The 72,089-nt window shown below is 40.5% G+C and overlaps 2 protein-coding genes and 1 non-coding gene across 3 annotated transcripts in view; 2 read left to right on the forward strand and 1 right to left on the reverse strand.

Annotated features, from left to right (window-relative positions):
* Positions 1-17,033: 17,033 nt before the first annotated feature.
* Positions 17,034-52,441, forward strand: rxfp1 (relaxin family peptide receptor 1). The gene is made up of 18 exons (XM_042339691.1): positions 17,034-17,055; positions 17,840-18,010; positions 18,689-18,838; positions 19,806-19,892; positions 23,685-23,793; positions 25,611-25,682; positions 33,477-33,548; positions 36,060-36,131; positions 36,228-36,302; positions 39,361-39,432; positions 40,775-40,846; positions 41,564-41,635; positions 44,209-44,280; positions 45,296-45,367; positions 46,099-46,328; positions 49,298-49,708; positions 50,331-50,549; positions 51,714-52,441. The coding sequence occupies exons 1-18, from the start codon at positions 17,034-17,036 to the stop codon at positions 51,986-51,988; spliced, it is 2,325 nt and encodes a 774-aa protein (XP_042195625.1). The 3' UTR covers positions 51,989-52,441.
* An 8,391-nt stretch (positions 52,442-60,832) lies between these two features.
* The window catches only part of etfdh (electron transfer flavoprotein dehydrogenase), a 19,973-nt gene continuing 8,716 nt past the window's right edge, over positions 60,833-72,089 (forward strand). The window contains exons 1-7 of the mRNA XM_007899201.2: positions 60,833-60,948; positions 62,333-62,485; positions 64,030-64,259; positions 66,441-66,522; positions 68,565-68,683; positions 69,637-69,714; positions 71,383-71,529. Coding sequence (XP_007897392.1) covers positions 60,915-60,948; positions 62,333-62,485; positions 64,030-64,259; positions 66,441-66,522; positions 68,565-68,683; positions 69,637-69,714; positions 71,383-71,529 — 843 coding nt within the window. The 5' untranslated portion in view covers positions 60,833-60,914. The remainder of the gene's footprint in view (positions 60,949-62,332; positions 62,486-64,029; positions 64,260-66,440; positions 66,523-68,564; positions 68,684-69,636; positions 69,715-71,382; positions 71,530-72,089) is intronic.
* Positions 63,002-63,075, reverse strand: trnav-cac. The gene has a single exon. It is a non-coding gene; the product is annotated as a tRNA-Val (tRNA).

Raw genomic sequence — 72,089 nt, forward strand, 5'->3', positions numbered from 1 at the left:
GTAATTGGTATTCCACAAGAACAACTCCTAGTTTTTATATAGCACCTTTCATGTAGCATAACACCTCAAAGTGCTTTACAGTGATGGAAAGGGCACCTCAGGAAGGTGGGAGATAGTGGGAATGATTAAAAATAATAATAATCCTTGCATTTGATATAGCGCTTTTCACGTCTTCTAGACGTGCCAAAGCGCTTCACAGAATATACTGTAAAGTGAATTGACTGTATATTTGTGGGCGAACGCGGGAGCCAATTGCGCACAGCAATGTCCCACAAACAGTCGTAGATTGAAAATGACCAATTTATTATTGTTTATTTTTGGAGGGATTATCATTAGGTGTGTGGAGTAAGGAAACTTGCCCAAGGTTTCGCCCTCTGCCTGGAATTGAACTCAGGTCTCTCACTTGCAAAGCGAGTGCTCTAACTACTGAGCTACAGGACTCCACGAGGGAGGGAGATGCTTGAAAGCAACGGTTGAGGTGGTAGATTTTGAAAGCAGAGAAGGAGGATGCAAATCAGGAGAGAGCATGAGATACAGTAAGCAGAGTCAACCAAGTGGGTTGATATATTTTGGACACCAGAAAGTTGATGATCTCCTCAAATCTGACGCTGGGGATAAGGATGAAAGGGGCATCAGAGATGGTTGGAGGAGATAATTTATAGTGGAGAACTTTCAACCTGGAGTGGTCCTTGCCCCCAGCATTAAGAAAGTTTTGAGCTAGTGCTGCATCACCATCGTGGGCTGAGATTGTTTCATTTCCTTCATTAACAATCCCCACTATCCCCACTAACCGCTTTGCTTAGAACACTAAAAATATATGCTCTGGTCAGAAGTATATATTTTGGAGTTTTGCCGAATCCATATTTCATCTGTTCCAAACCTTCAACTCTACATTAATCACCAAGTCCGAAAGGTGAATATTTTTTTCCTTAATGCTCGTGCGCAGGTGCACAGACATTGCTCACCTTCTTGACAGGACAGTCACTATCCATGTTGGCCTGGCTCAGTTGGTAATATCGCGCCTTTGAGTCAGAAGATTGTGCTTTCAAGCCCCACATCAGCATTTGGAACTCATATAGTCTAGATTGACATTGAGCAAGTCCATTTTTAAGGGCATAAATTGAATTTAATGACAAAAACTATAATCTGTTGTCTCTATTTGTTTTCAAATTTCCACAAGGAAAGGCATGTGGGTTGTCATCTCACCTCACACATGATTAAATCCCTCCTGGCTTCAGGCCCAAACTATTGTGCCCAAATCAGGATCAATTTACACCTGTGAACAGACTTTAGTTATTGAGTGTTTCAGCCCTTAAATTTGATGATGTGGTAATTATCCCAGTAATAATTATTACATCACACGTTATTATTCATTCCCTCATGTTTCTATTGGTTGTCACTCATTCTGCTATAGTATGTGGATTTATCTGTTGTATATTCATGTGTCCTAACAGCAAATTAATTTGTAATGGTGGAATGGTTACGTCATTTAGTTTCTGTGTAGAGTCTCATTATTATTGAGACTCAGTACATCATTATTTTGTATTGTGATGACATTGGAGTTTTGTATCATTTTTAAGTATTCATCAAATTGTCTTCATTCCCATTTGTACCATTGGTTTTGCTTTGATACATGTCAACAAAGAAAAATATTGGCTCAGTAGATAATGGCACTGTTCAGGAACTGAGGACTACCAACCAGAAAGGTCCTGGTTTAATTCAGGGTTTGTGCTGGTGTTGATGCCAGCAGCGGAGGGTAGGGGAAAAAAATCTGCAAGTTGCTTATCTTGATTGCTTTCCAATGAAGCTGCTGGAATGTGCACACATGAGGATGTTGGACGTGGATAGGAATAGGCTCTGCTATGAGTCCTTCATGGCTACGTATGAAAAATGAACTTTCACTTTTAGCGTCTCAACACGTCGAACTTTCTTAAAAATGTTTTAATTTACAGTAATTAATGGAATATTTTCCAACTGATTTTTAGGCAAATTTAGCAGACATTTTTCACACTGCGTGGTCCCACAAACAGCCACGAGTTGAATGACCAATTTTATCTGCAGGATTGATGTTGAGAAACTGCCTTCTCTTTTCAATAGTGCAAAGGGATTATTAACATTCAAGGCAGACAAAACCTTCCATAATCGTAAATGCACAAAAGCAACAGATGCAATGGTTAAAAGCTATCAGTGCAACTATCGCAAAAGTTCTGAGCACTACAATACTATGTACTACCAATATGTAGCTCAGTGGTTAGAGCACTCGCCTCGCAAGCAAGAGACATGGGTTCGATTCCCGGCAGGGCGAAACCTTGGGCAAGTTTCTTTACTCCACACAACTGATAATAATCCCTCAAAGAAAATAAATAAATAAATTGGTCACTTCAATCCACGACTGTTTGTGGGACACTGCTGTGCACAATTGGCTGCCACGTTTCGCCCACAAAATATACAGTCAATTTACTTTACAGTATACTCTGTGAAGCGGTTCAAGACATCTAGAAGACATGAAAAGCGCTATATCAAATGCAACCATTATTATTATTAATATCTGACCCAGTTCGGAAAACATAATTTGCTATGGAAGCAAAGCAAAGGAGGAAGCAAAGTTTCATAAGTTGTATTCAGATCTGGAGCTCTTTTCTGCTTCCTCTCTCCCCAAAAGGTTGGGTCAGACTCCTTTTCATCCAAACAGGGCTCCTATAGGGCATATTGCTAAAACAAAGCACAGTGATTTGTTTGTGCTATCCAAACTGATATGGAAGCACACAATGCTAACACTCATCTGGAGTCTACACAGTGAATGTAAAAAGAGGACAAACATTCCATTACTCTATATTTGCACTCACTATTCTCAGGAGCCCAAATACAGTACAAATTAAAAATTAAAATAAAAACACCCGCCAAAAGTATAAAGTTAAGGGACACGCACTATTTTCTATTAACCTAATCTACTAAGCAATATAATCTTTTAATGTATCATTTACGTTTAAAATTTTCATGAAGTAATGTTATTTAAGCTGCAATTGTAAAGTAGAGAATAGAGTCGAAGGACCTAGCTTCATTGTGCTTTAACTAAAAACATTCTAATTTCACATTACGTCTCAGAAATAAATAGATTTTTGAAATGAAGCAGAAAGAAACATGTGAAACACAATTTTTGTCTGAAAGTACTGAATTATGATTTCTAAATCTAAGCATTGTAATGTTAGCTGTCAAAGCCTTTTCTTTTATAGGGTTACAATTCAGGTGGTAGCAACCGTAAGTAGGATCTTATGAAAAGCATGTTGTCAATGAGTACTGCAGGAACTGTTTGCATGTGATGAAAGGAATGAATCCCGAATTATGATGTATGTTTTTCAGATTATGGGGTAAAAATGCAGTGTGTAATGTAATAAATAACATATTGTTGCTGTATTATGTTCCATCAAAATTCAAGATGATTGAAACAAACCTGTTCAAATATTTGGTTTTAACTGTTCATCTTAGACTATGTGAGGATTTGTTCGACTAACAGAGGACAGACCTTAACGATCTTTATATTCATAAGTGACAGGTTATTGATTCCGTATATAATAATGGTGGCACTAGTCACTATAATCTCAATGGTGAATTTTAGCATTATTATAATAATGAAGTCTGACTTCTCTTTTCTCTTCAAAAATTTTCACCTCCAACACTGCCCTCGCCTAATCGTGCCTAACTCCATTTTGCTTCACTGTGTTTAGTTCCGTCGCCATTTTAAAGCACCTGTGAATGCAAACAGGAAATCATGGCAGCTTCACTGAGCACTCTTGCCTCTAGCACTGCCTCTAGGTCAAAAGGTTGTTGATTCAAGACCCACAGTTCATCAATAGCAATAGGATAGCATTGCATTGTCAAAGGTGTCATCGTTCAGAAGACACATTAAACTGAGGTTCTGTCTTACTGGTCTTCAGGTAAACAATAAAGATCCCGTTGTTGGTGTAGGGGTGGACTGGGACAATGTTTGGATGCAGAGGAGTCCTCTGTTGGTGCAAACGTCAAAGCAGGTGGAAGGCTACGTGTAGTATTAATAAGAAAAAGAATCCTTGAATTTGCTAACAGCACCAATAAGATCAACAACATTTCAAAGTGCTTTGCAACGTTTCTGTAAAATGCAGTGACTGTAGCTGTCTGTCAAGCAAGCACCTTGGGACGTACTCCCAACGTGAAAGGCGATTTACAAATGTAATTTTGTTGTTGTTGTTGACTGTACATTTTGTAAGTGAACACAGCAGCCAATGTACACGCAGCAATGTCTCCTAAACAGTTATAAAATGATTGATCAATTTTATCTCAAGGCTTAGTGGTCGGTCAGGGCACTAGGAGAATCTCTTCTCTTTTTGAAAAGTGCCATGGGATCTTTAATATCCCTTCTGAAAGATGGCACTTTTGATACTGCAATCCTACCCTCCTGCTGTCTGCACTGTGAGCTCAAATCATGCGGTGGGTCTTGAATGGGAAGTCGGCACCAACTGATACTGGCAACATCGAGCAACATTCTTACATGCCAATTCCCTGTATCAATTAGACCTTCTCATCCTGCCCTCAGATTTCCATTATTGGCCTCAGGAGAAGTGACCCAGAGAGGGCCAACAATTGCCCTTGAAGGTTATTATAAAAAGACTGACTCTTTTTTCAGGGACACCACTTTGCAAGGATTATTATCTCCCAATGTGTCCCCTGTGTAGCACAAGTCACTGATCCCTCCTACTTTTGCAGGCTTTCTTTCAGTGTCCTTTGTGCAAATACTCAGGATATTTGAGTTTAAAGTGATTTATTCCTGCAGAGGTCACAAGTGTCAGAACTACATTGATCGATAAATATCAAGCAGACATGAATTATAACATTTGCAATTGATATAGAGCCTTATCATGTTGATATGTTTCACAGTGGTTCAAACAATAACTTACTTTGAAGTGTAGTGGCTTATTAATCTTGAAAAATGCAGCAACTAATCTACACTAGCAAGAACCCACAGATAGCACTGAGATGAATAAATCAAATGTAATCTTTTTCGGGGAGTAAATTTGGATGGGAAAGGAATATCAGCTTCCGCACCTGATATTATGTGCAGCAGTGCCAAGGAATCTTTAACATTTATCTGATCAACAGATAGGACAGGAAATAAGAAATTAATTTAAACAGTATTTCAATTCATCACATAATGGAATCATGAAAATGAGACATTTCAGCCCATACCTGTCAGAGCTTGTCCAGTTGGGGTCTTACTGTGCAAATATTCTAAGCTCAATTCTCTGCTGTTTCACTGTACCCCTTTATATTGTTTCCTCTTCAACTATTTATCTCTTTTCTTTAAGAGTTACAGTCTAAGCTTCAATAGCCACCATAGCAAAGCATTCCTGCTCTAATGAGCTTCTGTGTTAAAAAAACTTCTCATCTTCCCTTTTATTCTTCCAGTGACTGAACGTATGCTCTCCCATAACACAGCCCAGCCCCTCCTCCCAGCTTAGCCAATATTCATGGCATTTCAGTGAATATCCCTGACCTAATTTCAGACACCACTCTGGTCCTGAAATTACCCAGTGGCTACACTTCACAAAGACTCTGGAGTCTCACTCTGACCAAAAGGGTGACGATGCTTCCGTGCAACCCATTGAACTACCCTTGGTAATGATGATCATTGCTTTAAACTCCAAGATGCTGCATGTAACAACTGCAGATCGCCATAGAGCGTGAGAAAGCCTGTGCTCAGATTCAAGGAAGGTTCCCCTACTTCAACAATACAGGGTTCATCCTCTTCCCTTTGACTCATGTGCAAAGATATCTGAACAGACACCCTAAAACAACTTATAAATATAGTCAACATATTTATGAGACCCACAGTGTCGATTGTACCTCAATACAATCAGCGAAAGAGCAAATAGAGAAGTTAGGAGATTTTGTTTATACAAAAATGTTTGTTAGACTGGGGAATTACCTACAGTCGTTCTGATGAAGGGTCGTGGACCCGAAACATTGACTCACTTTCCTTTCTCCATAGATGTTGCCTGACCTGCTGAGTGTTGCCAGCTCTCTCTGTTTTTGTTTCAGATTTCCAGCATCTGTATTTTGTGTTTTGTTGTGGAATTACCTACATTGGAACGAACAACAACAACAAAATTACATTTGTATAGCATCGTTCACGTTGGGAGGATATCCCAAGGTGCTGGACAGTCAGTGTTTCGGACCCGAGCTGGGAGGTCAGGATTGGGGCGGGTAGAGGGTGGGAAGGAAGATGATCAAAAGCATGGTTAACTAAGTTAGGAAATGTAGAGGGAATTGGATATATGTCTGTTAACGAGAAATATAAGAGGGTATAAGAGGAGAAAATAAGCCAAAATGGGCTCTCTTTTATGCCTATTTCTATAGATCTAGGGAAATTCTCTGGATTGTATCAAATGCTAGTTCAGTCCTTTTCATCAGGTGTTATTTGATGTGGTGACAGGATTATCCATGATTACCCCATCATTAGTAGAAACAGATGGGTTTGTGGAGGACTTATGTGATTACATTGGGCAGCCTTTTCCCTCCCTCACTCTCTTTCTTTCTCCAGAAGCTGACACAGTTCTAGACTGGCTAGATCCAGTCAAACCTTTCTAGCTACCAATCACTCCCACATGCTTAAAACTTTCTCCAAACTGCTTCACTGCAGCAATAGGTTGCAATGAACCCTTGCAACAATGTCAATCAGCCAAAGAATCCTATGTTAGCAGTTACCTTGTCTGCAGCCATTAGAATTTATAAGGAGTTCCAGCTCAAACTTATACAGATGCTTTCGATGGAAAAGGTTAGTTCATAAGTAAATGAAAGCACTACCCTGAAAACAACAACAATAATTTATATAGACTAATACACATAATGGAATGTTTCAAATTACTTGATGAATATAATTGTGGAACCCGAGTGGGGAAGATTAAGATTTAGTGATGTTGACTAAAGGAGGATGAGGTATGTATTTAGGAGGACATTTAAGTCAGGGGAAGAAATAGTATTGCAAGATGGTTTTGGAAGAGAGTTCCAGAAGACAAGGTTAAAAGTGTCAGCCTGGCTCCATTGGTAGCACTGTTGTCTTTGAGTCAGAAGGTTGCGAGTCCAAGCCTCACATAAGGACTTTGAACTCACACAGCTAGGCTGACTTGCCAATGCAATACTGGGGATGTGCTGCATCATTGGAGGTGTCGTCCTTCGGATGAGTTGTTAAATCTAGAGCCCATCTACCTGTTCAGGTGGTCAGTAAAGATCCCATGACACTATTTGAAAAGAGAAGGGAGTTTCTCCTCTGGGCCTGACCAACAAACCCCAAAATAAAATTGGCCATTTTTTTCATCATTGTTTGCGGTGCAAAATTGGTTGCTGAATTCACCTATTAAAAAATTCACCTATAAAATACAGTCGTTACACTTTACAGCAAATCCTGGGAAGTGTTTTGAGATGTCCTCCTGATATGAAAAGCTTCAACTGCAAAAAGAAATCTTAGGTGAGCATATCAGTTTCAACCATGGTTCATTTCCAAAGCAGCCAACATTACTGATTGATTCTTTGATCTTAGTTTCAGCGCCTTGGGACGTCCTCCCGACGTGAAAGGCGCTCAATAAATGGAATCTTGTTGTTGTTGTTAATTGTTGCTGTTTCTGAAAAATAATAAACAAAGAACTTCATTATCCATAGAAACACTGTGTGAGCGGATGACTAACATTGCCTTTTCAGCATCATTTTACCTCTTCACTAAAACTAAGCCTACAGTAATTGGACGAACAATATCTTAACACTAACCACTGTATATACAAGGATCTTAGTAAAAGCCTGATTTTCCACTTAGCAAGACATGGAGTGATGCTGATCCAAAGAATGAAAGAAAAAAACATTGCAACCGTACAAGTATTTTGGAATGAGTTCTATGAAACTCTATGAACTGTATGAAACCCACCACCTGCTCCCTCAACCCCATCCCTACCCCTCCGTACCTCCCAGCTCCACCTCCTTGCCCCTCTACTCACTGACATTGTTAACCTCTCCCTGTCCTCTGGTACTGTTCCCACCCCTTTCAAAAACGTGTCACTCCTATCCTTAAAAAACCCTCCCTGGACCTTTCTCTGCTCCCTAACTACCACCCAATCTCCAACCTCCTCTTCCTCTCCAAGGTCCTGGAACGAGTTGTTGCTTCTCAGCAGAAACTGCCCTGGTCAAAGTGACAAATAACATTCTATCCATCTGCGACCAGGACTCTGCCTCCTCGTCCTCCTTGACCTCTCTGCTGCTTTCGATACTGTGGACCTCTCAATCCTCTTCCACCGCCTCTCCTCTCACCTCAACCTCCACAGCGCTGTCCTTGATTGGTTCAGATCGTACCTCTCACATCGACTGCACGTCATCTCCTCAAAACAGCTTCTCTACTAGCCCCCGGACTGTCTCGTGTGCATTCCTCAGGGCTCTGTCCTTGGTCCCCTTCTCTTCAACATCCACATGCTCCCTTTTGGTGACATCATCTTCAGATATGGCGTCAATTTTCACATGTATGCGGATCACACCCAACTGTTCCTCTCTGCCTCCATCCTTGACTCCAGGACCACTGCTGTGCTGACAGAATGTCTGTCAGACATCAAATCCTGGATGAGAGCTAACTTTCTTCAGTTGAACATCAACAAGACCGAGGCTCTCCTGATTGGCTCCCGTCAGCGCCTCCTCACCTCAGGCGCTGACAGCAAAACCATCCATGGTTACACATTTCACCTCAGTAAGCCAGTCCGGAACCTTGGAGTCTTGTTTGACCTTCAACTATCCTTTCTGTCCCACATCAGTGCCATGACCCGCTCTGCCTTCCCCACCTCCGCAACGTCGCCCAGCTCCGACACTGTCTCACTCCGCAGGCCGCCGAAACCCTCATACACGCATTCATTATTTCGAGGCTCGACCATGCAAACTCATTGCTTGTCGGCCTCCACAACTCTCGCTCCATAGGCTGCAGATCATCCAGAACTCTGCAGCCCGTGTCTCTCCCGCACTAGGCTCCGCGACCCTATCACCCGCATCCTTGCCCAACTCCACTGGCTTCCCATCACACAGAGGATACAGTTCAAGATCCTGGTCCTCACCTTCAAAACCCTCCAGGTCTTGCTTCCCCCTGCCTCTCTGACCTCCTAACCCTCTACCATCCTGTTCGCTCCATCCGCTCAGTGAGCTCTGGCTTGCTTTACGTCCCCCGCCCAGCTCGTCCCACTATCGGCGGGCGGACTCTGCACCCACCCTCTGGAACTCCACCCCACAGACCCTCCATCTCGTCCCCTCCCTCACCACCTTCATGACCCACATTAAGACCGTCCTCTTCGACCGTGCTTTCGATCACCTTGCCTCCCCCCCGCCCTCCCTGTTCCCCCACCCTACCCCTCAGTTCGGGTCCATATCCGTTCGGATACAACATGATTAGTTTCGACCTTAAAGTAATAATTGACTCACACTCTGTACACTCACACATAGATGCAAGTTGTTGTTGTTGATGTGTAAAAATGCTTCTGTTCAGTATTCTTGTTAAGGAACATTTTATTCGGACATTTTATTAGAGTGTCTTTTAATTCCATTTTTCCACCTTTTTGTCATATTCCTTAATACTCTTGTTTCTTGAGTTTCTATCTGATTCCCTTTTAACTTCCCAATTGTTTCTGCATCTAAGGTCTTTTGGGGTGGTGCATTCTACATTCTCATAACTTTGTGTGAAAAAGATATCATCTGATCTAAATTCTAATTGGTTTAGTTGTAACTTTAAAGGCGTTTATGCCCTCGTGTTTGGTTTCCTATGCCAAAGAGAAGAGTCGGCTCCTATCTTGCTTGTCAGTTCCCCCATTATATTAAACGTTTCAGTCAGACAGTCAACTCTAAAGACTTTACAGTGCTAATTCAAGGAGCAGAGGGATGGCACAGCCATTCCGGATTTCGATGTGCTCTGTACAGTGGAGTAGGAATGTCAGGCTCAGACCCATGAGTGAATGTGTGAGTGGAGTTATACTACTAATAATAATAATAATCCTTACATTAGATATAGGACCTTTTACATCAGGAGGACATCTCAAAGCACTTCACAGGATTTACTGTAAAGTGTAGCGTCTATATTTTGTAGGGAGGGGAAGGTCGAATTCAGCCTTTCTATTAGGTGGAGCTGCTAATTGGACACCACAAAGAGGGAGGCAAAATATGAAGGAGGATGTCATATTGAACCACTCATGGCACACATTAGTGATTAGCTCAAGGGCAGAATTGGTAGAAGACCGGGGATTGATCACCAATGCAACCTCTCAATTAAGGGAATCTCGAAGGCTCAAGTCCACTAATAGATTCCTTGGATTCCCAAGGTTCTTAAGACATCGGATAGGAAATTCATTATGGAAGGGAAGAGTATCTTCTTGCCCCTCCTCATTTGCTTACTGGATTATCTTGTTTATTATCAGCTTCATTAAATGAAATTACTTAGAGTAAAAAGGGGGTTAAATTTGCAACATTTCGTGACATGTTCTTTGTCTTAGTTAACCCATGAATGCCAGTTTGTAACACTGACAATTATGAAACACCACAAACCCCAATGTCAGGAAATCTCGTGCAATTGTTTTCTCCTTCTGTTCGGTTGTAAACTTTAAAACGCTTGACAACTCTCTTGCAGTGGGTAAAAAGTTCTGGGTTTATTGTGAGTTTTATTTTTCAAAATTTACAAAATCTCAAGGGTGCAGAAAACCCACTAGAACAAAAAATCCAAATGTTTGCAAGCACCGCAGTATCCGCTACATGCCATAAGGGAATGATCAGCAAATGATCTGGAACAACCGTACAGGAAAATGTCTTGAGGCGTTTTGCCCAGGGCAGCATTGAGCACGATTGTCGAAGAGTTACAATCTGGCGTACTGATGGTGGTGATTCACAAACAGATGTGTTATGAGATGCTTATATTCCATAGGGGAACAAAGAAGCGTTGAAATCCTGACATTTCTGCGCTGTACAATGAGGTTACTTTGGTCGAGGTTACTTTCTCTTAAAAAGGGAATTTCTCACAAGAAGCATGCTGGGTCAGTATGGCCCAATTGAATCTAAATTTGAACATTGAGCACATCTTCACAACTGGCAGATCTCATATCCCAAATATTAATCTCTAATTAGTCACCACAAAGCATCAAGGAAATTAACTTTTGTACAGATGCTAGGTTAACTTAGTGGCAAGGAAATCACTGCTAAAGGTACCATGCAAAAGGTCAAAGGCTCAATTTTCTGGTGACGCTCTGGATAAAAGTGTAATTCCACTTGCTCTTACTGTTCTGGTTTTGGTTTTGTTATTTTCTCCATGAATGAGGCCAGATGGTGAACTGAATTTTCATCTGGAGTACTTTCCTTACAGATTTTTGCTTCAGCCTTTTTTTTCAGATGGACTACATGTGAGACCAGAAATAGATTCCATTTACTTCCATTAGATAATTATTTGGGAAGGATAGGTTTGCAGGGCTATGGGGAGAGAGCGGGGGTGTGGGATTGATTCGGATAGCTCTTTTCAAAGAGCAGAGACAGACACGATGGGCCGAATGGCCCCCTTCTGTGGTGTATAATTGTATGATTCTATGATACGTTTACAATTGCACACTGAAATAGCATTAAAGGGAATTAAATAAACATTGCCATCATCAGTCTATAAAATCTTTCAGACAAAATACAATATTTTAGAATATAAATGTTCTCCCGAGCAGAGAGTAAGTCATTACTTAATACCTAGCTATATGGGACATCTTAATATGGAATACCAATGACAAACACAGAAGTGAATGAACTAGTGTGGCAGCACTCTCGCCTCTGAGTCAAAAGGCGAGACTTGAACTCACACAAGCTAATGCTCCAGTGCAGTGTTGGTGGGGTGGTTGCCATCCTTTTGATGAGACATTAAACTGAGGTACTGTCTGCCTGTTCAAATGGACATTAAAGATCCCGTGGCACTATTCGAAAAGAGAAAGGAGTTTCTCCTGGTGAACCGACCAACAATTCTCCAAATAAGATTGATCACTCACTTCATGGATGTTTGTGGCACATTGTGTACAATTGGGCTGCCAGTTCATCTACAAAATACACAGTCATTCCACTTCACAATCCAGTCCAGCGAGCCGGAATTTGCAGTTAAGTGTAATTACAATGCTAGTACTGACATTTACCAGCTTTTTCGGCGACGTTTTTTTTCAATGCTGGTACATTTCAGTACTGGCTTTGCAATTGTTTGAATCCAATGAGCAGAATTTAGTGATTAACCTACCTCCTTCTACTTGTGGGATTTAAACTGAGCCTAAAGTCGATATCCCTGACCACTGCAGGCCAGCAAGGACAGTGAGACGCAGGTGTGTGCGCACCAGGATAGTGAGCCAGTGGGAGTCACAGTGCGCACAGGTCACAGAATTTTAAAAAAATTCAATTTGGGGTCCAGTCCAGCTAGATACAAATCGCAAATACTGGTAAGATGGGGCTTTACTGTATGGCAGATAAGAAATATGAATTCATATACGTGTGATATACTGCAATGTCGTATTACAAGTTGTGAAGCCAACAATGGGGTAATAACAAAGCATAAATATTTATTCACATGTGAGTATCAGCACACATTATAAACTAAGTCATGCAACAAAGAATTCAAACAAAACAGTATTCCATGAGTGCATGCTAATGTATACAAGTAATACAGAGGTTAAGACATAATCATCATCAATGGGACTCAGGTAAGATCAAACTTACTTGGTGACTCAGAATGTTTCTTCCCAGGAAGTGAAATTTTTCCCATTGTAGAAATGGCCTACCAACCTGACCGCTCCCTCCACTCAGCGGGCTCCAGCCTGCTTCATGTTCCTTACCTTGCCTGCCCTACCATTGGTGAGTGGGTCTTCAGCCACTCTGCTTCCACCCTCTGGAACTGTATTCCGCAGTCCTTGCCCCTCGTCCCTCCCTTGCCTCCTTGAAGACCCTCCTCTTCGACCGTGCCTTCGGTCGCCCTCCTTCCCACATGTGCTCTCTGCTATACAAATGTAATTTTGATGTTATTGTTGTTGTTGTAACTATTCATAAAGTGGAGACTTGATTTTGATTCAGAGGGGATTAGAGATGAATGTAACAAAAATGTTGTTATACTTGGTGAAAGGGAACTCAAGCTGCTTTGTGGAAGAACTATAGACTCAGAATTGAAGAGAGCACTTTGTGCAAAGTATAATAGTAACTCTAGGAATTTCGTAACTCAGTGATCTAGCCTGAGACTCCAGTGTAATACTGAGTGAATGCTCCGTAGTCGGAGGTGATAGATGTTTGATGAATCAAATTTTAAAAATCAAAGTCCTACCTGTTCTAGTGGTTTAAGTAGAAATAAAAAAAATCGCAAGGGATTATTTTGTAGAAAATCAGGAATGTTCCTGGTGTCCTGGGCATTATTTGTCTCTCAATCAAATTTACCAAAAAATAAATTACGGGTGCAGTAATTAGTCATTTATCTTGTTTGTAGATGTTTGTGGGGCAGATAATAATAACAATCCTTGCATTTGATGTTGTACCTTAACATATGGTTGAAATATCTGAAAATGTTTTACGGGACTTACTATAAAGTGTATATATATATAGATTTCTAGCTAACCCAGCAACCAATTTGTACATAGCATTGTCCCACCTACAGTCATGGAAGTGAATAACCAATGTTATCCAATGGATTGTTGACTAGGCTACTTGGAGAAACTCTTCTCTTTTTGAATAGAAGCATTTTCAGACACTTCAACCATGTGTTATGGCGCATTAACAAATGCAAGAATTATTTACACCCCTCTTCTTTCTAGTCCTTATTACAAATGCCTTCTTATTTCATCACTACGCTTGACAGTAATTACTTGGCAAGTGCTTTAATGCATTTTGACATGATAAAAGCCCTATAAAAGTACAAGTTCTTCATTTCTTTTATTTAACTTTGCATTGTATCCACGTTCACCTTTAGCAGTCTCTAGGTTTCAAGATTCATAAGATCCATTTATTCAGCACCTCTAATGAAGTACAAATATTCACATTCACAGCTTTAAATCCTCTCCTATCCCAGTAAAGCTTGCATCCTGCTTTACAATTTCATTACTATGATTGCTATCCACAAAAAATCCCCAACATACATCCAATGACTCATTGGATCCTGATAGTTGTGTTACAACTGACTTATAGGACCTTCAGCATATTCTTGCCTTCAATCATCCATTTTTACCCTTCATGAACAGCAGTACCCCCAACTGCTCTACGCTTACATACTATCCAGAAACCTTCAATATAGCACAGCATCCTGTTTGATTTGATTATTGTAACCTCACACTATTTTGACATAGTGAACAATGAGTCAGCTAACACCTATAGATGCATTTCAGCTTCCCTCTTGGCAAGTTGTATCCCTTCAATGCAGTACCTATTTCCTATTCTTACTTCCTATACATAATACCTTGCATTCACCTGCATTAAAATTAATTTGCAGTTAGTAGCTTATGTGTGTACTCTACCAAACTTTCTTTGTAGTACCTTTGCGTCCTCCTCTGATTCCAGTTTCCCCCAATTTGATGGCACCTGCAAACTTAATTATCCTACACTTCGTCTGTGAATCCAGGTCATTAATATATACAAAGAACAGGAGGAGTGTCAATACAGATTACTGAGGCACCCGCTTAATATCTCGCTCCATTTAGACGTAGCTCCCATAACAATGACCTTCTGCTCTCAATCAACAGAAACTTTAGGCCAAGGCTGATACTCCAGCGTAGGAGAAAGGATTGCCAGTAGTTCGCCCAGTGTCTGAAGCGTTTCTTTCAAGAAATGTTTTGGCGAGTGTGAAGTAGCTGCCCCTGGTTACCAACTGCCTGGTGGACATCAAGTCCTGGAAGAGAACTAACTTCCCGAGTTGAACGTCAATAAGATCGACGGCTTCCTACTTGCCTCCTATCGGTGCCCCCATACCTCGGGTACTGACAGCATCACCCTCCATGGATGCACTCTACATCTCACGGAGCCAATACGGAACCTCGGAGTCCTGTTCGACCCTCCACTGTCCTTTATACCCCACATCCATGCCATGACCCGCTCCACCTTTCTCCACCTCCGCAACATCATCCGGTTCCGCCACTGTCTCAAACCGCAGGTTCTCGAAACCCTTATACACACAATCATAACATCCAGGCTCAAATACACAAACTCCTTGCTTATCGGGCTCCCCAGCTCCTCCCTCCATATGCTGCAGATCATCCAGAACTCTATAGCCCGTGTCCTCTCCTGCACCAAGCTCCGCAAACCTATCACGTCCATCCTCACCCAATTCCACTGGCTTCCCAGCACACAGAGGATAAATTCAAGATTCTAGTCCCCACTTTCAAATCCCTTCATGGCCTTGCTCCCCCTTACCTCTGCGACCTCCTAACCTGCTACCAACCTGCCCATTCCCTTCACGTTCCTCACCTGGCCCACCCCACCATTGGCAATCAGGCCTATAGCCATTCTGCTCCCACCTTCTGGAACTCCATCCCGCAGTCCCTCCGCCTCGTCCCCTCCCTTGTCTCAAGACCCTCCTCTTCGACCGTGCCTTCGGTCACCCTCCTTCCCTCCTTGCCCTCCACCCTCCCTGATCCCAGCCCCCAGCTTGGGTCCAAAACACTGATTATCCAGCGCCTCGGAACGTCCTCCCGACGTGAAAGACGCTATACAAATGTAATTTTTTTGTGTTGGTTTTATCAGTTATTTATCCATCACAGTGACATTTATTGAGGGGGTTCATGTTCATTATTATTATGCAGTCGCTCCCCACTCACGGGGACAAATTAATTCCCCATTGTTTTAAAGGAAGCGCAAGCATCAGTAAAAATTTACAGCTTTAACACGCTCCACAGAATGGATTGCATTTGCCTTCAGCAGCACCAATGCTATTCTTCTGTGCACTTAAGAAGCATTTAAAGAGCATTGCAGCATTCTCTCTTCACTTCCCCTCCCCCCCTTTGACAGTTCAATTTAGACTGGTACAATATACTGCTCTTTCCTTGCGTCTGCGGATATTTTCTATGCATTACTGCACATGTCAAAAAATGTTGACGTGTCTATAATTATAATCACTATATCATCACACTGGGAATTTCACTCCTCTGATATTCTCCACAAGACTACCAACCAACACGTACTTGTTGGGTTTTGAAAAGAGCTTTTATTCCAGATATTTGCCAAACATTTTGTCGCCAAACATGTCATTCAATGTCACGATTTGCATCAAAACACATCACTGCATCCTAAAGTGTCATCTCATCCCCTTTCTTGATTGATAATGGAATGAGATAAGATGACCATTGGGATAATATGGTAATGGTGTGTTATTGTGCCACAGCTTCTCTGAATAATAGGGGTCTTGGATATCATGTTCGCTAACTATAGTGAGCATTTCCCTTCACAAATTGATCCAGAGCAACTGCTTTATAAAGTTCCTTGCTCCTCTCCAGTTGAATATAGGTTCACTAGGTCTGCTGTGGACCTTTGCTAACTAGAAGTGTGGTACACCCTGAAGACACTGCCCAGGTGAAGGGCTCTATATCAATGCAAGTTGTTGCTGTTCTAATGCTGACCAGTCAGCTCTCTGTGCTAAAAAATAGTCTACTTCCAGATTATCAGGACACTGCTGACGTCATTTCCTGTGCATTACATGTATGAACGCTATGCACAGCGTTGTCAGCAGTACTTCTCATGCACAGCAGGTAAGTGCAGCCCAGAGAAAGTGAATGTTTTCACGCTCACTTATAACACAGAGGAACCTAGATGACCACATTATAATGGGGTTGCCCTGCAGTGGACACTGCATGACACATCCAAAAGATAGGGACCCATTAAAGTGTGCGTTCTTTGTGTATGTGGAGGTGGGGAGAATAAAAAAGTCCTCGCCTTTGTGTTGTCACTACAGGTACAAAGAGCAGATATTCATTCATTGTCACATATAATGATGGCCAGGTAATAGATGGTTGGTTAACATGCCAGGGAAAGCACAAACAGGTACGTTCTGTCTCTGAAGAAACATACAAACAATGAGACTTTCTGTACTGTTTTGGTTTGTTCTTACCTGTGTGCTTAAAGGAACATGTTGATCCAACATTCTGCCATTTATAACTTAGCTATTCTCTTTCTTCTTCCTCCTCCCACTAGACAAAAGCAGTAGCTTGACTGACAGATTCTTTGAAGTGCTTTTGCGCATTCAAATTCCACCACATTTTCCCCCTCTTCCTACATTTACAGCACAGAGAGACTTTAACAGGAGTGATGGTGGGTAATAGCAATGTGGTACCCACCTGGCTGAGCCACTGGAGTTTCCTTCCTGCTCTTCTCCAATTGTCTCTCCACCGCTCCTGAAGATCTTGATATCCTTATGCAGGATATACTGGATAAATATACTGCATATATCCTATACTTAATGTGTGAAATTGCAAATTCACAAGGTCAGTTTGGATGAAGAGGATCCTTAAGCCCATCTGATTTCAAAGTGAAAGAAATAAAGAGAACCCTGTTAAGCCTTTGCAAGTTTGGCATAACTCATACTTTGCATAAGTCATATAAAATGCATGGTCCCAGCTGATATGACTTATGTGAGGTTCAATGTACTCGTCTAAAAAAAGCAATAAAAATGCAACTTTAAAAAAAATTGACCTATTTAGTAGAGGTTTATGTGGAACCAAATTACTCTATGTTATAATGATTTCTTGTCGTTCCATATTATGCATGCGGTATTGTATCATTAACTTATATTATTTATGATATAATAACTGGATCAATTCTATTTTAGGAGTGGGATCAGAGTCCTGGAGGCTAGCCGATGGTGAAATCAAATTCTGGGAGCTGAATTCGACCTGGGAACAGAATGAGGAACTTAACAAGCAGTTAGAATCCTATCTTTCACTGCATTCCCGGGACAAGGCCAACATAGCTGAAAAATTCCTGTTTGTTCAACAAAACCGTAAGTGGAAACCAAGAGTCAGGAGCAGAGTTGGGAGGTGAGGCCTTTGCAGATGGGCATGGAAACGTGATGCTTCATTGAGCATCAATAGAGTATCAAAGTAGTTTCAGAAGATAAGGATCGCAAAGGAATAGAATACATTCAGAGGTGGAGGCCATTCAGCATGTTGGACCTGTGCTGAATGTCATCCACTAGAGCTAGCTAAACCATTCTCAATTTTGTGTTCTTCCCTCACAACTTTTTATATTGTTCCTCTTCAGATACTTGTCCAGCACTGAAGGCCCAAATGTTTTGACACCTCTGCTTTATGAGATTACATCCTAACTACTCACTTTTCAGACATAAAGACCTGTGTTTCAAACCAATTTTCTAGCCTCTGTGCAACTCCAAACACAGCAGAAACTCAGTGAAGCACTCGTCCAACTTCTTAGAGTTTATGTGCCTCCATTACGTGGCACCATGGGTTGCTGTTCCAGTTAAATTTTTCATTGCATTATTTCTATTTGATAATCTTACTGTGTTGTACTACAACACACAGTCACTCCACTTCACAGTAAATCCTGTGAAATTCTTTGGGAAGTCTACCTGACATGGGAGGCACTACACCAACTGCAAGGATAATTACTGGGAATTTCTCTGGCAAGTGTTTTTTTTCTTACATGGATTTTCTTCGTACAGTTTCTGCATCTGAGCTGAACGAGCAAAAGGTTCAAGTGACCTGTCCTCAGGGATACTTTCCATGTGGTAGGCACTCCATATGCTTGCCTCAATTTCTCCACTGCAATGGTGTGGACGACTGTGCAAACAATGCTGACGAGGATGACTGCGGTACGAATATAATTTTACATCTTTTCTGTTGAATACTTCAAGATATAGAAGGCATAGTTTTTGAAGACCAGGTTTAGATGCATTATAACATTTTTGAGTAATATCCTTCATTGAAGTAATTTAAATGTGATTGACCATAGAGGTTAAAGTGATGAAGTGAGAGATAAATTAATCTGTGTTAGTGCTGTCCTAATTTACAATCCATTGCTTCAACCGCAGCTTCCAGCATTGAGTCCTGCTGATCGGGACTCACCACCCTCTGTTTGAAGAAGTTCCTCCTAAATTCCCTGTTACTGCTGGCTATCTTACATTCACTCCATTTTAAATCAATTTAACTATCTGACCTGCAGATGCTGCTGCCAATCTTTCTGCAGAAATTATTAACATTTCAACAGACTGTATTAAAATACCAAAGGTTGGGTCAGTGAAGGATGAGACCAGAGTGTATCTGTCAGCTTTGCAACAAATCCTCAGTTAATGAGAACATAACAATATGTAGGACCAGAAAAGACAACTGCAGTCCAGAAGATAAATAAGTAATTTTATGTATTTCTTGTCTTCAATGTTTTAATAAGGTCTTCTCTTCACCAGTGTAAATATTCCCAGTTTCTGCAGCCTCTCATTATAATTCTGATGCAAATTGCAACTATTAATCGCTTTGCCCTGCGCTGTACCACCATATCTCCAAGACTTATACAGCCTTGAATACCACATCTCAGGTTTTTAAAATAAATGAAATGATCTCTCCCTCCCATTTGTGATTGAATCTTATATTAACACCCCATTATCGCCATAGTATTTCACCCACAAGGAAGACCACCTGTCGGCCTCTCAACTTTCAATGTGTGACATAAGTGAAACTGCGAGTCCAATTAGGGTCTTAAAGTATGTGTTTACGAAGTAGTTTTAAAAAACTGTAGAAAATTGGGGCTCGGATTTTATAACAAGTGAACATTTTTGATTGCAGAAGACTTCAGCGGCTGGTCTAAGTCTTTCGAAGCATATATTGTAAATACATGGACATCCGAATTTCAAACCACATTGAAACCATGTAGTAAGTCTCGCCTGTTAATGTATACTTATTTTGAATTGATTCGTGACCCATTACGTTAACAGCATTCAAGAATTAATGTAGCTTTGGACTATATTATTAGTAGCTTTGGAACATTAAAAATTCTAACCTCACTATACTCAGTATCACATTTCACAGGTCATCATGAGGGCTGTATTTTGATCATGTTAATTCTAGGGAAATCATAGATCCGTCAAGGGTAATATGTCAAAAGGCATAGAAATCTTGGTGAAAATCATGAAACCACATATCTAATGCTAGTTTCTTGTTCTTTCCTTTTATCCTTTCATTTGGGGATTTTTGGCCAGGACACTGGAGAAACTCCCTTCTCTTTTTGAATAGTGACATCGGATCTTTAACATCCACCTGATCGGTTCACCACAAGCACTGCACTAGAGTGCCATCTTAGACTACGTGCGTTCAAGTCCCAACATGGGGTTTGAACTCACAACCTTCCGACTCAGATGAGAGTGCTATCAAATGAGCCTGTAGTAGATTAATACAGAAAAATGCAATGTAATGAGATTTGGCAAAGAAGGGCTAGGAGTTCATGCCCAAAATTGAAGACCTGGATGTCATCGGAGCAAATAAGAAAGACAAAACGGGACTAGGAAATTAGGGAGAAATTTTTCAGTAAAACAAATAGCACATCTGGCGTAACATGAAGTACCAAAGATTTCAAAAAGGAAAGGAACAAGTTCCTGGAAATCAAAATGCTTAATAGCCTCCTCACCACATTGTGAATCCAACAAACCCACTCACACAGATTGAGTCAAACAACCTGTGATTCTGCTTTGTTGGATTCAGGGTTGTTAGGTGATGAGATAACGGGAAAAATCACAAATGCTTTTTTTTTCACATTCGTCAAGAAACATTAAAATTTCCCATTGGATTTGGAAGCACTATTCCTTTCCCATCCCCCAATGACTTCTGCACAATGGTTGGGCCCCAAGCCAGTCCAAACATTTCAGTGCTGCTATTTTTGTTGCCGAAACAGCTAGTGGTTGCCATTGTTGTTATCAACACCATTTCAGTGCCAATTCACGTGATACCAACCTAATTCAATCTGAACTGACAGTGCCTAAGAGTTAAGTCATCACAAAGGTTACCTGGGGGAGACACACTTCATGTCCTGAGGTACCTTTTATGATGCTGTTTTCCCAATATGTATTTTTTCAGCTCCAGTGCCTCAGATAACCATGCACCTCCTGGGCATATACCCTTCAAACTAATTTAGTCTCACCTCTCAGACAATAAACTGACCTCCCCAAGAAGAAGAATATTGGGTTCTTGTAGTCAACTTGAAAGAGTGAAGGTCTGTGTGGCAGCACCGCAATTCGAATGAATCTCAAGTACCACAAACGGATCTCAAATACAACTGGGATGCCGCAAAGCCTTTCCAGAACCACCAATTGCTCGTCCAGGCAGAAGAGGTCATTTGGGAGAACTGTCCCTCTTAAAATTTATCACATAAAACAAAATGGTGAAACTGGCACTGAGGTGAAGGTTAAGGAAGGATTTTAAATCAATGTTGAAGGGTATCCATAAATAATGACTCTTTGGCGAAATTACGGAGCTTATGTAGTTAATGAAAAAGGTCAGAGCTCCTTAAGACAAAATGCTGTTTCTGTTTTTGCTGTTTCTATGACTAACATCTTCTAGGACTTTCCTACGGTGTTGGTGGTGGTGGGGGGGGGGGGGTGGAAATAAGGGTGGGTAAGGTCCCCCTCTCCTTGGAGCTGAGCTGCCTCCAAGGTGACATGCGTGGCAAGGGAATATCGGGATTGAGCCAACCCTCTGGTCTTGATAGTCCGGTTCCAGAGATAGGCAGGTCTGCAGTACTCCAGGCAGTACACACAGAGTCTCCTTGGCTCCACATTGAAGTACTCGGCAACTGAATGTCGGAATCGAGGCCACCCTCTGTGATGGTTTCAGTAGCCCAGTTCTTGAGTGAGGCAGGTCAACAGCATTCCAGAGCACTGCTGTTGACAGTCCATCCAGACTGGTCCATCTGCAAAATAAATTGCTGTTATTCCTGCTGCTGCTGTTGGCATGCATTCTGAAGAGTTTGTAATAAATGTTGTGCTGTCATCCTGTGGGGCCCAAATGGTTTAACAGCAGCTTTCATCTTATTATTTACACTCAACCTTCTTGACTGTAATGTGGCCTGTACTGTGTGTGCAACTCACTTCATTTCTTATGACAGCATAAGAACAGCAGTATTGATAGTGTTACGGAGGAAATGCACTCACAGCCTGACTATTGCCATAATAACTCTTTCTAGGCAGCTGCAGAGACATTGCACATTTGATCATTGCATTTTGATTGTTGTTAGAGAAGGACACCATTATAACGGCCCCCTAGTGATGGGGGTGGGGTTGGGGTGGGACGGGAGACACACAGTAAGCCTACGTAGAGGGGAGGAGCAGAGGAATGGGGCAGGAGAAGATCGGAAAGATAGGAAGGTGCTAAGGCCTGAAGAGAGTTATAGGTGAAGAATGTAAGAACAACAACAAATTACATTTGCATAATGCCTTTAATTTGTCGCAAAGGAATGGATGGTTAAGGATGTAAAAACGATTCTGGTTTAATTAACTTATATCATCTTCCATTAAGTTTTTTAATTACTGTTTTATGATGATTTTTCACTAATTGAGTGCTGAGAACAAATCTGCAACTACCATTAGAACCCACAATGTGTCTGCATTGCAGAAATTCCAATCTTACTCCTACCAATGATTTGTGTCTTTAATTTGGCAACAGGAGACTTCTAGTCACCAATACTGGGAAAGTATATCATTCCCCAGCACTAATCGACCTCAATACACAACATATCAGCAACAAATATAAAGTTAAATGTTTTTCTTGAAAAAAACTATTTAAGATTGAAAATGGGAAAGACACAGTAATAAAGTGGCCTAATGTTAGAGGACTAGGCTTGAGGGTGTTTTGTACTACAAAAAGTTATTTTCTGGAGGTGGAGAGTGCGCATTTTACCGCACTTCAGGAAATCAGCAGGATAAATGTTAAACAAATAAAATGACTTTTAAAAGCAACACGTAAAATGTATCTCTACTTAGATATATATCTTAAGTAAAATGTATCATTTACAGATATTTCTTTGAATGGGCATTAAACCAAGTTCTCACTTTCTACAAACGTATTTGCAATACAAAAGCCTAGACTGTGAGTTCCAAATCCCGATGTGGGACTTAAACCCACAACCTTCTGACTTAGAGGAGAGAGTGCTATCAACTGAGTTAGGCTGAGACCTCTTCCGTAACACCTAATACAGCAGCTGCTATCCATTTGGAAAGCTTGAAATTTCCAACATTTGGCCCACAAAATATACAGTCAAATTCACTTAACATTATACACTGTGAAGCGCTTGGAGATGTCTTGAAGACGTGATAAGGAGCTATATCAAAATGCAAGGATTATTATTATTATTTTCGTTTTACATTTACACGTGAGTATGTGTCGTCAGATAAATGATACAATCATGTCACACGCATAAGCAAAACCATTCAAAGTTGTCTTTTCAATCGCCCAATACTGAAATAACAGGCCAGAACCTGGGAGACTTGCCTGATTATCAATATCGACTTAACTTCCTCCATTTTCTCCCATTTACACTACATTACACGTTAGTTCTCTGCAGTGTCAAACTTACATCAGCAGGTAAAATTAAAATGTAAAAGTGGTATAAAAGTATATTTGTTTTGTGAACCCAATTCCGATGAATAATATGTTGCAACATTTCTTTTTGTGTAGATCTTGAGTACACGTCAAGGAATGCATGTAGATGCAGTAGCACAGAGCTCAACTGTGATGATGGTAATCTGGATACACTCCCTTTTGTGTCAACCAATTTGATACTTCTGTAAGTATAGCAGCATTTGCAATTCTTGTCTTGAAGGCATTTTTGTTTCATTCATTGCTTCTTCACTCATCTGTGTCTCAACCAGGTCTTTCAAGGACAATAAGCTAACAAAACTTTATCCTGATGGTTTCAGCAGATACCAAAGCCTCAGTGAGCTGTAAGTATACACATTGTTTAACACACTTGCGTAAAATATGTGGAAATAATGATCCTATTTAACATAACACCTTAAACTTTGAAATATCTGTGGTGGTATCAGTACTTAGGTTCCTGAGCCACATAAGTCTGCAGTACTCTAAGGCTCCACTGAAAACTAACTAAACAGCCTGTTTTGTCAGCTTAGAGGATAGGCCCCCATTGAAGATAGAAATTCTTCCCACTCGCCTACTGAAAACCATGAAAGACATAGGAGACAGAATGGTTCCAGCTGGACAAGCAATGGGAAGTTTTCCAGGAAATGCTCTCATTAGGAAGCGCATTTCACCCACAAAATATACAGTCAATTCACTCTACAGTATATTCTGTGAAGCGCTTTGAGACGTCTCGAAGACATGATAAGGCACTATATCAAATGCAAGGATTATTATTATATATATTATATATACATATTATTAAACTCCAGCAGTATCCCGATACAGACTCTGGCATCTCCAAACCTTGACTCTCACCAACTTGTGTCAAACACTCACCAGAAATATCTTTAATTTTGCTTTCCCGGTGTTGATTTGGCAAGGAGAGTCAAAATCCCTGCTATTTATTTGGAAAATGTATTTAGAGCCAGTCTTAGCTTGTAGCTTCGTGAAATGACTGAAATCACACCAGCTCCTTTTCCAGTTAACAAATAGGCTTTTAATTCCAGATGTTATACAAATCTTATAAATTTATATTTGTCCATACACAGAATTTAAAATCAGTGAGTAAAAGATTAAGCAAAATAGAAAAAAGGAAGGATTTACCGACAATCTGTTTTGCTTAGCAAAAAGGGTACTCTTTTTCACAGTACAGAAACAATCAGGTAGGTCTCTGTCTCAGTCTCTCTTTCTCTCGACTTTGTTCTGATCTTCAGACATGCCGTTGTCCCCAAAAGCCTCTCCAAATAAACAGTTTCTGTGGTCGGCTTACACTCAGCAAAAAAGCCTTTGAATTTAACAAGTCATTGTTTTCAACTTCAGAGAAGCTTCTAAGGACACATTCAGTTATTCAGTTTAAGAATAATCCTCATAAGGGATATGAGGCAAAGGCGGGTATTTGGAGTTGAGGTACATATCAGCCATGATCTAATAGAATGGCAGAACAGGCTCAAGGGGCTGAATTGCCTACTCCTGTTTCTTATGTTCATGCGAACAAACTTGCCCATTATCGTCAAGGCAATGACTGTGAAACATCTTAATCGGAACACGAAATCATAGTAACTAATAATAACAATCCTTACATTTATTATAATGCCTTTCATGTCTGGAGGATGTCCCAAAGAGATTCACAGGATATATGGCCAAGTGGAAGGACTGTGTATTCTGTAGGGGAAAATTTAAACCTAAGCATGAATATCTTGGAAAGCAATACCCTCCCGGTGTAGGACTCTGCTGCAGGCTGGGGGGAGGGTGGGGGGGATCACACACAATTTCTGTGTGTGTTTTCACACACAAACTACTGACACGTAAGGCTTATTATTGTTTTAAATTTGAAGACAAAATGGTCTTCACAGGCTAAGACTAAATAGCCTCTTGTTTTGTGCCACTTTTAGGCAGCTGAAGCCATTGCAATTTCACATCTTTAGATTTTAAATATTGAATTAATATTATGTATTTTTGTTTCAGGTACTTACAAAACAATCAGATAACAACAATTTCTGGGCGGGCGTTTAAGGGATTGTACAATCTTACCAAACTGTGAGTATTTGCTTATTGCTGGAACATTCTTTGATCTGAAGGATAACTCAATGTTTTTTGATCCATAAAAATCAATCTGCTTCACAATTGTGTTCTGTCTTTCACTTTTCCTATTTTCTTCCTGAATATTATAACAATAATTATTAATAATAATAATCCTTGCATTTGATATGTATTTCATATCGGGTTGCATCTCAAAGAGCTTCAGAGGATTAGATGTAGAGAAAGGAGACTATTATTTTATTCTTATGTGCATTTGGGTAAATATTCTGTGTTTTTTCTTGATTACATTTGGGAAATATCTATGCAAAACTTTCTTCCAGCAGATAGAGTGGGTGGGACAGTGTAAGAGCGAGTAGGTTTTTGTGAAAGGAATGTGAAATTGATGGGCTGAATAAATGTTTCTTGCTTCTTGGAATCTTGTGTTCTCAAAGAGCAAGGCTCTTGAAAAGAGATGCCTCAAAGGAGATAATGAAACCTCTATATGATACAAAACAGGATTAAAAAGTAAACGAAGCATACTTTCAGATTATTACCCCCAAAGTGCAAAGCAAGGGGGTAGAATTTTACTGATGTGAAAGACAATTTAATAAAAATAATAATAATAATCCTTGCATTTGATATAGTGCCTTATCATGTCTTTGAGACATCTCAAAGTGATTCACAAAATACACTCTAAAGTAAATTGACTGTACATTTTGTGGGCGAAACCAGCAGCCAATTGCTCACAGCAGTGTCCCACAAACAATCATAGAAAAAGATCACATTACATAATCCAGTCAATATATTTTGAGTGCTGTTGCGATGCAGAGAAATGTAATGTAAATGATGTTTCAGACAAATAAATTGGTTTTCTTTCATTTACTTTCCACTTCATTGGGAGAGATGTACCATCTTTGATAATTGGATTTCACTTCTGGTCCCAGCCATAGATTTCACTTGACCTGTGAGATATTTCTGCTAAAAGTATCTTGCAGATATTTCATTTTCAGATCACTATAAAAATCCATTGCATTGCTGTGAGCCTCACTCACGGTGCAAATCAAAAAGAGTGAAGAAAAAGACTAAATAGGCAAGATTATATGTTTGTTTAACATGTATTTTTAAGCAGAAAGTATTTGACATTGACAGTATTTTGTCGTCAAATTTATCAACGCATGAAAGCAGAATTATTCTCCTCTTCCGAAAGCATTTATCAAACTATAGCTGACTATGCTTAGAATGTGATTTTCCCATTATAATTGCCCACCATCAGAGATCTGTATGTAAATTTACCAACAAGTGCGGAACAGCCAACCAGAGTTTATAAGAGTAGCAAATGTGAGTGAGTTATTGAGCCAAGTAAAGCAAACTATTACTATATGTCAATGTTTCAATACCTTCCTCGTTTATCGTGCTTTGGGCCATTTCCCCTCTCCCACTCCCCCAACCTATCGATACCCACCCCCAACTCAGGCACAAAGCTTAGACTGTCCAGTGCCTTGGGATATCTTCCCGACGTGAAAGGCACAGTATAAATGTTAATTTTTATTGTATTGTAACTCTTACCTCTCTTCATATAAAATAAAATAATAATAATTTCTAATAGTTAGCACCTATAAGACCTTTTATGTTGGGAAGATGTCTCAAAGCGCACCATGAATTGTAATGTAAAATGTGGTGACTGTGTGTTTGGTTGGTGAATGCTTATTTTGTAGGTGAATGCAGCAGCCAAACTGTGCAGAGCAATGTTTTGCATTTTAAAATAATTAAATATTTTTGATTTGTGTACCAACACTAATGCTGGTGGGTGGTTGCCACAGGATCTGGTTCGCTTACACCATCTCTTGCTTTGTTCCTGTTATGTAAGGGCGCTGAGAGCTTGTAAAGCCAAGTTAGTCGTATTGTTCTTTTGCCAATTGCGCACATGATATTCCTCACATGATAGAGACAGTTAGTGTTAATTCCACTTGCTTGTGTAATGCAATTTCAATTCTCGCAAAAGAGAACTGTTTGGACTAGGAAAACAGCGGGAACAGATGTCTAAAGAATAATTAAAGATTATCATCATAAGTCACATTGGGCTAAGCTTCAATGCATGCCATTAAATAGCTTTATTAGCAGAGTCTACAGCATACAAAACATGTGCCAAATTTCTGTCTTATTAACAGTGGTATTTTTATGATGTGCTCCTATAGGGAAGGGAATGGCTGCCGCATTTCACCCAAAAAATACAGAGTAAATCCACTTTACAATATATTTTGAGAAGCTCTTCGAAACGTCTCAATGACGTATAAATCTACCAAATGCAAGGATTATTATTATTATCAATAGAGAAGAATTTGAATGAGGTTTGCATTCTCAGACCTAATGATCCAGGTGTTTCAAATATTATAAGGCACAGAATCATGTAAACATACTCAAACTATCTGGCATGGATTTTTTGAGTGCAGCATGGGAGGACACAAGTTTAATAATAATATTGACCTTTGGTGCAGCCCCTTTCAAGTCAGGAGGACATCTCAAAGCAATTCACAGGATATGCTACATTATATTATTATACTATATTTTGTAGGCAAATACAGCATCCAAAACACTGCCTAGAAATGAATGACCTTTTTAGCTGGAGAATTGTTTCCCAGGACATCACAAGAAACTCCCTTCTCTTTTTATATTTTGCTATGGGTTCTATAATGTCCACCTGACCAGACAGACAGGACTTTGGTTTAATTTCTTATGAGAAGGTTGCACCCACAGCAAGCATTGCAGAGTCAGCCAGGATTATGAAAGTTTAGAGTTTTGACGTGGGGTTTGAGTCCACAAACCTCTGACTCACAGGCGAGAGTGCGACCAACTGAGTCCAGCTGACACTAGCTCAGAGGACTATGTGATTTCTTCAGGCCAGCATCAACAGCGAAGATGTGGGAATGAATAAACATTCCAAAGTTTTTTCATTCAGTTTGAAAGTAATGCTGTGGAGGAAAAATAGAAAATGATTTCCCACAGAAAAAGAAATATGTAAAGTAGATTCCTAGGAAAAAAAACAGTGATACAAGAACAATTCAGGACTTCAAAAGAGGACCTTGATAACTACCCTTCTAGGAGCTGTAATGCTAAGAATTGGTAGAAGTGGACATAAACAGATTTCCAGAAGAGGTGATGGAGCTGGGATGGGAGGATGATGTGGTGTCGTCATGGCAGTGTGCCAGCATCAACAGTGGAGGTGTGGAATACGTATATATTCCAAAGTTCCTGCTTGATATAATTTTGGAATCAGAGACTTTCATTCAGATTTGCCTACCTCGGACTGAATGTTCACTTTAGCAGCCAGGAACCCTCTTAAGTGGGATATACGATTTTAAATGGGAATGAGAAAGTAAATCCAGAACAATTTTTTCCGACTTGCCAGGGCAACAGGACAAGAAGCAAAGGTAATGGTTTGTGCAGGGCAAAATTAGGACAGACACCATGAAATATTTTCTTACACACAGGGTAATATCCAGCTTGGACGGGTTACCAGAAAGAATAGCTGAGGCATGATGCTGGACTCATTTAAGATGCAGTTTGATGCTGTTATGGGAAGATGTCAGGGTGGATGTTCTGGTTAGATGAGATCAAGTAGACTGAAGGGGCTTGTTCATCCAAATCTCTCTTGTGATTTTGTGAAGCAATTTGGTAGAAGTTAATATATATTTAAATACTCCATGGAATCACTAATTGATTCATTATTAAGTTTGATCAAATTATCAAACTTGATCAAATATGAAGAACAGTACGCAAGGTCTTCCATATCCCCAAAATGCTTCCAATTCTTCAATCGAATTTCAAATTTTCACAGCTTTTTGCTAATAGAGTCTATCCACACATGTTCAGTGCATTATTATCTGCATTATAGGTCTGAGAATGGAAGTTGTGCTTATAATAATCACTGGGTAACGTAAGGTCAGCTATTAAAAAGTGAATCCCCTGAAAGTTCCTTCATATAATTTAACCAAACTACTGCAAATTAAATGTCAGTCCTGAATACCAGTTAATTTGGCCTAATGAGTTTAGTCATCAAAGCACTTCTGACAGACCTGAAATTTCTCATGTTCTTAAGCTTAAGATTATTGTCTTAAAATGTTAAGACCATGCAGATGTTTGCAAAATAGTCCTAAAATCAGTCAGATTTTGGAAGCCAAGTTTTTACAGTACGCAAAAGGGAACTGGAGGAAATCATCTTCTAAATTGGCTGAATTTAAGACTGTTTTCAAACAATCGTAAATATTTTGAAAATGATCTCAAGCCTAAGGAGACCAAAAAAAGTGTTTTAAAACAACAAGGAATGTCAAGAATTCAAACTACAACAACAATAACAGGATTACATTTGTATAGTGCCTTTCATGTCGGGAGGACATCCCAAGGAGCTGACACTAGTGAAACTAGTACTCAATAGGCTCCAATGTGTAGTATTCCTTAGAGGGGTAATAAGGAATCTGAGTCATTCAAATGGGGAATCCTGATACCCATATGCATGTTCTCCATCTATGTCCGGCCAAAGAAAATTCTAACCGGAATTAATAAATAAAAAATCCATTAAGAAATACTGGACCGCAAATTAAACCCCAATCTTCCCATTGCTACTCATTCTTTTATTTTGATTGAGCCTGTTGAGCCTGTTCCAGTTTATTAGATCTTGGCAGATCTTTTAATCCCAATGCCGTGCTATTCCTCCATTCATCTTAACACCTCTATTTCTCTTTTAAACATACTTGCCCTTTCCCTCTTTGTTGGAAGCAATCATTGAATTGAAGGTAGACAAGGCTGAAAGCAAGTTATAACCTTCATGATTAGAGGAAAGAAGTCAGGCTGACACCTGTGGTAAAGAAATCCTTCCTGATGTCTGTCCCGAAATTAGTCCTTCACAACAATAACAACAAAATTACATTTCTATCGCGCCTTTCAAGTCGAGAGGACGTCTCAAGGTACTGGACAATCTGCGTTTCAGACCCGAGCTGGGGGATTGGGATTGGGGATGGTGGAGGGCAGAGGGGAAGGAGGGTGATCAAAAGTACGGTCGAAGAAGAGGGTCTTGAGATGGGTCTTCAAGGAGGCAAGGGAGGGGGTAAGGCAGAGGGATGCAGGATGGAGTTCCAGGTGGGGGCAGAGTGACAGAAGGTCCACCTACCAATGGTGGGGCGGGTGAGGTGGGGGACGTGAAGCAGGCCGGAGATCTCTGAGCGGAGGGAGCAGGCAGGGTGATAGGGGGTTAGGAGGTCCCAGAAGTAGGGGGCATCGAGGCCATGGAGGGCTTTGAAGGTAAGGACCAGGATCTTGAACTGTATCCTCTGTGTGATGGGAAGCCAGTGGAGTCAGACAAGGATGGGGTGTTAGGGTCACGGAGCCTGGTGCGGGAGAGGATACGGGCTGCAGAGTTCTGGATTATCTGCAGGCTATGAAGGGAGGAGTTGGGAGGCCAACAAGCAATGAGTTTCCATAATCAAGCCTGAATGTTATGAATGCGGCCTGTGGTGTGAGACAGTGGTGGAGCCGAGCGGTGTTGTGGAGGTGGGGAAAAGCAGAGCGGTCATGGCACGGATGTGGGGTAGAAAGAATAGTTGAGGGTCAAACAAGTCCACCTCGACTCTTTGACTAATGTTGGATACTGACTAATGTTGGATTGAAAAAATTGACTAATTCATCACTGGTGATATTATCATGCCATTGAAAATTCTACCTCTTTAGATGGCTAAGGTTGAACTAAGGTGGAGCATCCCCTTCCCCTGACTTTGTGACAATGATTGGGTTCCATGCCAACTGGCTTACAGCCACCATTGAATGTACCACCCCACGACTGGGCTGTTTTAATGCCACGGCTTTAAAATTCAACTGGAGAAGGGAAAAAGGCAAGTCAAAAGCAGTCGTAAACCTTAGCTCCATCACCATGCTATAGCACGTAAGGCCATAAAAGCAGCCCAGTGATGTAAGAATAAAATATGCTGAGGACGTCAGTCTGCAAACAGCAATTCTTAACCCCACTGTCTACTTCTAAACATCCCAAGGTGCTTCCCTGAGTGAAGGGTGCTATATTAATGCAAGTTGTTGTTGTTGGTAGGACAGGGAAGTAGGATTGAATAGCCATGCAGACCTCGCAATGGGCTGCATGCCTCCTTATGTGCTGTTAATTCCTATGATTCTACCTTCCTGAGATAGTCCCAATATATATCAGTGAGCACAAAACAGTCACCATTAACCAAAAAGAGACTTCAGCCGCCACAATTTCCTAAACCTGCTTTCCTTTGTGATTACTGATTATTTAAATGCACATGTAGCCATGTGTTTTTAATTTTGCTCTTTTTTTTCATTTGTTTTTCCAAATGATTACTGTGGTAAAATATGATTTGCATCTAATTTGTTTCATCCGTGGGGACTTGCCTCAGGGCCTGCAGATTCTGCACGCAGCCACGTAACATGAAAAATCCAGTTAGGTTCCCTTTGACGTTGCTAGCAAGCGATATTTGTGACCTAGGGGATTAGGGCTTCAGATTAAGGTGTATCTGGTTCCGAACGCTGAACTGAAGCTAGATGCTCGTATTTCTTTCTAAAATATTTCTTTCTAAAATTCAATACCAAACATTTTTTATAAGGCTAAATACCAAGTTTGTTATATCTATTGGATTGCTTTAGTTATTTACAAAGAGAATAATTTTAATAATGAGGCTAGCCACACAAATACATTTATTAACGTTGTTACTAACATTTCCGAGGAATCCAATTGCAAAAGTATCCAAAATTACATTTCGCCCACAAAATACACAGTCAATTCCCTTTACTACTACTAGTATCCTGTGAAGCTCTTTGAGACGTCTCAGCAACGTGATAAGGCGCTATATCAAATGGAAGGACTGTTGTAGGTATTAGTTTGTGTTAGTTTGAGCTGACTATCCACTCTGCAAGGCATGATAACCTGGGAATTTCAAAAGAAATTTATTGCATGAAGTTATTGGATTTTTTTTCAGTTTATGTTTGAAAGTTCCAGAATTCATTATGATTGCTGCAAAATGACCATACAATTGACATAAGAGGCAGAAAAGCATTTTATAGTATTTATTCCCTGTTTTAGAGTGAGCTTTTGAACTTCAGAGTGTGGGAGGGATTCTGAAGGAAAACTTCTAGTGCAGTGAAGTGGGTCAGAATACCATATCGGTCCACTTAAACAAAGTTGTTTTTCAACTAGCTTTGTTAATCACATGCTGCTTGTGCTCATAATATATCACCAGGGATCAGTACCTAATGCGTTTAATCTGAAATGCTTCTAGAAATTTAAATTTAAAAAAATTGGGATTGATAAATGGGATGTTTTCATGAGAGATTCAATAATTGATGAATCTGTTAACAAATCTGTCAGGGAGTCACATTTGAAAGCCAGGCATCAAATTCTGAATTTAAGAATTTTCCCAAATTTCACAATCTTAAATTTTAAGACAATCTTAAAGCTAAAACCATGCTGAATTTCAGGCCTCAAGTGTGATCATGGCAATACACAATTATAAACCACTTTTCTTGACTTATCCATATATCCCAACATTTTATTCACTTTCCTTCTTTGCTGATTATTTCATAGAAGTATGTATTCAAATAGATGTGCATTCATTTGGTGAAGTGATGATAACACATTAAATACAGCTGCAAGTGTGGTTTTCATGTATTATCCACACCCTTCCCAAAAAGGTCTACACATTATATATGTAGGAAAAAAACATCACAAAATAGGGGGTAACAATTGTGAAATTTGTGACAATAAATGCATCTTTAAAAAGTTTTCTTTCTTTTCAGGTATTTGACTGACAATAACATAACCATGTTGCCTCCAAGAGTGTTTGAAGATCTTCATAGCGTTAAATGGCTGTAAGTGAATCAATTATTTTCATTTATTTTACTGCCTCTTTAATATACGACAAACTCATACCATTTTACGTTTTACTTTGCGCTATCTACTTAGTAGCTGACCGTAGAGATAAGTGATGTAATAAATACTGTATGCCTTTCAAATGGCAATGTTCAATATGCTGATTTTTATTTAGAATTGTATTTTTGTTGGAAAACCTATTGATTTTTTTTACTTATTTTCTCAGCAGTGTGTGCTTGTAGTAGACACTCTTTAAGTGCATACCAGTAAGGTTGCTCCTGTTATTGTACTGCTCCATAGAATTTCACTTAGAACCCAATCTGTCAAACCTTGTTGCTTGGTGCTGTCATTCCCAGATGTGGTATGAAACTTGTCAGTGTGTCAAAAATATTCTATTTTCCTCCGTAAATTTTCTCCCTGAAATTTTCCTTTTTTGAAGGTGTTTTGAATCCCTTTTTCTAATACAAAGGGTTCCACAAGCGCATACCACCGATACCTCCCCACAAGTAGCTATTGCAGTAAAGTTCCATTATGACACTGTGGTTAATGTTCATATATTCCTAACCAGCAGTATAATGGAGTGTGATTGCCAGTCAGTGCTTCCCCATTAGTAATTAATGCTAAGAGTATTACCCCAATCGTGCTGTTGGCCAGGATCCTCCAACCTTTTGAATGATGCCCTATTTGAGAAACTTCCCTTCCAATTTTAATACCAGAAACATAACGTACCATTTACAGGTTACAGAGGGAGTGGGTTAGCCAGATTCAATGAAGGGGGGTGGGGGAGCATGACATCAGCATCTCGGAGCAGTTAACAGTCGCAGAGCCTGATGCCGGGAGGAGAGACGGAAGAGGTCCAAGAGGAATGTCTTGAGTCATGATCTGAAGGAAGGGGAAAGGCAGAGGGATTGGGTGAGAGAGTTCTAGAGTTCCGGGGAGTAGCAGCCCAAAGGACGCTGCCAATGGAGGAACAGTGGGGATGAACGACAAGCAGGATGCCAGATTTTGAATGAGAGTTTCAGAGAAGGGGGGCAAAGGCGTAGAGATTTTGGGAGAGTTTCAGAGAAGAAGGGCAAAGTGGCTGAAAGGTTCCCACCAATGGTGGGTGTGAATAGTCAGGGGGATGTGACAAGAATCTTAACCCAACACAAAACTCTAGTGGACCACCATTGGGAAATCTCGCCCACCCAGTTGTGAATAAATAAGAAAAAGCTGGGTCCTGCTCGGGTGTGCTGGCTCAGCTACAGTTGGCTGCTCTCATCCGACATTTACAGGATTTACCTGAGGTCACAGTAACATGGAGTTGTGCAACCAAGTTGAACAGAAGGAAACTGAAATCAACATCAGATGTGAGTTAGGAAAATGTTTCCAGTGAATGAGACAGCACGGGCTACAAAAGTAAAGAATTAAGTGTATGCATCTGTGTGCACTAATGATCGTAATGCTGGCTAAATATTGATACAGTGGGCTGTTGTCTTCACATGTAATTTCATTGGAGAGCTTTGTATGGCTAGTTCTTGATAAATGTATATCTAGCTTGCCAGTAATTTAGCCTGTGCATGCAAAAACAGCCATAAATCGTTTCTAATGTTGTTCAAGTGCCATTGAACTTGGGAGACAAAAGAGGGAACACAGAGAAGACATAATGCACCCCACTTAAGCAAAGTTAATGGCTCACTCCCATTTGGAATGCCAAAGTACAGCTATATACTAGGTTAAATGCTAAGTCCTATGTACAATAAACAGGTTGTAAACAGTCACATGGAACTTGTAACCCATGCATTGCATTCTGACAGTCCAATTCAATGCTGAGATGTACTGCATGTTTAGAAGTGCCGTCCTTTGGATGAGTTGTTAAACCAAGGTCACCATCTGCCTGCCCAGGTGGACTTCAAAGATTCCACTATTTGAAAAGAGAAGTGAGTTTCTCCCAGTGTCCTGACCAACAATCCTCCCCAAAATAAAAAATTGTTCACTCAACTCCATGGCTGTGTGACATCTAGCTGTGCACAAATTGGCTGCCAAATTCACCCACAAAATGTACACAGTCACACCACTATCTTGTGAAACGCTTTGAGATGTCTCGTTAACATGTTAAAGCGTTATATCAAATGCTACTCTTTTCCCCAATCACATTCCCAAATTCCTGAAACAAAAACAGAGAAAGCTGGGAAAACTCAGCAGGTCAGGCAGCATCTACGGAGAAAGGAAAGTGAGTCAACGTTTCTGGTCCACGACCACGTTCTGACGAAGGGTCGTGGACCCGAAACGTTGACTCACTTTCCTTTCTCCGTAGATGCTGCCTGACCTGTTGAGTTTTCCCTGCTCTCTCTGTTTTTGTTTCAGATTCCAGCATCTGCAGTATTTTGTGTTTTTTTCCGAAATTCCTGATTGTGTACACTCATTAAACCCAACATTATTTCCAATGGAACTCACACATAAAAGAGTTCTTCATCTGATGTCCCATCATTTATTCAAATGTAACATTTGTTTATAATTCATTTTTTCAGGCTGATCGAGGACAATAAAATCCACAAGATTGCCATCCACTCCTTCATTGGGCTAGAATCGGTCATGCTCCTGTAAGTTTCTACATTGTGCAACAGCAAGTTCAATATTTAACTTAAAGCTTTCATTCTTACTGATGTAAACAGACATTGATGTTTTCTTCTTTGTAGGTCACTGAACAACAACTCTATCTCTGAGATGCCAGAAGAAACCATTTGCAAAGAGATGCCAAAGTTAATGTACCTGTAAGAATTTCAATATGAATTTTAAACTGCAGTATAACTAAGCATTGATGATTTACTGAATAAAATATGTTCATTGTCTCAAGGTCGCAAAATCACAAAACCACAGTAATATGTCTGTTTCACACAGAAAGCAATATACAAACTCCATGGCAAGGGCAAAGGGGCTCTCGCCCCCTCTCAAACCCCTCCCCCAACAACCAAACCTACCATTACCCCCCTCCCCCAGAGGACCTGGGTTCAATTCCCAGGTGGGATGAAACCTTCGGCAAATTTCCTTACTTCACACACACACGCACCTCTGTTCACCTAGCAGTAAGTAGGAATCGGTGGCTAGTCGATTGGTGGTTCACTTTCTGGTTGTAATAATCCTCCTAAAACAAATAACAATAATAATTTGGTCATTCAATCTATGACTGTTTGTGGCAAATGCAAAGATTATTATTATATATCACCCTTTAAAATAAACTAAAAAGGGATTTTGGCTTTCTTACTAATCTTCTGAGGTTAGTAGATATATTTCCTCACCTTCAATCCATGACGACTGTTTGTGCGAAATTGACTGTCATGTTTCGCCCACAAAATATACAGTCAAATACTTTACAGTTTATTCTGTGAACCCCTTTAGACATCTCGAAGACGTGATAAGGTGCTTTATCAAATGCAAGGATTATTATTATTTATCTGCTGATGTATTTCGAACGTTTATAATCTGGCGTGAAATTTGAATTTCCTAATGTTAACTGCACCTATCAGTGAAGCACTGCAAATTTCGTCCCAACAAGTGAAGACGTAGGATAAGTCTTAGCGACAAACCAAATAACTTAGATGACATCAAGGCCCAAAAATGTTTTTATTACAACAGGAAACATAAAAAATAGCTTGCATTTATGTGATACCCTTCACATAAGACAACGTGTCTGAGCTCTTCAAAAGCAAGAGAGAAGTTGTTTAGGTTGGCATAGTGGCTAATAGATTAAACATACAGATCTATGTACGTGATTGAAATAGCAATACAGAATTAGAAAATACAACAGTCAGGGTTCTCTCCACTCTCAATGTACAGGTATATAGAACTTTAGCACTCTGTGTGTAAGTGGGTATTGTTCTTTAATCATCCCTGAAATTATTACATTATTCAGGGAAGAGGGAGGGGAATCGCTTGCATATGCACGTTACCTAAAGGATAGTTAGCAGCCCTAGCGAAACCAATGAAAATGGGGGTGGCTTGGTGTAAATAACAACTGCGGCTGAATACATGCATTGTCTTTTGTGAAGCTTTTTGTCCGCGATCAATCACAAGGCTGTGTAAGTAGTCAGGCTGTGACTGCGCTGAGATAGGGATCCATTAAAAGGGTACTGTTTTAATGAAAAACTTGTGCGGCAAACATTTTTTCTCAATTGTTTACAAATGGGCAATGAGGTGACATAAATCGCAGTGAGCTGTGTTCTTACATCACCTTCAGATAAAATCTTTGTGACGGTAATAACACAGGTCTCTTCTCCCACCCCCAAAAAGAAATGCCAACAAATTGTTTCATGAAGAGTCTTGTTTAAATGGAGTTCAAGCGCCACCTAGCAATCTGTTATGGTAACTACATATTCAGTTGAGGACTGTATAATCAATAATAATGGCACTCAAAGGGTAATAATAATAATCCTTGCATATAGCGCCTTATCACTTTGTTGAGACATCTCAAAGCGCTTCACAGAATATATTGACCATGAATTTGTAGACGAAACTGGAACAGAGGTCAATTGATGAGCTATACATTATCTTCTCCATGAAGCGCTTTGAGACATTTTTTCCTTTTGTTACTCTCCTGCATCAAACGCCACATAAATGTGCTATATAATTGCAAACAGTTGTTTTTTTTTGTTGGACAAGTCCATTTGGGCTCAGATAACCAAATGGTTTACATACTACCATCTCCTATTTATTGGCTGTTAATGAGAACTCTTGCTCTGTTCACTTGGTTTAAATTTTGAGTTACAATATATATTTTCGAATTGTTGCGCCTTCCAGCTAGAATGCTGTAGCCCTCACTTGAATGTTAAAACTTCCTTTACATTTTGTGGTTCAGCTCTCTGTCACAATGGTTTATAATAGTTTGCTTTAAATAGACCTAGAACGGAAAGCAAATTGTGACAAATATTTTGAACTTGGCTCAATTATGTGTGTCTTTTTTAAAAAAAAATAATAATTTTAGAACTTTTAATAAGGTTGCTTATTTTTAGATAGAAAGTGGTCTTTTGGACAGGACATAGAAACACTATAGACATGTGGGGGCGCTGGTGCTGTCATCTAAGTTAATATAGTATATTAATGGGAGCTTATTTCTGTCACATTATCAGGTTTCTAACAAGAGAAAGACAGAATGTCTGGAATAAAAACAGCTTTTATTAAAATGACATAATAATGGCAATCGTAAACAAAGTCCCATGTGCAAGTATAGTATATGACAATTGGGTGCAAGACATTGAGCGAGAGGGTAAGAGAGGGAGGAGGGAGGTGAAAAAGAGTTAGGGTTTCAGTTTTTTTTTAAAGATAATAATACTTAAACCATAATTGTTTTTAAAGCATAGGAGTAGGCAATTCAGCCCATCATGTCTGGGCCAGTTCCTTTAAGAGCAATCCTTTCAGTTCCATTTACCTGTCCTCTCCCTGTACCCTTGCAGTTGAATTATTTTATTCCTTATCATGTTCCCTTTTGAAAGCCACCTGCATTCGAATAGTGTCCTTCACATCAGGACAATGTCTCAAATCATTAGGGAGATGGGAAAATTGAGGGGATGAGGGAAATTGGGAGGATGAGGGAAACTGGAAGAATGGGACGTGATTTAGGGGAATAGGAGGAGATTGGTTTCCTGAGATCCAAATGAATTGTGTTATCGAAAATCTTTAGCAATTGGACAGGAGCTGAAATAGTTTCTAAAATGCTGGAAAAACTCTTATGCATATTAAAACTAGGTAGGGGTTCTGCAATATTTATGTTCTATTTTTATTCATGCAGATTCAGTTTCATGATTAGAGTTTTACATGATCTCTATTTTATTTTAGTGACATGGGAATAAACAATATCCAAATTCTGAAGAATACTACTTTCAAGCATTGCAGCATGTTAAGCGTATTGTAAGTAAAAAAAACTTAGCACAGTGATTATGGCATTTCTCATGTATTTCTCATGTAAGTGCTCCAGGACACTATCCCGTGTGGAGAGCGCTATATAAATGCAAGTTGTTGGTGTTGTATTTCACATAGCTTGTTTTATGCTTTTTTAAGCACACCGAGATGGCACCCTACGTGAAAGCTGCTAGGTGAATGCAAGTTGTTGTTGTTGTACAGTTCTTCAGATGAATTTAGTTTTGTTTCAAGATATTTTATTGACCTTTAGTGCCTGAGTTTATTTGCTTAATATTATCTCATTGTAGTTCAGTTTATCAATATCAATTATATCTATCTGGTTCCATGTTAAGTGTCAGCTTAGTTCAATAGTTAGCTCTCTCAGGGGGTTGCAGATTGAAGCCCCATGTTGGAACTTCAGCTTGTGGTCTCAGTTAACCCTCCTGGAGAGCCCTTCTGTCATTTCAATGAGATGTTAAGCCAAAGTGATGCCTGTCTGTTCAAGTGGATGTTAAGGAACCCATGACACTATTCTAAAAAAGTGAAGGAAATTTCTCCTGGTGCCCTGGTCAACAATCCTCCAGATAAATTGGTCATTCACCTCATGTTTGTGGGAGATTCCTGTGTGAAAAATTGGCTGTATTTTGTCTGCAAAATAGTCACTGTACTTTACAGTAATTTGAGATATTTAAACATTCTATAGGATCTATAAAAACACAATGATTTGTATTACATTATCTCTCCCAGTGCAGTTATCCACTCTAATCCAATTCTCTCCCCAAATCTTTTAATATTATTTTCCTCAAAAGGAATTGGATAGATTCCTTTTTAAATGCTTTATGAACTCAACTTCAACATCCATTTGTGGTGATATATTCCATTCCACATTATAATAATCCGGGTGAGAAAAATCTCTTCCACTCTTCCCCCTTTTATCTTCTGATTATAATCTTCAATTTCTTGCCTAGCTGATCCGTGGGAATAGTATCCGTCTGTTAAAGCCATTTATAAGTCCAAAGAAGATATCAAGGGAATTGATTGGGAGATTCAAGGGGCTTTAGTCTCAATTGTTGAAACTTATCGGTATCTTGGGGACGTGGTGAACACCCAAGTTTTGCCTGGAGGTTACAGAGACGTCACGGAATCGTACCACAGTAGTAGGAAAAATAAGTAAAACTAATTCCTTCAGGAGAGGAGGATAGAGAAATCAGAGGATAACAAATAGTAAACAATAGGATTACCTGCCAGGAAAGTGCATTGTGGCTTTGGCAGGAATTGATATAGTAGCTATGTAACTGAGAATATTAATGGACCTGTACGCTAACCTGTTTAACATTTCAATTCCTTTCAGTGCATTCAGCGAAAACAAGATCAACATTATACAAGATCATGCTTTCTCAGGATTGCAGAATCTTATAGAACTGTAAGTTTTATAGAGTGTAAAGAAATCTACAAATCTTAATTCATAAGATCATCGAGCAGGTGGCAGGTGTAGCAAGCAAAGTACTCTGTTGCAATGATTAAAAGGAAGGTCATGAGGGAATCTAACCCCATCATTCTTGAGACTGCTGTGTCCAATTTCACAGCAGTACTGACAGAGAGAGATCCGATATCCAAGGTGAAGGATATCTGTCTGCAAACATTTTGTTCCAACTCAGAAACCCAGTCCAAGATGCATACTCAAAAAGACCATTACGTTTGCAAAAGATCATAGAAACATAGAATCTTACACCACAGAAGGAGGCAATTTAGCCCGTTGTGCCTCTTTGAAAACGTATCAAACTAGTCCCACTTCCCCCTCTTACATCATAGCCCTGCAATTATTTCCTTTTCAAGTATAATAGCAGAAAGAATACGTTCAATTGGTATAGGGAAGCTAATGAAGGAAGGGAAGAAGAAAATAATTTTAAAAGGGGATTTTTAAATGAGGTGAAGCGAATAAAACTTGAAACAATCCAGAATTTTTTTAAGGGACCATCTATGAAGGCAAAGCCATTAAGAGCTACTGAAGCTAAAGGTTTGCACTGTGTTCATTGGTTTCATTATGCATAGATTCTCTTTAGTGTCTATTGAGTTTCTCTTAGAATTGTTGTGTTATATTTCACAGAAACTGATATGATCTTTTTATATGTTTCCACAGGGATCTGTCTAAAAACCGGATACAAGATATCTCTCCCCACTTATTTAAAGATATAACTGAACTTCGACAATTGTAATTTCAGCATCATTTACAACTACTTACTTTTACTGTTTCATCCTTATAATATCAATGTTGTGAAATATGTTCTAATTAACTGAAAGAGAAATTCACTCTCATTGTAGCATTTCACAAGACATAAAAGTTGTTACTTTCACACTGGTGCACATTATTGTTGGTACTGTTATGCAAATAGTGTAAGCAGATGCCATCATTATTTCACTAACACTTAGAATGGTGGCAATCTGGTGCAAGCTCTTGATAGCATACCTCTTAAAAATATCAAAAACAGGTGCACATTTGCAGAACTGGCACCGTTTCCATATTTCACTGATAGTTTGAACACATTTACTGCCTTAATACTTGTATCAGCCTTCTAACATTTAACATACTCCAATTAATGTAAAGCATGCCAGTGGATCTGGAGATACTGTTGATATGACATTATCCTTACAGTAGGAAGACAAAAGAATGCTGTTGTAAGCCCTCCGAGATGCGTTCTGGTGTGAAGGGCTCTATGTAAATGCAAGTTGTTGTTGTTGTAACACTCTTCGGTCTAACGCTGCCCTGCTTCTAGTTTGATTCCAGCATTGATTAGCCGTCTTCCTGCGCTAACCGATGGAGAGGGAAGAGTTCTGATTCAACAACAATAACAATTTATATTTGTATACCATCTTTCATGTCAGGAGCTGGGGGTGTGGGAGCCAAGGTTGGGTGGGAAAGAGACGGTCAAAGAGATAGGTCTTGAAACATATCTTGAATTCTGTCACATCTCCTTCATTGAGTACATATATCACTCACGCCACATTTTGTGGTTTGCTAATGAATGTGCACAAAGTGATATTAGTGCTTCTTCCTGCGCATAAAACAACAACAACAAAATTACATTTGTATAGCGTTTTTCACGTTGGGAGGACGTCCCAAGGTACTGGACAGCGTACAGCATTTCAGACACGAGCTGGGGTGAGGGCGGAAGAAGGGAGGGGAGAGGAAGGGGGGTTCGCTGATGGCATGGTCGAAGAGGAGGGTCTTGAGGCAGGATTTGAAGGAGGCTAAGGAGAGGGCGAGGCGGAGTGACTGGGGGATAGAATTCCAGAAGTTGGGGACAGAGTGGCTGAAGGCTCTTCCACCAATAGTGGGGTGGGTGGGTCGGGGGACATGGAGCAGGCCAGAGCCAGCTGAGTGGAGGGAGCGGGCGGGTTGTAGAGGGTTAGGAGGTCACAGAGGTAGGGTGGGGCAAGGCCATTGAGGGCTTTGTATGTGAGGACCAGGATCTTGAACTGGATCCTCTGAAGGATAGGGAGCCAATGGAGTCAGGCGAGAGTGGGGGAGATGGGGTCACAGAGTTTGGTGCAGGAGAGGACACGGGCTGCAGAGTTCTGGATTATCTGTAGTCTGTGGAGGGAAGAGTTGAAAAGGCCGACAAGCAGAGTATTTGCATAGTGGAGCTTGGAGATGATGAAGGCATGAACAAGAGTTTCAGTGGCCTGAGGGGTGAGGTAGTGGCGGAGTCTGGCAATGTTACGGAGGTGAGGGAAGGCAGAGCGGGTCATGGCTTGGATGTGGGGAAGAAAAGATAGTTGAGGGTCGAACAAGAACCTAGGTTCCTGACTGGCTTGGTGAGTAGCGTGCAACATGCAGGAAGTGGGGGCAGTGGCAACCTAATGATCCAGAAGTCAACTATGATTCTTGTAATGATTCGCTTATGACATATTTGCTGAGAAGTTGGTCCCAGCCAAAAGTGCTATAAAATGTTCCTCTCTACCATGAAACTCAGTATATTAGTTATATTGTTGCAGGGCTGGATTTGCCAGATCACATTTATAACTCACTTATAGCTGAGTGGGTATTAATGGACCATCGGCATTCTCAGGTATGCACAGAGATGTGAATCCTGTGTCATGCCGGCAATATAAAAAATCACAGTTACAGCAATGGTGAGAATTATCAAACAAATGGAATGCCCTCAGTCTAGGTAGACCCATTTTATCTCATCCTTCCAGAATATCCATCCTAACATTTTCCTATTAGCAATCAAACTGTTTCTTAGAAGAGTCCAGCAGCCTGGCCTCAAGTCTCTTCCTGGAAATCCATTTCAATTGTTAATTATACTCTGCACCAAGAGATACTTCCTGGTTTGTGCATTCAAATTGCCCATTGAAGCCAGAATCCTGTGCCCTCTCGTTCTGCTCTCTAAGTGCATCCAAAACTAATTCCTGTTGGCATTTGCTAGGAATTGAACTCGGCCTCCTGCTTCAAAGGTGGGAATTCTACCCTTGAGCCACTCCATTGTAAAATTTCTCTTTACTTCCAACAGTATTAGGCCAATAGAAAGTGTTTGATCCATTGGGTCACTATGAAAATCACTATTAAATCAAGTCATAGAAACTTGACACAGGCTTTTCAACTGAGCCGACAATGTATGTGCTGCATATGTAGATCATCAAAGTGTTTACATGTTCCAAACAGGGATGGCTTAGCATTCGTCTAGTCTGTCTTAATGTGGAATGTTTATGACCACATAAAGTAACAGGACTCTTTGTATGCAAAAGTACTGAATTAAAACTATTTCTCATTGTGTTTTGCAGGAATATTTCTTACAATCCAATTCAGCAAATTCAGTTGGATCAGTTTGACAATCTATTGAAATTAAAGTCACTGTAAGTTTTTGTGGCACTCTTTTGATATGGATCTTCTGATCTCCGTTTTAATATTCCACCTTTTGCTTTAAATTAATGAGCAGTATTGTTTTTTTTTAGTCGGCCGAATGTCTGACACATGTGGAAATCCCAAACCATGCTTAAGAGTATCCAGCACAACTGAGAATTCCATGCATCCCACCAAACATGCAAATGCCAGAGATAAATTGTTGGAATGGAATACACATGCTCTCCCTGGAGGGACGCAGCCTGCTTACCTAATTCCAGAGAGTATTAGATGCAGGTTGGCAAGAGCCAAGGCTTGGTACCCATAGTGTGTTTTGGGGTACTGCTGGAGTGTAACAGCTAAACTACAATAATAATAATCTTGCATTTGATACAGCTTAGAGGGCTCCGGCCTGCCTCACATCCCCCACCTCGCCGGGCCCCCCCATTGGCGGGCGGGCTTTCTGCCACTCTGCCCCATCCTCTGGAACTCCATCCTGCAGTTCCTCTGCCTCGTTGCCTCCCTTGCCTCCTTCAAGGCCCATCTCAGGAAATCTTTAACATCTACCTGAACAGGCAGATAGGACCTCAGATTAACGTCCCAACCAATGTACAGCACCTCCCCCAGCATTGCACTGGATTGTCAGTTTGGACGATTTGAGTTCAAGTCCCGAAATGGGTCTTGGCCTAGAGTGCTAACACTAAGCCAGGCTGACACTCTTAGAACTGCATAGCTTGTCATTGAAAGTATTGTCTCAAGCTTCCTCTGCTTATCCAGGGACGTTGTCTCGCAAAGTCTTGTTGTCAATTGTCTTAATCTTATTTACTGTCACAATTTTCATCCCATTGCTTTTAGACTCTCCTTGTATTGTCCTGGTAATTCCATCTCCACTTTGGGAAGGCAGGCCCTTGTTTCCCTCTGGGAACACGGATTCTGGGAGCTGGTTTATTTAGCAGTAAAAGATGATAGTGTGCATGCTGCAAACCAAACGTGGCTTTTTATGGACTTTGTTATTTTCTGTTATTGCAGTAACATGGAAGGAATGGAATTATCATTTCTGGAAGCCAGGATGTTTCAGCCACTTACAAATTTGTCCTTCGTGTAAGTATTATACAAGAATAGAGTCTGTGCTTTGCAATATATTTGCAGTGTTCCTCAAAGCGTTCCTTATCCTCATCAGCACAAGCAACAATAATTTGTTACTGTTTCTTAAGTAGCGTCACCCTTGTGGATGCTTCATTCACCATGTTGTTCCTCTAATTTCCTCTGTACTGGCTTCTCCTGTACTAGGTCAGCTGGCCAATGGTTCATAAAATCATAGAATCCAACAGCACAGAAGGAGGTCATTCAGCCTGTGCCAGCTCTTTGAAAGAGCTATGCAATTGGTCCCAATTTATCCAATTTAATGTGGTAAAACACCCATGGCAAATTGACTTCATGCAGATCTGGTGGAGACTCATAAAAGGAATTGTGTCTCAAGAATTTCCCAGAGTTAAAATTCCTATTGCTGAATGAACTTACAACCATGTTCTCACTTACATCAGAAAACTAACTGCTGAATATAAAGTCAGTTTACTGCTTTTTCACCAGCAAACAGACAGCTGACCATGTCTGGGAATTGGAGGCTGGAAGTAGTGTGATGAATGAAAGTAAGTCTTCAATTAATAACAATGATGGCAATGAAAAAACAAAAACATATTTGTGAGATTCACTAAAGCTTGTGGCATATAAAACAAGGAGTGCATTATGGAAAATAACTAATGTTGCCCTCAGCTCCTGTTGGCACTTTCGTGCTCAATATTAGGGTAATACCAAATTGCCTTCTCTTCTAGATACTTTAAAAAGTTCCAATACTGTGGCTACGCCCCTCATGCTCGGAATTGCAGACCTAACACAGATGGTATCTCCTCGTTCGAGAACCTCCTGGCTAACATTGTGCTCCGAGTCTTCATTTGGGTTGTCTCTGCCATTACGTGTTTTGGAAACATCTTCGTCATATGCATGAGACCTTACATCAGATCTGAGAACAAGCTTCACGCCATGTCCATAATGTCTCTCTGCTGTGAGTATACACTCTTGGGCATTCATTGCAAAAACCTTTTATCTTTCAATATTTTAACTCTACAAATGTTCTCGCCTTCTCTTCTCCTGAACAGATCTGATATCATTTTTTTGTTCTACTGTGGTACATTGCCAGTCACTGGTGACCCAGCTTGTGAATGGTGGAGCTAGGGAGACCAGCAACTAGCACCTTAAAAGTAGGATGACCGTCTTGAATCACTTAACAAATGTAATAGAAAGAGCCAAGCAGGAAGAACGGAGGGAAGAGTGCTAACAAAAAGCATAGCCAAAGGGATATGTCAAAAGCTTTTGGAGCCAGGGAAGTGTTGGAAAACTATTGGACCATGAGAGAAAATCATAGCCAAACCTTTAATATCACTGCACATTCATCTTCTACGAAGACATTTGGATAGTGATCAGAACCGAGAAGTCTCGCTGATTAGAAATAAAGTATAGCTTCACAGATTGTAGGACGTAGTGTTCCGAAGGGATCTGAAACTCTGGAACACCCTTCCTCTTTTCCTCCCCTTGCCCCTGCTCCCCCACCGCATCTCCCCCCCACCCCCCTCCACGGCCTTAGAGTCAGGCTCCATGACTATCAAGTGCTCAAAGATGCTACCCTGCGTGAGGGGCGCTACATAAATGCAAGTTGTTGATGTTAAATGCAAGTTATTTTTGTTGAATATATGAGGGAGAAGGAAATGGAGGAATACAGAAGAGGGGATTAGGAGGGATGAAGGCTTATGTGGTGTAAAAATACTGGTGTTTCTATGAGTCCGAAACACTGATTGGGACGTCCTCCCGACGTGAAAGGCGCTATACAAATGTAATTTTGTTGTTGTTGTTTCTCTTCCTAACGTGAACTAACTCAGAACAGACTGGGTTTGAATTTATGACCTATCAGTAAGGCCTAGTGCGATACTGGGCAGTGATTTTACTCACTAAGTTATCGGGGAGTTCTGCTTTTTTCTATAGGGTGAAAATGGCAATGTTTCTTAACATGAAAAACATTACAATTTTCATCTCTTTTGTTTATTTTCTTTCTTATCCTCCTTTTCTGCTCTCTCTCCTGGTACACAAAAACAAGGAGATACACAAGAATAAAAACAGAAGTCACTGGGAACAAACAGCAGGTCGGGCAGCATCTATGGAGAGAGGAAAATTAGTTAACGTTTAGGTATATGACCTTTCGTCAGCTCTTTGACATTGCAGGTCAATGACTGTTCTGAAGAAAGTTCATAGACCTGAAATGTTAACTAATTTTCCTCTCTCCATAGATGCTGCCTGATCTGATGTATGTTCCCGGTGACTTCTGTTTTTATTTCAGATTTCCAGCATCCGTAGTACTTTGCTTTTTGCAGATACACAAAAGTCTGCTTCCTGAATTCCATTTCACAGCCATCTGTTTGAGTTCCCTGTTTAGGTTTCACTGAAATTAGTTTCTTACTTAGCGTCTTCCAATTTACCCTTTATTTCAGGCACACTTAAAGACTTCAAGTTTCATTAAAATGAATGAGTTATTCAGTTGCATGGTGCTGATGGTTTATCTGTATAATGTGGTATGTTTATGCATGTGTGTTTTCTGGGTCACAAACTTCCCTGTTCTGGATGCGTAGACATCCTTCAGATGAGACATTAAACCAAGGTCTGTTTGCCTATCCAAGTCCCACCGTACTATTCAAAAGTTGAAGGGAGCTTCATTCGGTGTCCTGGCCAACAATTGCTGAAATAAAATTGTTCATTTGCTTCATGCTGTTTGTGGAACATTGCTGTGTACAAAATTGACTGCAACACTTGCTTACAAAATACAGTCTCTAATTCATTGTGCAGTAATTCCTGTGAAGTTCCTTTAAACATCTCAACGATGTGAAAGGGTATTATATCTAATACAAGAATAATTAATAATTATTAATGTTGTGTCTATCATGATAGACCCTCAACATGTGTTCATCATGATAAACCCAATGTTGTGTGTCTATCTTACACTATCTCCAGGGCAAATTTCCAGATCTTCAGAACTCTAGTAGTTGAGTAGGATAATCAGTGATATTGAGCACATTTCCAACCATAACCCATGTCTTCATATTTTTGTAGCCTTGACCTGGCCAACAATCCTCCAACTAAATTAATCATTCATTTCAAGATTATTTACTGTGTGCAAATTGTATGCTGTGTTTACCTACAAATACACTGTCGTTGCACTTGACAACAATTATCTGTGAGGCACTTTGAGGCATTTCAACATTACTGAAACTATATCAAGTGCAATTATTATGAAGGTCAAATGAAGGCCAAAAACAACCCAAAGACACTGCTTTCCACCACCCGTCACCTCCTCCACGCACCCCTCTAGCTCCCTCTATCATCACATCAAACGCCAAGTGCAGCGAGGTCCTATGCTTCTTTGCCTCAAAGATTGGAAACATCCCCTTGGCTGCATCGTCCCCACCCCCCCATATCCCCTTTCACCTCACCCACACCATCCACACTACTTTCTTCCAATGTGATGGCTCCTGCCACTCCCCTCTCTTTACACTGCTTTGCTCCCATTTCTCTCTCCTAACTCTCAGCCACAATCATCTGCATGAAGTTCACCACCTGCTGCCTCGATGCCCTATTCACCCAGCTGCTGGTCACTCAACTCCCCCTTCTCTCCGCCCTGCTGGCTGACATGATCAACAAGTCTCTCTCCTCTGGCTCTGTTCTGCTCCCACTAAAAAACTCTGTTCTCGCACCCTTCCTCAAAAAATCCACCCTCGATCCCTCTAATCTCCCACACTACTGTCCCATCTCCAACCTTCCCTTCCCTGCCAAGTCCTGGAACTCATTGTTGCAAGTCAACTTAGGTCATACCGCTCCTTCTACTCCCTACTTAAGTGCTCTGATATGCTGTGTGGAGGGCACTATATAAGTCCAATTTTTGTTGTTGTTGTTATTTTTATTACACCCTTTTCTGTATGTTCACTCTAGGTGCAGACTGCTTGATGGGGATATATCTTTTTGTGATCGGAGCTTATGACCTTAAATATCGTGGCAAGTACAACAAGCATGCTCACCTGTGGATGGACAGTATGCAGTGTCGGATAACTGGGTCTTTGGCAATGCTGTCAACAGAAGTGTCCGTCTTACTCTTGTCCTACCTGACTTTGGAAAAATACCTCTGCATTGTTTATCCTTTCAGCAACCTGAAGCCAGGAAAGTACAGGACAGTTTCCATTCTGATCCTTATCTGGTGTGTGGGGTTTGCCATTGCGTTCACTCCCCTGATGAGTAACGATGTATTTAAGAATTACTATGGCACAAATGGAGTGTGTTTTCCACTGCACTCAGAACAGATGGAGTCTTACAGAGCACAGGCCTATTCCGTTGTCATTTTTCTTGGTAAGTTTGAAGCAAGCCATTCTTTTCATCTTTATGGTTTTTAATGTTGCATATGCCAGGCAATCATTTCATTTACGAAACAACATTCCCATCTCTGTCTTGTGTTTAGTTAATGGATCTTAGTTGAAAAAGCAATAGGAAGACAGCTGGTCTTGCACCTGTGGGCAAGAGAGGAAAACATTCAGCCAGAGTTCCCCAATCACCTTTTTTTTGTTTTGCATATCCACAGTAAAGCTGGAAGTAATGATAACTGCAATTTAATGACTCCAAAATTGGCCATTTTAGCACAAATGGAGCGTGGGCAAGGTCGGTGGAAAACAAATGGGCCAGCTACCCATAACCAAATTTGCACTACAGTGAAGTGTATTATAATGGGGTTGCAGTGTACCTTTTAAATGCTGTTATGAACTCAGTTTCAACAGTCATTTTGATAAGGTATACCACATTCTCTGGGTAAACTAAATTCTTCTGACCTCCCTAGAAGTACTGAAGTATTAAAAGCACTAAAATGTTTGGTTTGAATTTAATTGTTAGATAGTTTTAGCAGAGCAGGACACTTAGAAACAACTCAAATGTCAGTGGAAACTCAGTTTGAAAAACATTTTTTGTGTTTTTTTTGCAGGTGTGAACTTGATTGCTTTCATAGTGATAATATTTTCCTACGCAAGCATGTTCCACAGTATTCATCAGACAGGTGCAATGGCAACAGAAATCAGCAACCACATTAAAAAGGAAGTAACCATCGCCAAGCGCTTCTTTTTCATTGTCTTCACAGATGCGCTTTGTTGGATTCCTATTTTCGTATTAAAAATTCTGTCCGTGCTTCAGGTCGAAATACCAGGTAAGTCAGTCACTCCCCCTTCCTACATTTAAAGACCAATAATTATAATAATAATGCTTACATTTCATACAATGCCTTTCATGTCAAGATGTACCCAAGCACTTCACAAGATATATTGTAGTGAAGTTATTGCGTTGTTTGGGCAAACACAGCAGCCAATTTTATGCACAGGAAAGACCCACAAACAGCCATGGAGTGAATGACTTTGCTGTATTATTGGCCAGGACATCAGGAGAAACTTTCTTCTCTTTTTGAGAAGAGAAATAAACCTAAAGAGACCAAGTGCTAGATGCAAAAGCAATACATTTCAAAATGGTCAGTATTAGTTTCTAATAATTACTTCACTAAAAACACATGGCATAGGCTATTTACCATTCTCTTCAATGCATTTTAATGCAACTGACAATTCTTCAGTAAGATAATTGGATCACAATTTGAAGTATATAAATGTATTGTTAGGAGCAACATATATTGCTAGAGCTTAAGTCATAGCTTCTTTCGAGCACTGCTCCCTGGAACAATTAATGAAACAATGAGATCGTAGTTTCCAATATGCTTAGAAACAATAGCACCAATTTCTCAGGAAATCAACAGGATACATTGCTCTCCTAACGGAAGATCAAATACAATTCCAAACAATTAAAGTTGAAACTCCAATATCATCTTATCTTATTGTTGATTATTTATGAACATTAACAAAAATATCACCAACATTTCAAAATAGACAGAAATTATGCTTGTTTTGTTGGGACGTGCTCCTGACGTGAAAAGCGCCATACAAATGTTGTTGCTGTTGCTTACCTGCTTCTCCTGAAACCAAATGCAGATGGATAATTGTACCTGTATCAACCACGAGAGGGCACTCACAAACAGCTAAACTTGTGCTCACTGTGCAATACAATTAGTGAAGCAAATTGGGCAGATTGTTCTTTCAGAGCCAACACAGGTAACAATGGGCCACAAGACCTTATGTTCAGTAACAATCTGACACTGTGTTTAGATGAGATTCTTTGAAGTGCCTATAATACAATATCACAGGAAATAAGACATATTTATACTCTCAGCACCCGCAGTGATTGTATAGTGAGGGCCTGGTATGAATGTAACTGCAGGGCTTATCGTAGGTTCTTGATGTTTGCATTTTCTTTTTTTTTAAATATGCAGGTTCAATAAGTTCATGGGTGGTCATATTCATATTGCCAATTAACAGCGCACTGAACCCAATCCTCTACACTATAACAACTCGTCCATTCAAAGAAATGATACTACAGTGCTGGTACAACTATAAAAAGAGAGGAAGCAATGGAAGCCAGAAAAACTCTGCGCCATCGTTCATCCTCTTGGAAATGTGGCCATTACAAGAGACTATACCAACAGTAACAAGAACTGAAATCTTTCAAAATACATCAGAAGATTCACTCAATCCCGAGACACCATGAAGCTGGACTCTTAGCACACACACACACAAAACTTCTAGAACATTTTGTATCAAAAACTTTAGCACGAGGTGGTATTCTTACACACAGAGTGATCACATTTGGCTAAAGATCTGGAGGATCTGGTTGAAAACATTGCCAAGATTTTAGCATAATAAAAAAAACTTCATCTTATTTATTTTTGGGGCAAAGCTTAAATTCTGATTATGTTTTGCCTTGTGGCATTGTTGAGACACTTCCGTACTTCAAATTGGATGTAACTTCCATATTACATGTAAAAAGTGAGCACAGCTCTTTGGTGTGTTATCATACATCTTGTTTACACAGTTTGATACCTCAGAACGACAACGAGTGACTTGAACCATGTTTTAATGAATTGTTTCAGTGGCTTTGCACGTTGTATTAATGCTTTGTGTAGAACTTTTACTATTTAAATAAATGCTCTATTTGTATGAAGTACAGGATTATCTTTGAAGGTGTCTTAATTGCAGCTCATAAGCAATGAGAGGCGATGGCAACAACAACTGTGGTCTGCTGCTCGTCAGTTTGAAATAACTGAAATAACTTTGCCTAATGTTGTTTTGTGGGCATCACTCAGCCTCTGTAATTTGGATGTTTGTGCGTGTACCTAAGCCAAATATGTTAGAAAGTCACCTTGAGCACTGCAGCATGTAGATAGTGCAAGGTCAATCTGCATGAACAACTGCTAGCCTTGGCACAAGAGGCCTTGGCAATGCCATAGAGATGTCATTGTGGTCTCCTCTAGTCAAATGCGTTAGTTTAAAAAATCTAAAAATCATATTACGATATTCCCATCTGCAAAGGTTACACCTCCTTGTACTAATATATGAACACTGTTGTGAATATTTAACAAGAGTAATTTAATATATTATAATGTGCTGTGTCTTTACTATGAATAGTTTGGTTTGTACAATCTTGTTGTTGCTACATGTTATTTAACAGGAGGGAGGTTTGGCTGGCTTAGTAGCTTCAAATCCAGTCCCAAACCATAGGATGAAGTCTCTTCTCTCTACTAACAGTACAGGTGAGATTGGTTTGCTCATTGCAATTCTAGTTTCCCAGTGGGGATGAGCCTTGTTATCGGCATTGTTATGAAATTGAGATTACCTCTCAGACAAGGCAGAACGGTGGCGGATGTGGGAACTGACGATGTATATTATACCGCTGGTGAAATAGAAGCTACTCTTAAAGTTGTGGTTGGGCTATTGCTGGGGCAAAATGGAGGGAGCTTTATTTTGCATCTGGCCTATCTTATATACCTGACAGTGCTTGATGCTGACACTGAGTGCCAAAAATGGAAGATCCATTTCCCAGCACTGACATCACTTATCATGTTGAGCACAACTGCTCATTGATTAGTTACCATACTGTGAATATTTTCTGTAGATATTATCTAAGACAATAATAGAACTGTAAAAAAAATTCAAATTTTCTGAAACATTTTCAATTGCAATGAAAACTTGGACAAATTATTGTATTGTGAACTTTAACTTACTGTCAAACAAATAAAATGCTAAAAGCAATATAGCTTCCAGATTTGCCAACAATGTTGAACTCTTTCAGCTCATTGGACAGCATACCATATCCCCTGAGGTAAAATATAATTTGCAGATACAAAGCCAGGTTGAAATAAATAGAAACTGTCATCAGCTAAATGGCCTGTTCAAATTCTATTTAATTTCTTGCACTATTTGCATTACTAAACTATTTGCTCAAATGATTCAAGAGAAATCAATTAATTTGAGATCTAAGTAGCCCGCTGAGGCCTGAAAGTCCATTTAGGATTGTAAAACTATTCTGTCTTAAAACTTGATATTGCACAGAATTGTTGAAGGTGCATCCTTCAGATAAGTCGATAAAACTAAGGTCCCGTCAGCCTGTTTGTGTGGACATTAAAGATCCCATGGAAATATTCAAAAGGAGAAGGAAGTTTTTTCTGGTGTCCTGGCCAAAATCCCCACCGCCCACCCCCACCCCCCCCACACAAAAAATATTCATATTTCATGACTGTCGCACATTGCTGTGAAAACATTGGCAGTTGTGTTCACCTACAAATACACAGACCTATACTTTACAGTAAATTGCAGTGCTTTAAGACGTCTCAACAATGTAATATGAAATGCAAAGGTTACTATACTATTATATCATAATTGAAATCGTAAATTCAGGCTTAATTTGGAAGTCAATTTTCTACTATTCTTAAAAAGAACCGATTTCCAGTTTAAGATGAAATGTAACAATGTTCCATAATTCTGCGTGAATTTATATTTTAAGACAATATAGATTTATAGGAATACTGCCAGGGGTAATAGGAATTTCAGACAACGCATCAGAGCCTGTGGTGAATGAGAGACACTGGGGAGAAAATAAAGGGAGCCATACCCTCAAAAGAAATGATTATGCATTACTGATTCAGGGTACCCATTAGTATAATCGTGCAGCACATCAGTACGAGGTAGGTTGGTAAAATTTATGGCATTTGCATATCTAGGATCAATATCAGGCTTTGGCTTGAGGTGATGTCTTCTTGCTTCACCAATGATACCAAACAGCCTGGTCAAACATCAATAATCCCTTTGGATTACAGTTTCTCAGAATCAATCAACATTTTTTTAAAAAACAAAACCTTTTATCAAGCTTAAAAAGACAAGGGCCTGAATGGAAGCAACCACTTCAAACGCAGAATATTCCTGGCTCAAGTGCAGTGCCTCACAACTGAAATTACAGTAATTCATTGCATACCACTGCCAGTTATGGCTCTATTTATACATACATTTCAAAACCTTTTAATAAGTTTTTTGGCATCAGAGTTCCACAATTCCACCTAATGTTAAACTGTTAGACCATTTTTCTCAAAATTAAAGTTTACGCACAATTGTACAAATCCTTGAAATCAATCTGAATTTGGAACCAGATCCTCTTTGAGAAGCGGCTTCCAAATTAAGATTCAATTTAAGAATTTTTCACAGTTGTGAGCAATATTACATTTGAAGACAAAATGGTAATTCAGACAGATTACATGAAATTTCAAGCCTCAAAAGTGTGGATATGGAACAAATAGTTCACTCATTTGATTGACAGTTGTCATTACTTCTTCACATATTTTTCTCCTTGAGATCAATGGGCCATTTGCTGCTTTGAAGGCTGGTTGTTCGCCAGCCACAATCATTTTGACTTTCTTACCCAACAGCCATCGCAACTGGTTTCCCAACCAAGTGTAACCCATTTATACCAACCATTGAACTGCTGCCCTGTTGATTGGCCACTTTGCTGTGATTCCTACAGACTTTAAGGAGGACTTGTGGGATTATTTCAGAGCAGGTTGAATTTCCAGAGAGGCTAACAACTGTCAATATGGATTTCCGAATCACCTACATAAAAGGTGCCATAATTAGAGTTTTTTCAGTCAAATATGAAAGCAAAATGTTTGTAAACCAAATACTGTCTTCAATCAGTAATATAAACACACTGCAGGTTTGCACCAAACAATACCCGAGAGATTTGGGAAGAAAGCCCTTTGGCTCATTTGATTCCAATTTTCCAAAACAACATCAAGTTGTTTCTTAATTAAGTTTGGGGTCCTGATTCACTTCAGTCATTAGTTACCTTCCATGAAGAAAAATACTTCCTGGTGTGAACAACATTATTCATTTTGAGAAAGGATGAGAGGAATAGCACTTCTAGTCCTCTACAAAACATTCAGCTACTTTCACAAACACCTACTTTTGAGGAAAGGACAGGGACATTTAATTCAAAGCATTTATTACATAGTGTGACATAAAATAATGCACAGATAATATTCCTGTGTTGCCCGTTCTCTCCAGAGTCTATTGATGAATTTAAACCATGTTTACTTTCAAAACGGTCATAACTGATCCATTGTTATTCAGCTCTTTTCAGTCTAAAGTCTGAGTTTGTGAGATACAAATGATTCACTGCTACAACTCAGCCCCACAAAGGAAACCTCTTATCTTCTAATGAGAACATAAGGTGCAAGCTTCTGGAGATATTTTTGTGTTGGGAGGAGGATAAAGAGCAATGAAGCCAGTAGAGCAGAGTTTAGACCCATTCCATTGTCCATCTGTGAAGGAGTGTGTGTATTTATGGTCAGCAAGGAATAGGATTGTGCTTCATATGATCAGTGCTACGATCAAAAACCCTGCTGCCTGCTTACCATTTTGGGTTCATTTTGACAAATGCTCACTGGTGTAAGGTACCAGGGCTCTCACTGATAAGCCAATGTCCTCATTATTCTATTTGAAGGGACTATTCACAAATCCAGCTCATTCAGAACTCTGCCGCCCACACACTGACCCGGACCAAACTCTGTACCCGTCTCACCAGTTCTGACCAGGCTCCACTGGCTCCCCCTCACTGAACGGATCGACTTCAAGATCCTCACTCGTGTTCAAATTCATTCGCTCCCTGGCACCTCCCTATCTCTCCGACCTCCTCACTCCCCAATCCACCACCCGGCACCTCCGCTCGACTGGCACCGGCCTCCTGCTCGTCCCTCGCACCCTCCACCCCACCATTAGAGGTTGTGCTTTCAGCCACTGCGCCCCAAAACTCTGGAACACTCTCCCTCAATCCCTTCGCCTTGACCTCTCTCTCACCTCTTTCAAGTCCTGCCTGAAATCTTTCCTGTTCGACCATGTTTACGGCCACCTCCCTCCTCCCCCTGCTCGGAGTCAGGCTCCGCCACTTTTAAGCGCTCTGAGACACTACCCTGAGTGGAGGGCATTGTTATTGTTATGTCTAAGTATGAATAAGTGCAAGTTGTTGTTGCCTTGGGATGTCCTTCCGACATGAAAGGCGGAAATACAATTGCAATTTTGTTCTTTTTGTTGTTGTTATGTCTAATTATGAATTCCTCTCAAACTATCACCACAAGAAATATGTGAATAAGGACAGGGCTAGGCTTCATGGTTTCCAAGGAGATACAATATCCAGGTTTGTATATGAATATTGCATTGACCATTTGGGAAGAACACCAACTTCTGAATATCAAGAGATTTTGTGGCACTTATCCTTTAAACCCTGTGTTCAATACTCATTTACAACAACAACAACAACAACAACAAAATTACATTTATAGAGCGCCTTTCACGTCTGGAGGACATCCCAAAGCACTGAACAGTCAGGTGTTGGGGCCCGAGCTCGGGGGAGTCGTGATTTAGGGGTGAGGGAAGGCAGAGAGGTGGGAGGGCCATCAAAGTCACGATCGAAAAGAAGAGTCTTGAGACCGGCCTTGAAGGAGGCAGGGGAGGAAGCGATGGAGTTTCAGAGTGTGGGGACAGAGAGGCTGAAAGCCCGGCCACCGATGGTAGGGAGGGTCAGGCGGGAGACATGGAGAAGATCGGAGCCCGCTGAGCAGAGGGAGCGGGCAGGTTGGTAGGGAGTCAGCAGATCAGAGAGGTAGGAGGGGGCAAGGCCATGGATGGCCTTGAAAGTAAGGACGAGGATCTTGAACTTGATCCTCTGGAGGATGGGGAGCCAGTGGAGCTCGGGCGATGGTGGAAGTGATGGGGTCGCGGAGCCTGGTGCGCGAGAGTATACGAACTGCAGAGTTTTGGATGATCTGCAGCTTGTGAAGGGAAGAGTTGGGAAGGCCGATGAGGAGGGAGTTTCCATAATCAAGCCTTGATGTGACGAATGCGTGGGTGAGGGTATTTAGTTTTAAAAGTGAAAGAGCAGGAAACAAGGATTAAGGAGCTAATAAAACACAGGCTAGATGGGCCAATGGTCCTGTGCTGAAATATCTATTTGTCCCCAAATCACCCATCAGTTTCAAAAAGTGGGAGGAAGTAAATGTACATGGTTCAGAATTTTCATTACATAGGAACTGTTCATGCATGTGTTTTGGCAATGAAAAAATACAAAAAATACAGATGTCAACAATGTGATAAGGCACTATATTAAATGCAAGGATTATTTATTATGATTAGATTTATGTCTTGTGTACATTCAGGTGCACACATTATCACTATACAATTATCGTTTTGACATTTTATTCTACAAATTGACATTAGATGAATACTGCCACTTGTTTAATGTGAATTAAATGTTCTTATATTAAGAGTGGCACTTTATTTTAATAATAATCTTTCCATTTTTATACAGCACCTTATCACATAGTTGAGACATTTCAAAGCACTTGTCAGGATACACACTGTAAAGTGGTCGACTGTGTGTTTTGTGGTCGAAAGTTATCACCAACTCCAAGGTACTCAGTCAATTGAACAACAGACTTAGGACCAGAAGGTTCTGGATTTGAATCACAGTGGGACTTTTTAGTCCTTCAATATTTTGAGATATTGAGAACATTTGTCCTGCTCACATTAAACATGTTGACCTCAAGATCACAAAAGATTTACAGAATCTTTTAGTCAGTTATTTGGCTTCAGGACTTTGTACCCATCCCGCAGCAGGTCTCTCCATGCTTTGAGCAACTGGGCATTTGCTGAACATTTTGCAGTCAGATCATCCACTTGAGCTGAAAGAGTTGAGGTGGTGTCCCAGATTTTTGCTAAATACAAGGCCATCTGAAATGTAAACAAAGAGGTTAACATAACAATCTAAAGGTGTAGTAATAGGAAAAGGTCATTCAGACCATCAACCTCTACTTATAATAATCTTTGCATTTGATGTAGCGCCTTATCATGTCATCAAAGAGTTTCAAAGCGCTTCACAAGATATTCATTAAAGTGGATCGACTAGAAATATGTATTTTGTGGATGAAAATTGTCGGACTGCCATGTGGGGAGTCATCTCTGGGGGATTTTTGCCAGGAATCACGAACAATCACCGAATAATGTCCAGGTGAATGTCACCATGGTGACCATTGCCAGGTTCCCCGACTGTCACCATCCTACCATTCAGAACCATGTGCTCTCCCAGTCCGTGAGCCGATCACCCTCGTCCTCACCTGCTTCTACATCCCTCAGAGGATCGAGTTCAAGGTCCTCATCCTCACTTTTAAAACCCTCCATGGTTGTGCTCCTATCTACCTCTGCAACCTGCTAAAGCTTTGCCAACTTGCCACTCGGCAGGCCTGCTCCATGTCCCCCTCTCTGCTTGCTCCACTGTCTGATGTCAGTCCTTCAGCCTTTCTGCCTCTATCCTCTGGATCTCCATCCCAGAATCTCTCCTCCTCACCTGTTTCCTTGCCTTCTTAAAGGTCGGTCCCAAGACCTTCCTCTTTGACCGTGCCTTCAGTCATCTTTGGCTCCAAACCCCTGCTGATTCCAAACCCTTGACTGTCCAGTGCCTTGGGACGTCCTCCTGATGTGAAAAGCATTATATTAAGTTACATTAAGCAACTTATTGTACTTTGTAAACATGAGAAGCAGTTTCAGGGATGGAAAGCGCAATATAAATGCAATCTGTTGTTGCTGTTGTTGACTTATCAAGGTCTTTTCTTAGTGGTGTTGCCCCCACCCCTCCCCACCCGCATGCTGGTCCGGACTCTGGTGCCTGTGCCCCCTGTGCCAATCTGTGGTGCTCACTGTGTTAATCTCTGGTGCCTCCTGTGCCACTCTCTGTTGCCTCCTGGTCTTATACTGGTGCCGTTCTGACCTGGTCGATGAGCTCCTCTACTCTACAGTTGGCTCTTGCTGGCCAACCTGATCGCCCTCGTGATCCTCACCCACGCTCATTCTCCAACCTCCACCGAGGACCCCGGCCAGCGCCTGCCCCACCGCAGGCTGCCCCAGGGGCGGGAAACTCCAGAAAGATTTTCAACTTTTTAACGGAATCATCATCATCTTCAGTAATAAATAACGTTGGTGGGGGGGGGGGGGCAAGTTCGCTCTCCCGCCCACATCTTTAACGGGTATTTGTCTTGGACCAACAGTCATTCAAGACGCCAGCCCCGAGTCACGTGCAACCGCACCGCTGGCTCATTTCAACACTGAAACGTTTATTCTAATAAAAAACGGTGCACTTGATATCCAGCCTTTAGCTTTGCCTCAAAGCGCTTCACTGGATTGCATATTTTGTAGGCGGCTGCTTTGTGCACTGCAAAGTCAGCATCCAGCTTTAACGGGGCTGGCGGGGGCTCGGGGGGGGGCGGGCGGGCGGGGGCCCGGGGGGGGGGGGGGGCTGTCGGGCAGGACACCGAGAGAAACCCTCTCCTCTTTTCAAGTTATGCCACTGGATCTTGAGGAGTCCTGTAGCTCAGTGGTTAGAGCACTCGCTTTGCAAGTGAGAGACCCGAGTTCAATTCCCGGCAGAGGGTGAAACCTTGGGCAAGTTTCCTTACTCCACACAGAGCCTAATAATAATCCCTCCAAAAAACAAAAAGCAATAATAAAAAATAAATTGGTCATTTTCAATCTACGACTGTTTGTGGGACAGCGCTGTGCGCAATCGGCTGCCGCGTTCGCCCACAAATATACAGTCAATTCACTTTGCAGTGTGTTCTGTGAAGCGCTTTGGGACGTCCTCCCGACGTGAAAAGCGCTATATCAAATGCAAGGATTATTATTATCTCATAACGTCCACCGGAATAGGTGGGCGCAGAGGGTGGCCCCCTGGCCGGCCTTCAACAGGGCACAGAGCTCCCCCTGGGACACAGCTCCCTGTGTAAGGCACAGAGCATGACCAGCCCTGGGTGGGGGGGGGGGGGGGAGGGGCGTGAACCAGGCGCTGACTCCACCGCAGACAGCAACGTCATCGCCACCTGTGGCGAGTGACGCGGAGGAGGAGGCGGAGCCCAGAGCCCAGAGGGGCGCGCGTGCGCAGCAGCGATAAGCGTGGGACGGGACGGCAATGCCCGGCCTGGAGTGCGCGCGCAGCGCAGGGCGCCCACCGAGTCAACGGTTGGAGTGGTAGCGGGGCGGGGCGGGGGGAGAGTGCGCAGGCGCACAGCGGCCGCGGGCAGTGTGCTCACCCCGGGGCCTGCGCCATGTTGTCTCCTGGCTGCAGCCTCTCCGCGAGAGGTAAGTGTCACCTCCTTTACTTTTTAATGAGAGAGACCGTTCACCGGGTCCGGGCCTCAGCTTCACCCTCCCGCCTCCCTCCTAACCCCCAATAACAGCCCCGGCTCCGCTGCCCGGGCCCCGCGGTTGGTCACCTGACCGCAGGGGCTTTGCTCGCAATTAAACTCCCCGTTTTATAGCCTGAAGTAGCCCAAAGTAGCCCAATTACTGTGTTGTTTCCCATGGGGCGGGAGCGGGCGGGCGGGCGGGCGGGGAACGGGAGGGGGGGGAGGAACAAAATGTTTGTCGGGTTTAAATTTAAAACATAACAAAGTTAGGCTCCCATCCAAAGCTGATGCTCCTCCCGCACTGTGTGCCAACAAAACCCCTGAACCCGCCCGCGGCAGAATCGGGGGCAAAGTTCACGGGCGCGATGTGGGTCAGAGGTGAGTCTGTGGGGCAAACGCGACGTGTCATCTTCACCGCAAGACTTCACTGTCAGACGAGGCACTGGCAGGTGAGTAACATCGAGAGCCACGGACAGATTCTCAGCAGTTTTATGGTTTAACATCGAGACACGGCACACAGTGAAATGAATATGTGCATCGCCTTAAACTTTGTATTGTGCATTGTTCGTTTGCTTGGGCCCTGGAATATCATCTGCCCCGAGTCCAGGACTCCAGACTGCAAGGTGTCGGTCAGACGGTCACATTGCAAGGGGAAGAGGAGACGTGTTTGTTTGCAGAGGTTTTTTTTTAAACCACTTGATTTTGTGGCAGATTGTGTTTGGACTTGAAACCTGGTTTAAAAAACAAATGAAACCGTTTGAGTGTCATTTTTAGACAAGAGCCCGTCTGTTTTTTGGGGTCCAGCAATGGGATCGCCATGGTTTGCTGCCGTCCTGAAAATAAAACCACCGAGTTTGTCAAGATATTAAACAATTAAACAATTAGTTTCAATATATATGATTATCTTGATGTTTACGAGTTGTTTATTAATACATTAAAATAATCTGATTATCGAGAACCAACGAGCAAAAAAATATAGTAGTATGTCAATGACCTAAAAAATTGAATCATAGATATGATCGAAGGAAACAGTATATTTGATCCATTCAGTTAAACAGGTCTCTATCTCCACGTGAATCATATTCTCCAGCTTGCACCCACATGCTTGACATGCATCTGGTTACCTTTTAAAATCATTTAGAGAATGAGAATGTTTCAGGAAATAATGAGGGTAAATTTCTTCTTGCTACTACTTGCCGCAACATTGCTGATGTTCTCATATTATGGCATTTTCACATTATAAACTCCTATCCTCAATAAAGGTGTTAATAATAAAGGCAATAATAGTAATCATCATCATAATAAAGAACAAATTACAAATGTGCTTTCCTTTGCAGCACACCGGTGTCTACATTCTTTGCGACTAGTACGAAAGGAATCTCTTCCTTCTCTGGGGTACACGAGAAGATGGATTTCCTCCTCATCGGTAAATTCCAGTCTCACTACACACTACACAGTGCATCCTCGGGAGAAAGATTCACGATGGGAAGGTAATGATTTTGTTTAACATATCAACACGAAATATGGCTGAAAAATGTTTTTGTTGATGATTCAGTAGTTTTAGTGGTAGAATATTGATCTGAGTCACAATCTTAGGCTGTGTTTAAATATGGATATTCCAAACAAACATGTTGACCAGTTCTTGTTAGTATTGCTGGATTGATTCGGGTGTGGAAATCGATACATTCATATCTTGTTTTTTTTGGCAAGAAGAAACAGTTCTTGTTTTGTCAATTATTTGCAAATTGTTGACTATAAAGAAGTCTGTGGCACATGTTCAGATATTAATATATAATAATAATCCTTGCATTTGATATAGCACCTTTCACGTCTTCTCGATGTCTCAAAAAGCTTCACAGAATATACTGTAAAGTAAATTAACTGTATATTCGTGGGCGAAGCGCGACAGCCAATTGCGCACAGCAATGTCCCACAAACAGTCGTGGATTAAGTGACCAATTTTTTTCTTGAGGGATTATTATCAGGCATAAGGAAACTTGCCCAAGTTTCAATCTGCTGGGAATCGAACCCAGGTTTCTCGCTTGTGAGGCGAGTGCTCTAACCACTGAGCTACAGATAAGGGAATGGTTTGGATGGGATGTCAGTATGTATTGATAGGACATTAAAAGCCCAGTTTTTAGAATTTTTAAAAAGATTTTAGAATCCTGTTTCTATGTGTACAATAATGACGTAACTGAAAATAGCCATTTAAATTCATCATTTATGCAAAAGGATCTGATTAAAATAGATTTTTTTTTTTGCTCAATTGTTTATCTAAAGCACACAGGAGAACACCTCAATGCTTACGAAACCAAACATCTTGAGCATTGTGTTTGTTTGGAATGGAGTGCACGCACTCTCCTCAGAGGGGTGCAACACTTGCTTAACTAATATTGAATAAGGCATTGCAATTTGGAAGAAATCAAGGCTTTGGGAGTCCACAGTGTGCTTTGGGTTAGTGCTAGAGTTTAACCTGTTAAGACTGTGCTGCCAGTCATTTCGGAAAAATGGTAAGCTTCCTGCTACTTGTCCTTGTAGGACCACCCTACAGTTGCAGGGTTATCTGGAGCTCCGAAGGAAGCTCCGGTGGGTAATAATTTCATCAAAAAAAATTGGTCAATCCACAACTGTATGTGGGACACTGCTGTGCGCAATTGGCTGCCGTGTTTCACCCACAAAATATTCAGTCAATTCACTTTGCAGTATATTCTGGTGATAGTGTGGGAAACAGAACATTGCAATAGGAAATGTTCTCTTGAGAATGGGTTGAGCTCTGCTCTGTGCGAGAGATGGATTGATTGCGAGTGGTCAATGCTGATACTGGGTCCCTGAAATAGGAAAGTGAAATTTTTGATATTAAAGTGAAAACCATAAGTATTTGAGCAATCTTTGTGTGTCTGTTTCCTAATTTAAGAAAATGCACAATAGGTAGTACTATTTAGGTCATATTTAGAACAGAAAATATGTGCATTATTTTCAATGGCATGCATAGGTCAGATTGTTTATTAATTTGACATTTATGTCCTGCATTAAGGAGTGAACATGGAGCGTTTTACAGATGAAACTGATGTGTTGATAGTGGGTGGAGGTCCTGCAGGTCTGTCTGCAGCCATTCGTCTGAAACAGCTGGCAAATGAACATGACCAGGAACTGCGAGTGTGTTTGGTGGAAAAAGCTTCACAAATTGGTGGGCATATACTTTCTGGGGCCTGCCTAGAACCAAAAGCTCTAAATGAGCTCTTTCCAGACTGGAAGGAGAGAGGGGTAAGGAAGTCATTTTATGGCATTTTATGTTTATTTTATGGTCTGTTTTTGATATTAAAATGAAAACCATAAGTAGTTGAGCAAAATTTACATTTTGGAGGCATTGTTTAATGCAGTGATGTTATACAGTACTCTTGTCTTCTATGCAAGCAGACGTTCAAGCAACACACTGATACTGAACTATTCTGACAGTCACTTAAAAGAGGTAGAAACCAAATAAACATTCATTTAAACATCACACAAAGTCATCATTGAAGTTTAACTGATAGCTATTTAGTTGCTCATAAAAGCCTACATTGTTAAAACTAGAATATTATTTACATTAAAGACTGACACTTTACATAAATAATAGTTATGCACTGAATAATAGTTATACATTTTTTAAAAGGTTATTACAAAAATTCTAATTATTTGTAATTTTAAGCAGTTAAAAGTTTTAGAATTTTGTCTCAAGGAAATGCTAAAAGCTACAGTTTACAACAGTGAGGTTTGTTTGTTTCAGGGCTTTATAAAGCAATTGAAAACAAATCTCATATACAAGTACAAATAATAATCATTACATTTAGCATAGCACTTTTCACATCATGAGGCCATCTCAAAGCTCTTCACAGGATTTTACTGTAAAGTGTAAGTGACTGCATAGTTGGCAGTTGAATATGACAGCTCATTTGCACACAGCAATATTCCCCAAACACCCATAAAGTGAGTGACCAATTTTATCTGAGGGATTAATTGTTGGCCAGGGAGATTACAGTCATGGGATCTTTCAAGTCCACCTGAACAGGCGGATGGGACTTCGACTTCATCTTTACACGATGTCTCATACAAACGATTCTACTTCTAATAATGCAGCACTCTCACAGCACTCTATTGCATTCCCAGTCTATATATATTGAGGTTAAATTCCCAACATGGGACTTGAATCCACAACCTGACCCAGAGGCTGCAGTGCTACCAACTGAACCAGACTGATCCCCATTGAGGAGAAATCAGTGTAGTAAATTAACATTTTGTTTGAGACACTCAGGCAGAGACTGGACATCACTAACATTTTTTAAAACTAAATTATCAGCATCTATTCTTCAATTCAAGAAAATATACAGTCAATTCACTTTACAATATATTCTGTGAAGTGATTTGAGACATCTCGATGACTTTCAAATGCAAGGATTATTATTATATGAAATGAGAGGATTATTTCATACTTACCCTAACCAAACTCCGTACCCCCATCTCACCAGTTCTGGCCAGGATCTACTGGCTCCTCATCAACAAACCGATCGACTTCAAGATCCTCACACTCATTTTAAAATCTATTCACTCTCTGGCACCATCTTACTTCTCCGACTTCCTCACACCCCAATCCACCATGCGGTGCCTCCGCTCGACTGGCACCGGCTCCTACTTGTCCCTCTCAGCCTCCACTCCACCATTGGAGGTTGAGCTTTCAGCCACTATGCCCCGAAGTCAGGATCTGCCACTGTTAAGCGCTCTGAGACACTACCCTGAGTGGAGGGCACTATATAAGTGCAAGTTGTTGTTATTGTTAATTGCTAAAGGGCGTTAGAGTGTTTTCTGTGCTTGACAGCAGTGAGTGAATCAAAGAGTTAAATTTTTTACACGTGAATAGCACCTTTCATGTAAAAAAATAGTAAAGTGCTTTACAAAATAAGACTGTAAAAAAAATTAAATAAGTGTTGTTACCCCACAGCTAATCTATGTTAGCAATGTTGTAGACACATTGGAGTGTTGACGATGGAGTGTAATTCAGGATAATCGTGAGAAAAGAACATGCTTGAAAAAGCTGCAGGAAGTGGGGGAATCCCTTAACATCTACCACAAGGAATCACAAGGGAGCAGGGACCTAAATTAACAACTCAATGAAAAATATGATCTGGAAATGAATAATAAACTTGTGTTTAGTACAGAATGTTATACAGGCAAATACAACAGCCAACTTGTGACAGCAGCATTCCACAAACAGCAATTAGAGTAGTCTTCAAATTAATTTAAATTAAGGTGTTTGAGGAGTTGCAAATTACAGTATAGCACTTCAGAATACTGGTGTCAAATTGCTCAGCAGATTTTTACTAATAAATTGTGCATTTGTTTTACAAATCTAACAAGCTCTTTTGTTTTTGAATATAGTTTTATGTAATCAATTGTATTTCTGGGTAACAGGCTCCACTCCACACTCTAGTGAAAGAAGACGTCTTTGGTATTTTAACAAAGAAATACAGAATTCCTGTTCCAATGCTACCAGGTAAACTGAATATATTTTGTTGCTTGTACGACTTTTAGATCAAGGTTATGGTGCAGTGTTCTTGTTCCATTCTGCACTTACTGATTTCCAAACCAAACTGCTGAGAGTGCCACATATTCTTGAAAAATTCCTTTGTCTCAAATGGAGTGAGCATTCTCTCCTCAGAAGGACACACCCTGCTCATCCAATCTAGCAAAGTATTGGCCCCAGGTTGGCAAGATCCAAAGAACTCAAAATGTGTGTTGGGATACTGCTAGAGGTAAACATGGTAAAAACACATTGCTGACAGTGTGTGCAAGCTTCCTGTTGTGTGTCTAGTTCGGATCACCCATTAGCGTTTTGTTTGCAGTGTTAGAGAGCCGAGTGGAGAGTATTCCTTACCATAGTAACATACCAGAGAATACAGATAGGATTTTAGAATTTGCACTTCATCAACATCAGTGTTGTCCCTTTTATAGCTGATACTAATTCAGATCAGAAATGCATTCGGGACTTAAACTCAGATTACGGAGTTGGTTCCAATATAAATGGTTCGCCTCATCCCAGGCATAATTTTATAATGTCCAGTAACGTGTTGGCCTGCCCTTTCACTGCTCGTGCAAAATGATTGCTGCAAGTGGTGCCCCAGGCATTCGTTCGACTCACAGGAGATGGATAGAGTGGTAGCAAAGAGATTTTAGCTAACTGGCGTGAGTGGTTTCTCATTGAATTGACAGGAGTCTTACAGCCAGTGCTTTGTTTAACCTAATGAAAATAAAACTAATGACAATGTCATTATAATCTAATATAATTATAATATAATTATAATCTAGAATTAATCTGTTCCGAGTCGCACTCAATTCTATGGATTTTAAAAAAGGCAAAGAGAAAATGTACCAGAGAACCCCGTTCCCCTCCCCCCCTTCATATAGCATTGCCTCGCTTAATAGAGCTTGTATCCTGTGGCCCCATGGACTGGAAGCACGATCCTGTAGTGTGGTGGTTACAGCACTCATCTCGCAAGCGAGAGGACTGGGTTCGATTCCCAGGCAGGGTGAAACCTTAAGCAAGTTTCTTAACTCCACACGCTTCTGTTTACCTAGCAGTAAGTAGGAACCGGTTATTAGTCGATTGGTGGATTGTTTTTCCGGAGGTAATAATCCTTTCAAAAAATATGTGTGTATATATATATATATACATACATGTTTGGTCACTCAATCTAAGATTGTTTGTGGGACAACAACAACAACTTGAATTTATATAGCGCCCTTCATGCTGGCCAGCGTCTCAGAGCGCTTCACAGTAACGGATCCCAGGGATGAGCCAGGGGGAGGGGGAGGAAGGTGACCAAAGGTGCGGTCAAAAAGAAACGTCTTCAGCCGAGACCTGAAAATAGGAAGAGAGGGGGCGAGGCGAAGGGAATGAGGAAAGGACCTGCTGTGCGCAATTGGCTGCTGCGTTTTGCCCAACAAAAAATACAGTCAATTCACTTTACAGTACATTCTGTGAAGCGCTTTGAGACGTCTCAACGATGTGATACAGTGCTATATCAAATGTAATGATTATTATTACGCCCTGCTATCATTGCTAATTAGCTAGCTGGGGTTCTTCTGCGCTTTGCAAAACAGCTGCAAATGTCATTTCCAGTAACAGCTGTTATTAGGAGATTGTAGATCTCTGTTAAAACATACTTAGATCAGACACTCAATAACATATTTTCTTTGGTTCTCTTTCTCAAGTGTGCTAAGAGGGCAGGTAGGTCACCTGCTCAGTATTGCTAGGAATTTAGCTGCTGGGAGTGTTTTTTCCACCTGTAGTTTTCTGTTCTTTCCTTTCTTTTTAGTGCTTTGTGTGACTGATTTCTAGTTTACTGTATTGAGTGTTGGTCATGGTTGTAAATCCGCATCCTATCATTATCATGTATAGCAAGGTCCAACACACTACGCCGATCAGATTACGTTGTCTAGTTTGTCCCCAGCTTCTGTTTACCATGAGGTAGTTTAGTGGAACAAGGTCATGTTGTTGTGTAACCTGGAGTGTATGCTTTCTCTGGTTCTCTGCAGGTCTTCCCATGAACAATCATGGAAATTACATTGTGCGTTTGGGTCATTTTGTGAGATGGTTGGGAGAGCAAGCAGAGCAACTCGGTGTGGAATTGTACTCGGGCTATGCAGCATCGGAGGTAAAATAATACCACATTGGCTCATTGCAACATGCTTCATTAAAGCACAGATTTGCTTATAACACAATTGCACTGTGGCCCCTATTCACTACCTCACAACCCCCCACCCCCCCTCCCGGTTTACCAACTGGCTATTCAATCTTAAATGAACAAACTACAGTACATTTGATTGAGAAGTCAGCCATTTTACCTTCTCGTACAAAAAGAGCCAATTTCTTTCATCAGGTCACCGCCAAGGTCATTTCCTGCGTTGCACATGTGCAGAAAACTAGATGTTGCGTTTGCGGTGATCCGGAAATCAGACAGTTTGTTTTTTTAGTGTAGGAACTGCCAGTGTACTGGGTGATAGTCCCTGTGCAGCATCATGGATGCATGGTTAAACCTACTGTCAAACTCCCTATAATACAGGTTGGGATTTTATGGTTTTCAAATTGTAATGGGGCTTCACTGCATTTCAGCTTTTCTTCTTTTGCATTACTTTTTATGGTGTTTCCCATCAGACACCAAATAATCAAACCACAGAATTTTCAAGTGTATTCTCAGAAGTGCAGTTGTTCCAATAACAAACTGAAGTCTCATCTACCTGTTCCAGTGGGGCTTGAAGATCCCATGGCACTGTTCTGAAAGAGAAGGGAGTTTCTCCCAGTGCTCTAGCCGACAATCCCCCAGATAATATTGGTTATTCTTTAATGGCTGTTTGTGGGATGTAACTGTATGCAAATTGGCTGCTGTGTTTGCCTACAAAATACTCGTGACCACATTTTACAGTAAATGCTGTGCAGCTTTTGAGACGGCCACTTGATGTAAAAGTTACTATATCAAATGCAAGGATCATTATTGTTATTTTTAACAATTTCAAATGTACATTTTTATTTTCAAAAGGCAGTGCATATTGTATGAAATGGACATCTGTGTTCTGGTGGTTGAAATAATAACTTTTTATAATTTTCCAGGTATTGTTCCACAAAGATGGGAGTGTTAAAGGAATTGCCACCAACGATGTTGGTATTCATAAAGATGGATCACCAAAGGTGAAACAGTTGTTTTGATTTATGTTGATTTATGTTCATTGTGTTGATATATCGTGGGGTCATGGAGTGTCATACTTTCAATCCACCTATAGTGACATAGATTTCTTTCATTAAGTTTTAGGTTTGTTTTCAAGTGACCCATCTGTACTCTGAACTGCTTTCTTTTTGAAGGAAAATTGTAAACTAATCCTTAATCTCAGTCAAGTGAACTAGGTATCGCTTTACAGCCTGTGAAATGTCCGTGTTTTTCTGGCAATTCATTATGTGAAAATTTATGTTGGCAATTTTAGTGAATGACATATTTTAAAGCTACAAAGAGAAACTTAAAATCCCAGTGTAATCATAGTAATCCTTTAGAATTTTAAAGGCCTTAAAAGCATGGTTGAAGAGATACATTTTGAAAGATGCTTTGAATAAGGTGAGGGAGTGAATGAATCAGGGATTCTGGGATGGCATTCCAAAAAGCGTGAATCCACCATTAAGGAAATGAAATTTAACATGGTCATGGTCTTGGAAACAATTAGAATAAGTTTATTGTGTTTAAGTACAAATGCCATGCTCCCTATATAAAAAAGTAGCATCTTTTTTTACAGGGAGAGAGCGCTGCATTATTTCCATTGCAATGCTGCCACACACAATGTAATGTTTTATGAGCTTTCAATCCATCATCTTTTTGCAAACCTTTTTGTTTCAGTCCAAATATTCTTTTCACAAAAATGGAGCCTTTGTAAACTGAAAATAAGCCTAGCAAATGTTCTGCAATGAAATGTCAACTGCTTCGGCATTGCTTGCAGGTGTAGTCAACGTTCAACCTTCTAGTTTCTAGTCGCTCCTTTGTTCGTCAAGAACCGCTTCCTGGTATCAGGATTTAGAAGCGAGCTGTGTTCATTCGGCATAGCAATGCACAAAGTACTTTTAGTTGAACTGTGAATTTAAAGCAAAAACTAAAAACAAGATTACATTAGCAACACCAAATATTTAGCCAATATTTGCCTAGGTTTAAGAGCAACTTGTAAAAAAGCATTATTTTATTACATGCAAATGTAAATGAGATAAATTAAAGTCCATCTTCTACCCATGGATAAGTGAAGTATGTTGATAAACTGTGGCAATGTCAATGTAATTTTACAGGGAATTAAAATATTTAGGACATTGGGGTAATTGCAGAATTTTTTCCCTTGGCTGTGGGGTATTTTTGAACCAGGGGGCAATCCTGGTAGCGAGGGAGAAGCATTCACTTTACTGCATCCACTTGTGACACTTACCTATGATAAACATTGAGTATCTCTACGTTGATATGCAATTTAAATAGTGTACACTGAAAGTGTACTTAAAATACAGGCTTGTAGAACAAATCAAAGCACAAATGTTAGTTGTGTTATTTTGGTATGTGGGTCAAAAATAGTCAGGCCTATAGTATTTAGTTAAAATACTTTTCATTTTAAATGTGCATTTTGTACTTTGAATTTATAAGGTGATTGTTTGGATTAAATATGGTTTTTCAAACATTAAATAACTTTTTTCATGTAGAAGTGTAAAATGTAAGGAACTTCATTCTTCCATTATCGTGTGTTCTACTGAGTGCTTTTCTCCTATTTGGTTCATAAACGGAGTACTCTATATTACTCTGTAAACAACTGGAAACTCTCTGCCCTCTTTTTTGCAAAGAATACATTTGAAAGAGGAATGGAGCTTCATGCGAAAGTCACACTATTTGGTGAAGGTTGCCACGGGCATCTTGCCAAGCAGTTATACAGACAGTTCAATCTAAGAGAGAAATGCGAAACACAGACCTACGCAATAGGATTAAAAGAGGTAAGTGCATGTTGAAATGCCCTTAGCAGCACTGTTGATGTGCCAGTTCAAATCAGTGAAATGTGGATAATCGTTACTACTAGTAACCGCTTGGCACAGGGCTTCTTCAATTAAAGCTGTCCTACGTGTTACAGCTCTGGTTTGCAGGGTTGTTATCAACTGTGTTTGATGAGCCAGACAGATGGTCAATCACCAACACTGCCTGACAGGACTATAGATGAGCTTCGCTTGTTCAGACATGGGTCCTCAGATCAGTTGTTATTGTTGAATGTGGAATAAATATAACAGCTGGGTGCATGCTACTAAGTCGCAACAGCAAGTGAGAGGTCTTGTATCTAATGACTGGATTTCAAATTATGGACAGCAAAGATGCTGATTGTGCTCTCATAAGTCATAACTGGTTTGAGGTGGGCCACACAGAGGCACTATTTGAGCAGATCCTTTCCAGAGAGGACTAGATTTCCAGATGCTTTTGGAGCTATAATTATTCATTAAATATAAAATAATCTCTTAGTCTATTAAAACCATCCTGTCCCTATAATATTGCATTAAGGACCTCT

The sequence above is a fragment of the Callorhinchus milii genome, unplaced genomic scaffold (assembly GCF_018977255.1).
Source record: "Callorhinchus milii isolate IMCB2004 unplaced genomic scaffold, IMCB_Cmil_1.0 Scaffold1, whole genome shotgun sequence".
Taxonomy (NCBI): domain Eukaryota; kingdom Metazoa; phylum Chordata; class Chondrichthyes; order Chimaeriformes; family Callorhinchidae; genus Callorhinchus; species Callorhinchus milii.

Excerpts from the sequence above, each read along its gene's own strand:
- rxfp1 (XM_042339691.1), top strand. The coding sequence starts at position 17,034 with ATGCCAGGGAAAGCACAAACAG. Across the intron at positions 23,794-25,610 it reads TCAACCAATTTGATACTTCT|GTACTTACAAAACAATCAGA; the intron begins GTAAGTATAGCA and ends TTTTTGTTTCAG. Across the intron at positions 36,303-39,360 it reads ATGCCAAAGTTAATGTACCT|TGACATGGGAATAAACAATA; the intron begins GTAAGAATTTCA and ends ATTTTATTTTAG.